Source organism: Myotis myotis, unplaced genomic scaffold (assembly GCF_014108235.1).
Source record: "Myotis myotis isolate mMyoMyo1 unplaced genomic scaffold, mMyoMyo1.p scaffold_m19_p_2, whole genome shotgun sequence".
Lineage (NCBI taxonomy): Eukaryota > Metazoa > Chordata > Mammalia > Chiroptera > Vespertilionidae > Myotis > Myotis myotis.
Window position 1 is genome coordinate 72,295,503 of NW_023416324.1, and position 72,089 is coordinate 72,367,591.

Genomic DNA, 72,089 nt, shown 5'->3' on the forward strand with positions numbered 1-72,089 from the left:
TTCCAGTAAGTGCTTGTGAGGAACCAACGGGCTCAGCTGCAGTAAGGAGCCATCAGAACTTCTTGACTGTCAGGTGACGTGATGAAACCGTTCTGGACAAATTATTCTAGCAGTGGCGTTTAAGATGAATTGTGTGGGACACAGACTTGAGGCAAGAAGAACAAAGAAGATTTCTGGAATAAGGTAAGTGTGAGTGCTACAGGTAAGATACGGGTTGTGGCAGCAGTATAAAAGGGTAGGCTGAACCCAAGATAACTGCTGAAAGAAGGGTCTGCACTCACACTGACCTTCCTTCGAATCCTCATAGGCATAGTTCAGTCCCTCCTCCTGGAACGCTCCTTCCTTTGATCTTTGCATTTCATTTAGGGTTCTGTTCACATGTCACCTTCCTAGAGTTCTTTCCTGACCACCTTATCTAAAGGAACCCCACCTTCTACCCTGGTTTTGTTTTTCTTCCTGGGACATTCACCGCTGACATTACATTATCTGTACCACAGGTCAGTGCCCTGAGGCCAGGAGGGCAGGGGCTGCACCTGCCTTGTTCACCAGGGTATCACCAATGAATGGCACAACCACGTTTGCTGAATGAATAAGTATATTAGATTAGGTGTGAAGATGGCTTGTGAGAGAGACTGTCAAGCGAGATCTGAGTCATTAGGAAATGAAAATGACAAAGAGAGCTTGCTAGAAGTTACGGGTCCCTGAGGGCTCTTCATTAAGACAGGATCAGCCAAACCTCTGTTTCTCTCTTTTGTAGCATCACATAATAGGCCCCCAGTTAATCCAAAGTGAACTGCTTGGAACTGCTCAGAGGGATCAATGTCATTAGAAAACACAGCTGCCTTGTTTGCTCTCCCAGTTCCTGTGCACGGAGAAATGAATAAAAATAACATCATCAAAGAAGTTTTCTTTCTTCAAAGATTTTACTAACTCCTCTGGTAAACTTTTTGTTTCAGTTATTATACTTTTCAACTCCAACATTTCTATTTGGTTCTTTTTATTATTTTTAAAATGATGAGAGAGAGAGAGATAGAGAGAGAGAGATCGATTGGTTGTCTCCCATATGCTTCTGGACAGGGGATCAAACCCACAGCCTAGGTATGTGTCCTAACCAGGAATCGAACCCACAACCTTTTGGTGCATGGGACCATGCTCAACTAACTGAGCCACACCGGCCAGAACTGGTTCTTTTAAAAAATAATTTCTACTTATTTGATCAGGCATCCTTCTCATACTTTCCTTTAGTTCTTTAAACATGGTTTTCTTTAGTTCTTTAAACATTTTTGAAACAGAAAATTTAAAGCCTTTGCCTAGTAAGTCCCACATCTGGGCTTCCTCAGGGACAATTTCTAGAGACTGATTTTCTTTTCCTGAGTATGGGCCATAACTTTTTGTTTCTCTACATATTTCATAAGTTTTTGTTGAAAACATTTAAAAAAGTTAATGTGGTAACTCTGGAATTGGATTTTCTCCAAGCCCGGGATTTGTTGCCTTTTTATTTAGTGATTTTTCTGTGGAGTCCATATACTTTGTCACTTTTGGCCTCGGAAGTCTCTGCTCACTTAGCTTAGTGGTCAGCTGATAATGGGACAGAAATTTTACTAACACGTGGCACCCAGAACTCTCAGAGCCTTTGCTGAGGAACTCTGTGTGCGTATTTGGGCACACTTTCAGCATTCGGGCAGGCAGTTCCCACCTCTGTCTTAGCCTTTACTTCCTGCTTGCACAGAGCCTCAAGGTCAGCCAGAGGTGAGCATTTAGGGCCTTTTCAGGTCTTTCCTGAGCATTTGCATAGCCTTGGGTTTGCAGGTAGCCTTCTAGATTCCCAGAAATCTGTCAAAGCTTTTCAAAGCTCCCTACTGACAGACACCGTATTCCCCAGCTTATTCTTGTAAGTTTTTTAGTTAGTCTACTCTTTGATTCAACTATTATCCACCACCTTAGACAGCTGTGGTTTTTAATGGGTGCCCTGGGAAAAGGCTCTTCACAGTGGGTGAGCCCCAGGTCAGCTCAAATAAAGATAGCTTTGTGAGTGGCCTCTTCCAAGAACCACCAGATGGATCAAATAGGACAGTTCTCTGGGAAGAGGGCTTTGAAGGAACTCCTGCCCCAGTCCGCACCCTGCAATGGCTGCCGGGCACCGGTTTTCACTTGTTGGTTATCAGGGTTACTGCTCAGCTGGGGAGAGGAATGCAGATGGAGCAAGTTGAAATGTCAACATCTTACTGCTGTTACTGAGATTCAGCGTTTTTTTCCCTTGAATAAACTCTTCTCAGATTGCCACAAACCTTGATCAATTTCCAGATTCTGAAAAAGTTGATTTTGACCAGTTTTGCCAGTGTTCTCACTGCTTTAATGGAGATTTTCAGAGGTCCTTACTCTGCCATTTTTGCTAATATCCACCCCACATCCCCCGCTTCTATGAAATTTACTCTTTAACCTTGACATAAACTATTATTTTCCAAGCATTGACAATCTGAGGCATCAAATAGTTTAGGTTATACATTTCCAACAAATGAGTTTTCTGAGACAAATGTTTGCTCATATAAAATCAACCACCAAGGAAACGAGGCGATTAAAACAGGTAAGCCACAGGAAAAATTGTTCCTGGCTATCTACACCTTTCATCATTATTTATGTCCTTTTGCTTGTTTGTTTCAGCATGAACTTGGTTACCTTGAAAATGCCTGGGTAAGGGTCAGCTCTGCGTGTCCGTTCCCCGTCTCCCCCCTGAGCCCAGACAAGCCTGGAGCTGAGTGAGGCTGAGGGAGAAGCGGTCCTCAGCAGACCCTCACTGTTGGCCCTCCCTGTCATATTAGTTATCTTGGGCTGCTATACACAGAACGGGTGGCTTAACCAAAGAAATATATTCTCTCACAGTTCTGGAGGTTTGAAGGCCAAGATCAAGGTGCCAGCAGGAGTAATTTTTTCCTGTGTCTCCCCTCCTTGGCTTGTAAATAGATAGCCACCTTCTTGTGTCTTCACACGGCTTTTCCTCTGTGCAGACCTACTCCTGTTGCTTCTTCCCCTTCTTAAGAAAATACCAGTTCCATTGGATTACGGCCACACCCAGTGAGTCCAACACTCAATGAGTAGGTTCTTCATAAACATTTTCATTGAGAATATGCATCCTCCTTTCCCCTTGCCCTTTATGTTTCTGCACACCATTTACTCCTCTGCAGCATCATTTATCCCTCTGTAAGCCCCTCCATGAACAGGCACTAAGGCTTCTGGTCCATCGAGAGAGCAGCACTATATAGAGCTGCCAGACTGATCTTGATATCAGAATTCAGATCTCCACTCCACTTGATATCAGAGTTCAGTACCAAGCATCTAGATGACCTTGAGCAAATCAGTTAGCTCACCTATTATCTCCAGATTGGGCTCAATTCTCTTTCACTTCTCTCTGCCCTAGACTCTGGATTTGTCACCAACCCCTGAAACAATTTTGCCTCAGGCTCTGTGTGGCACATCTAGGGGTCAACTAGTAAAATACATCCTGGTAAATGCACGAATTAAATAGCTCTGAGTGGTCTCCATCTCTGCCCAGGTAATATATGCATCACTGGAGATGTTGCTGCTCAGGTGAGAATGGTATAACATTATTGGCTAATTTAGTTCAGGAAGAAATGGAAGATGCAATGCAGAAGAGGGTTAATGAGAAGGTAACTCAGGATACACCAGAAGCTAGGGGTTCCCTCACATGTATTTACTCAACTAACTTTCACTGAGAATCTGCCTTGTTCCAAGCATTGTGATGGGCAGAGCTCGTATCATGGGATTTTCTGACCATGGGATTGGACTTCGCATGAACTATAGGGTTACAGAAAAATGTCTAAGTCTTAGATTTATTGTTTATTTGTTTTTGACCATGGGCAAGCCACGTAACTCTTCAGTCACAGTAATTCCATTTTTTTAAAAAAGAGATGAATCAGGTGTTCTATATGGTTGGTTCTACTACTTTGGCTCCCACCTTCTAGAATTTTGTTTTACTGGGAGTGGAGTGTAGAGCCTGACTAAAAACAAATCTGTACTTTTGAGCTTGATTTCAGCACAGGCTATTCTAGCTGGGAAGATGGGGAGGAGAGAGGAATATACTTGTGGTAAAAGATTTTTTTCGGGGGGAGGGGGGGGAAATTAACTCTACAGTTGACTCAGGAAAACTTGGAAATGAACCTCTCAATGAACCAAATCTTTGCATTCTTATATTGTCCTTTCATGGTGTTATTCACGAGTACCTCACATATGGTAGGAAAGAACTCACTTTAGCATTTTAGTAAAAAAGTGGTCCACTGTGGACCCCTAGGGTGGTTGACCAGGTGGTTCATTTTAAATGCAGACTCAAGGGGCAAAACTCTCATCTGCTGATGTCACAGATGCAGCAGTCACATGTTTATGTGCTTTGATGTGGGAACCACATTTTGTTAACTTCTTTCTTCCCAGCACCTAGAAGCACAGAGCAGACCCTCAATGGACATAACAGTCCTTATTCTCTAAGTGAAATTGTCTTCATGTCACCAGCTTAAAAAATGAGGCAAAGCCAAATCCAAATTTTAGTACTAACATTGTCCCTAAATTGTTGGAGAGCTAGATTTCATTATTTTCAATAAATCCAGTGGAAGTTGCCCTTACCTTTGGAGTTAGCAATTCAGGCCTTTGGCTCTTCTGGGCCTGGTGGCGCCTCTGTGTTCAGGCTAACTCGGCCTCGGTGCCAGCCTTGATGGGCAGCTTGTGTGGCAGGGAGGCTTAGGCTACAGGCCACAGCGGGACTCAAGTGCCAGCTCTGTCACTCACAATCTTGTAACTTTGGAAAGGAGCTAACCTCACTAAGCCCAGCTTCCTCATCTGTAGGATGGGGAGAACACTATGTCCTACCCCAGAGAATCACTATGGAGATTAATTTTAAAAATGCATTAGTTAAAGTCCACAGTGACTGGTATGAAAGTTAGAAGCAGAAAAAATGTTGGCTTGAAGAACAAATGTCATGGGCAGGAGGGAGAATTCTCTATTTCTTTCTTTCTTTTTTTCAAGATTTGCGCAGAACACTACAATTATTGTATTTTTAGAATTATTTTTAATATTATAATTATTTTAAATATTATCACCATATTTTTGTGTTTTGAACCTCCTTATGAACTTTATCAGGAGACTAAGATGCTCCTGAAGTTGATTAATTAAGATCATTAATCAATCTTCCAGATGTGCTTCTAGAAACCACTGTCATATCATTTGAATGCTTTTGTAAGATCAAAAAGATATTTGTAGTCTAAGGCAGGCAGGAAAAATATATAATTAAAAACCTCAATTCTTTAAATAAATATTTATTGTATTTAGTACATTTGTGTTTATTAGCAGTAGCATATTCTTTATAAAATAATACCTAAAGTCTTTGAGGATCTATATATATAAAAGCCAAGTGACCAGAACACTAGAACAACCAGTCACTATGGCATACACTGATCGCCCCCCTACCCCCCGATTGGGGGCGGGGCCAGCTGGACAACTGCTCAAAGCCCCTCCCACCTGCCAGCCCAGCCCTATCAGACCCCATCAGGGCAGGCCAAACAGACCCCATGAATTTGTGCACTGGGCCTCTAGTATACATATAATTTCCTTGTAGCCATGCCAAAAAATAAAACATAAATAAGTTCTCGATACTGATGAAAATATTTGAAAAGTCTTTCCAAACCAATGAATCCAAACACTACACTTCCTTCACTTTCCCCAGCCTCCGTCCTTCAAGCAAGTACTCTTGTTTTCTTTAGCTCCCAAAGGCACTTTGAATTTATGTACTGGTCATCAGAAAGTAAAATCTCAAGTGTTTCTTCTCTAAAGTATTTAGAAATATTTTAAGCCATTACATCCAGAAAAATAGAGACTATATGGCCCTGGTCGGTGTGGCTCAGTTGGTTGGACATCATCCTGTGCACTGAAAGGTTGCTGGTTCCATTCCTGGTCAGGACACAGGCCCGGGTTGCAGGCTGGATCCCAGGTTGGGGGCATGCAAAAGGCAGCTGATCGATGTGTCATTGCTGTCTCTCTCCCCCTCTCTCCCTCTCCCTTCCTCTCTCTCTAAAAGAAAAAATTAATAAAAATATCTTAACAAACAGAGACTATATGAAGATAAGCTCGCTTTGCCTCAACTTATTGGAAACCTTAGTGAGCAGTTATCATTTTAAAGCTCCAAAAAGAGATCTTAAGCAGAGTCATTGCCATGTCCTTAGAGGAGGGAAAGAATTATGAGCTGTGTGCTAGAGGTTTCAACCATCGTTGTATTGAAAACAGGAAGGTAAATCTGCCAGATCCTGATTAAGTTTTCTTGAGAAGTGGCTGGATAGCCGCACCTGTTGAGCTGCTAGAGACTGAAGTCACAAAAACTTGGGGTTGAACACTTGGGGAGCTGCTCTGAGATATGTACAGAGGATGTTGCAGTGACCAGAGGCGTCTCTGAAGTTTATACACATGTGCAAATTCCTGAGTCCACACCTTAAGATCCAAGGTTCTCGTCAAGTTCTGGGACTCCAAATCTCACTCTCCTTGTAACAATTCCCCTCTCACAAGCATAACTCACATTTTTTATTGAGTCTGGGGAGCAGGGTGGGGAGGCAGAACAGAACAAAGAAGTCTATGCAAGTGAACTGACCCTTCTATTTTCTTCATCTAGATTAGCATAAAAATCCTGAGTGTCTCTCTCAAATATGTGATTTTTTTTAACAACTCCCCAAAACAGACAATAACCTTTGGACCAAATGTCCATTGGTAGTACAATGAATAATCTGAGTTGTATTCAACACAGTGGAATGCATTATGGCAGTTAAAAGGAACAGTCTACTGCTAATGAAACATCACAGTGACTCTCATAAACATGATGTTGAGTGAAGGAAGCTACAGGGTGCACACTATATGCTTCCTTTCATATGAAACATGGAAACAGGCAAACTAGTCAGGTAGTTTCCCTTTGCCAGAGGTGGTAAGAAAGGGTCTTCTGATGATATTCTGGGTTTTTTGTTTATTTGTTTTTAGTGATAGTTACACAGCTGTGTTTTTTGTAAGAATTTATTAAACTGCATATTACTACTAATATGTATCCTCTGTTTATATTTCATTTCATTAAGAAGCCTTTAAAAAATGATTTATGGAAAGCAAGAATCTCAGTCTATTGGTCACAATCTTTTATGATTTTGGTCTGACACCCTCACTTAGGTTGTGGCCCTTCTGTCTTTATATCCTAGATCAGGAGAAAGCCCTTTAAGACCTTCCACAATTTTCCAAGATGGTATCTCTGGTAACACAATCAGTGTTTGTGATTTTTGGAGGCTTAATGATTTATAGCTTTCTGTATCCAAATTTTATTTTTATTGATGAGAGAGAGAGAGAGAGAGAGAGAGAGAGAGAGAGAGAGAATGTTGTTCCACTCATTTATGTATTCATTGATTGATTCTTATATGTGCCTTGACTACGAATGGAACCCATAACCTTGGTGTATCAGGACGGTGCTCTAACCCACTGAGCCACCTGGCTAGTGCCTTGGACACTTCTTGCTGACAACTTACTACAAACTCTTTAACGTACTCTTGCTAGGGTCATGTGAGCTGTCAGCTAAACTATTTAGTTCACGAAGATTTCAGGAAGACAGGTTCTGTTTTGGCGAGATTGCAGTGGTGATTATCAGCGGGCATGGGTTTGTGTGTTTACTTAGCTATGTGAGATTGTGAGATTTCTTACAGTCACCTCATCTTAGAGGGAAAGTTCAGGTGCAAGGAGGCTGGAACACAGGCCACAAAAGGGCCTTCTGAGCACTGAAATGGAAGCAGTTCTTTAAGTACTGTGTTTCTTCTTTATTCTTGTACTGATTGGTTGATGATCAATGTTTTCCCATGATTTTTAACAAGCAAGAAAGAAAAACAAATGCATTAATTGATTCACTTTGATAATTTATTCAATGAAAGAACAAGAGGTAGCAGCAGCCAATCAATGATTCTCTCTCATCATTGATGTTTCTCTCTTTTTATCTGAAATCAATAGAAACATATTTTAAAAATTATATTTAAAGGAAAACTGAATCCATATGGTTTTATTAACTAATATTGAAGGTTACTAAAACATAATTTGAGACACTATTATATGTTCAAGAAACTTAGGAAAGCTTTAAAGAACACCTTCTCAAAATTCTTTCAAATAAAAAACAATATTTTGCCAAGAAGCTTCTTGAGTTTACTTTTAAATCCTTAAACAGATGATTATGTGTACCACCAGTGTCCACATTCTTCAAACAGCAGAGGCCTCATGTTCTTCTATGTCAGAGGTAAGAAGCTGCTTTGTGCACCTTTTGTCTTTCTAGCCTCATTTAATGATGGGTTAGCAGCCAAAAGAAGCAACCCTTTCCTCGATATTTTAAGAAAAGTATTATTAGCTTTGCTTTTAACTTTAACTTATGGAATGTGTTATTAGACACCAAGTAAAATGGAGACAGAAGAGCAGAGTTATATAGCCCTGGACCGTAAATCAGGACCGAAATACCAAATCTGCTAGGTGCTAGATGTGAGATGATGGGGTTCAGGACACACTTACCCATAATGGGACACCCTAGGACCATGTACCATGGCCTGCTGATTATTTTAAGCTGAAGGAATTTGAGAAAATGGCACAAGTAAGAAGGACATCTCTCTGACTTTCTCTGCCTTTCTTTCCTGAAGCAGGTCATAAACTCTCATGTGAGACTTGACCCAAAGGAAAGGAGCATCGTTATCTCTAAGAGGAAAGGACACCAAGAGAAATCTGTGCTCACTTTCCCCCAGCTTACCGCACTTGCTAATTGCTGGGAGCCAGTCCATCCTTGCTGTTTCAAGGGACCTGGCATATATGGCATACTGTTCTTAATATGTTTGCTCACCTTCTTGGCACTATGTGTTTTAACCAAGGTCTCTGAGAAAGGTTGTTTCCCCAGGTAGGGATTTTCCCCTGAAGTTAGGGAGGGAATAAAACCTCTTAACTAAGTGCCAGGCGGGTAATTAATCACTTTAACTATGAACAATCATGCTTAAGCTACATAGTCTTTACTCCCTGGAATGGAGATAAGAAACGCCCTAACCTTTGTAATAGAGATTGATAGGATTGAATCAACTGGTATAAATACAGATGTAATAAGACAGCAAGTCACAGAACTTAGAACACAGAACTTAGATTGAGAGAACATGGCAAAAGATCCTGGACTGAACCTGACTACAGAAATTGGCAAGAGAACCTGACTAGAACCTGGTGACTGAACCTGGCTGGAGAACCTGGACAGAACCTGGCTGGAGAACCTATCGAGGGAACATGGCTACAGAACCTGGCTGGAGAACCTGGAGAACCTAGCAAGAGAACATGGACACAGAACCTGGCTGGAGATCCTAAGCAGAACTTCGCTGGAGATCCAGACCAGAACTTGGCTGGAGATCCTGGCTAGATATCCTGGCTAGGCTGCTGATCAACTGAACGCTGTCTCTGTGTCATTCCTTCTTCGCCGACTCCATCCACACCTTTGGGGACCCCTGGACCCGCTGGGGTTGGACCCTGGCAGCTAATCCCCTTTGTGCCATCACCGTTCTCCACCGCGGCCCGCTCTTCACCAAACCCTGCATGAAGCACCCAGGTTGGTTTCTCCAGGTCTTCATGTCACATGAAACTTAAGTGAAGTAAGGTTGTGTGCTTTTCTCCTATTAATGTGTATTTGTCAGTTTAATTTCAGATGCAGCCAGAAGCCCTGAGCGAGTCAAGGAAAACTTTGTTCCTCCCTCAGACAAGCCCTTATCCTCTCTGAGCCTCAGTTTCCAAATGTGCAAAACAGGGTTAGTAACCTGGATGTGGCAAAATGACAGGGCTGTTCTATCAATTAGTTATGAATGTTTTAAAAATTATTTTTGAAAAGGTTTAAAAGTTGCTACTGATTATTTTAAATAATAAAAACAGCAACAAAGAATAATAGATAGGCGCCACTCCTAATGAAAGGCGCTTCCGTTTCAGAAGGAGTTGCCTTTTGGAGGCAGGGGACCTGCTGGTCCCAGTTTCCCCTTCCTTCCTCATGGCTCCATCCCATGCAGGGTGGTCACTGTGGTATCATGAACTTGGTCCCCCAACAATAGTAGTCCATATGGTTTACTGATCTCTCTCTTCTGCTAAGCAGCATATGATATTGTGATGTATGATTTATGATATGTGTCCACATATTGGTGTTTGTCCACAGTTTGGCTCACAGCCCAAATCCCTTGTAATTTCCTAAATGAATAGAACAACAGAGGCATCTTTTGTTGTAATATTTGTTTTTGGTCGTCTGTTTCTGAAATAGCTTTAGAGTGATAAATATGAAGTGGCTATTTTTTGTTATTCATAACAAACCCCCTTTCACCACGTCTGAGTTTATGTTAGTGGATGACTTTAGGAAAGCCCCTAGATAACCACAATGGGGTGTGGTGTTCGGGGAGGAGCTAGCTGGTTTCCAAGGGAAGCAACCATATGGTTGGGACTTTCAGTCCCTCTCCCCTCCCCCCAAAAGGTTGAATTAATCACCAAGAGCTAATGATTTTATCCATCATGTTTATGGAATGAAGCCTCCTAGAACCCCAAAAGGATGGGGTTTGGAGAGCTTCCAGGTTGGGGAACACAGGAAGGTGCTGGGCGGGTGGAGCACCTAGAGTGTTTATGGACGGACACTCTGTGCCCCCTCACGCCTCCCTTGCCCTACACGTCACTTCCATCTGGCTGTTTCTGAGTTACATTCTCTTTTAATAAATTGTTAACATAGTAAGTAAATTCTTTTTCTGAGTTCTGTGAGATGCTCTAGAATATGATTAAACCCAAGGAGGGGGCTGTGAGAATCTCTGATCTATAGCCAGTTGGTCAAAAGCACAATGTGATACAACAGAAAAAGTATATATTGGTCTCTGCCCCAGAGTTCCTGGAATAGAGTCCCCAGAACTCTTGTAATTTCCTCCTACAGGGTAAGAGCACTAGCAGCACCTTTTGCTCTACAGTTGGGTCTCTGACCCTGGTTTCTGACATAGAGTTTCTATGTCCCTTGGAACTTCCTGGGTGATAGGAGCACCTTTTGTTCTAATGAGATGATTTTGGTGGCTCTGGGATGAGGGTTGTCACCAGAAAGACTGAGCCATGATTAGAAACTTGGAATGTTCAGCCCCAGTCCCCATCCACCTGAGGGGAGAGAGGGGCTGAAATAGAGTTAATGACCCATCGTGCCTACATGATGAAGCCCCCATAAACATCCCAGAAGTACAGGGTTTGGAGAGTTTTCAGGCCAGTGGACACGTGGAGGTTCTGGGAGAGTGAGCTCAGGTCAGGGAAACTTACCATCCCTTCCCACATATTTGCCCTTACACATCTCTTCCATCTGAATGTTTATCTGTATCCTTGATCATAACTTTTTATAACAAACCGGTAAACAGTATGTGAACTATTGTACTGAGTTCTGTGAGCCACTCTAACGAATTGATTAAATCTGAGGAGGGGATTGTGGGAACCTCTGATTTATTGCTTATTGGTCAGAAGCACAGGTAGCAACCTGGACTTTAGATTGGCATCTGAAGTATGGGGCAGAACCCTTAACCTGTGAGATCTGACACTATCTCCAGGTAGCGAGTGTCAGAATTGAGTTGTAAGATTCCCAGAGAGTGTCTGAGAACTTCTTGTTGTGTTGGGAGAAGCCCACACACATTTGGAGACCAGAAGCGAAGTGTCTGAGTGTCAGAAGCGCAGGATAGAGAGTCAAGTGTGGAAAGAGAAACACAGGAGGATCCTCTCCTTTACAAAGAACAAAGGTCCTTTCTAGGGTCAGCCTGAGGATTGTGAGCATAGTTCTTATCGGGAGGTGGGGACCTAAAGTCCCCAAATGTGATTTTTCTAAAAGAACAAACCGTCATAGTCAGACCTTCCTTCAGGAACGGATGAAGTAGTCTGACGAAGGTGTGTGACATGCAGGAATGGGGGAGTGGCAGGTGGAGAGGGCTCCAGGCCACTTCTCAGCTGGTCCTGTTGGTCAGCACAACAGCATGTGGTGTCAGACCCCTGGCTTTGACAGTCTGTCTCCGTTGACCCTGGCCCAAAGACAGTTCTTCTTTACCTTATTTTTAAATTAAATTTATTGGGGGTGACATCGGTTAATACAATTATATGTTTCAAATACACAGTTCTGTAATACATCATCTATGTACTATATTGTCTGCCACCGCCCAAAGTAAATACCCTTCCGTCACCATATATTTGACTCCCCATCCCCTTCCCCCCTGGGAATCATCATATTGTGTGTGTGTCTATAAATTTTTGTTTGTTTCTCTTGTTTGTTGCTTTCAGTTTGATATCCCACATATGAGTGAAATCATATGGTTCTTAACTTTTTCCTTTGGACTTATTTCACTTAGCATGATATTCTCAAGGTCCATCCATGTTGTGCAAATAGCACCATTTCATCTTTTCTTATGGCTGAGTAGTATCCCATTGTGTATACTAGTGTATACCACAATCTTTATCCAATCATTTATCATAGGACACTTTGGTTGTTTCCATGTCTTGGCCATTGTGAATAATGCTACAATGAACATGGAGGCACATATATTTTTACGAATAAATGTTTTCTTTAGGGGGTGGGGGGGAGGGTTAGCTATCCAGAAAAGGAGTTGCTGGGTCATATGGTAACTCTATTCCCAATTTTCTGAGGTACCTCCATATTGTCTTCCATAGTGGCTATACACCAGCATTGTGTGAGGGCTCCTTTCTCTAGAGAGAGCTCTTCTTAGTTATCCAAAATTCCTTGGATTCAAAGTAGAGCTAGAGTTCCTTCCCATAGGACCAGGATGTCTGCATCGAAAGCTGAAACCCTCTAAGACTATTAGTTCTGTGTCACCTCCCAAACTAGCACTCTGCTTAGGTTTGGTCTTTCACAAAGACCTGCAATTCACTGAATACTGAAAGCACTTCGCAGTTTCTGCGTCTGTCCTCATGAACGTGAAGCAGAGTTTATACAAAATGACTAATTTTGTAATCTCTCAGGATGCTTGCCTATCCAATACAGATTGCCAAAAACTGTTCAGCCAGAACCAATGGGTCACCAACATTAAACACAATACCCTCAGGTACTTCTGTTGAAGGGTCTGCCTTGGCCAGACAGGATCCTCTTTCTCTCCCTCTTTCCGCAAGACCTCATCCAGCCACAGGAAATGGCCTGGGATGGGCCGTTGACCCAGGGTCATGTATAGTCTGTCCAGCAACCTCAATATAACTGAGCTCAAAATGATGAGCTCACCCAGGAGTTTCAACTAAAAATAACAAGAGGATGAGTGAGCACCAGGAGATGAACGCCAAAGGGGTTCAGAAGATGAAGCGAGGACCACGCAGGGTCTATGGTCATGGCCCAGAATGAAGGGTGGGCAGGAGATAAAACCCAAAATAAGCACAGGACGGGAGGCTAACATACGCCGGAGCAGAGAGAAAGAACATGATAGAAGGGAGAACCGCAGGAAACAGTAACTATTCTGTTTCTTTTCCTGGGTTCTCTGCACTCCTGATAATAAACCTCTGTTCTTTCTATTTGACCTGAATACGTATTTATTTCTGAGGCCCTGAAACCAGGGGAGTCAGAGCAGATGCCTGCACTCCTCCCAGGGATTGGGCCGGGGCGGAGAAAACCTCAGATTATTCATATTAGTATCCTGGGTTTGCAGGGCTTGCTAACTCATCAGTGACCTTGCAAATCTTCCATGCCTCCAATTGGTATGTCTCTAAATTATGGGGCTGAATAATTACACCCACCCCCCTCAATTCCAGTCCTTTTATCCTTTTGTAAGTAGGGCTCTCCTGGCTGAGAAATAGAGAGAGAAACGTCTTTGGTCCCTATGGCTTCCCCCCTGGGATTTGCAAGGAGGGGAGGAGGGACTTCAACAAGAAGGCGTTTTGGATTTCTCTCCGGTAGAAGACAGAAATTAGAAAAGCCCCATCATCCTGGGACACAGACTAGTCTTTGATTTTGTATATCGGGCTGTTGGCCATTTAAAAAAAAAAAAAAAGGCTCAAGCAGTGAGCTTCAGGGCAGTTCCAGGGCTGAGTGATTAGACCAGTAACAGTCAGGGATGGTTCCCAGAGGGATGGATGTGACTCTCTCCTGGGTGGGAGGAGCACAGGTGCCCTTGCCTGCTGGGGAGCCACTGCCAGGACCCGTGGACCTCCCAGCCTGCTCTCATCTTTCTATCTTCCACGCAGGGTTTTATTGCACAATCAAGTGCTTGATGGTGTTTTTGCACTTAGAAGTTCACTGCAAGTTGATTTCTTCAGTTAGTTGCTCTGAGAAAGAGTTACCTAATTGTAAACTTGCACTGTGATTGAATTTAAACGCCAGGCTGATCTGACTAGCTCTGCTTCTTTCATTCTTTTCTACCTTGAAGAGCATTGGAAGCTACTTATGAGGAAATCCTTTCTGAAAACATTGCAGCTCATTCCTTTCATTCTTACGGAAAACCTGACTGTTGAACCCTCACTGCAAAAGCAATTGGAATCCAGGCTGTGGGCTGAAGGAACAGACGGTGTGTCCCCTCTTCAGAGTGGAAGGGACTGGCCAGCTCAATGGCAACAGAAATTCCTAACTCACAGGTCACTGCAGGTGTCATGTAATTCGGGGAGCTCTGACTCATCACTCTCACCCCACTTCTGAGAGGCCCAGGAGCCAGTTCCCTGTTCTGGGGCAGCACAGTGGCTGGGACTTAGAGACTTAAAAAGAGAAAAAGAAGTCCCATGCTCTCCCTGCCAAGCAAGAAACAGAGGCCCATTTGTGTGGCTTCTCTTTGGTCACCCTGCCTCTGTTCTGGAATAATTTGCTCCATGAAAAGAGTGGGCAGGAACCCCAAGTTGCTGCTCCATGGACTCCCACCCCCACCTCTCATGGATCTTCTTTCATCTGAGAGGTAATTCCCATCAAAGGAATGTCCCCAGTGTACTTCAGAATAAAACCCCCTTTAGAAACGAGCGCCCAAGCATTCCCACAGACAAGAGCCCTGGCTAGCACGTGTGCTGGTGCCCCTTCCCTGGTGGGAGGGGGAGCCTGGGCCTGATGGTTTGCAGATGACTCAACACTGTCACTAAGCAACCATCTCTACCCCCCAGTACAGGACAAGCAAGAAGAGAAGGGACAAGGCCACTTATTTCTCAGTCCTTGCTCATAGACAGTCACAGTTTTGTCTGAATAGACTGAACACATAACAATGACCTTGGACTTGCCTGACCTTGGGCTTGCTCTAGTGGGAATGATGTCTTTCATGACAGTGAGAGATCAGCCATGGCTTTAAAGCAGACAGATCACTTCCTGCAGCCCAGGGCCCAGGGTTTACACAAATTAGTTCACTAAGCCTTACCAGCCTGGGAGAACTTGACTTTATAGATGATGGACTTGAAGCTCAGAGGGGAGTGACTGGGCTAAGATCACAGAAAACGAGCAACTCAGGCAGCCTGGTGCCAGGCTCTGGCTGGTCTAATGGGCTGGCCCGTCCCCCGCATGCACTGCAGCGGCCAGACTTCTGTCTCACCGATGGGGAAGGAAGTGCGGCAGCCAGTTCTGCAGGTACTGGTGTTTATTCATAGACTAAATATTTGCTGATTAAAAACTTCATTGAGTTGCTCATCAGCCCACATGATTTGATTTCTTTCTGGCCACAGCATTTACTGTTTATCCATGTAGTTCTGTTCTTTTGGTGTTTATGGAATAAGCTGAAGCTCCCTGGCTTCACATAGAGGGGAAGAAGCCAGGCCTTCATGATGGTGAGGAGAGAATTACGTTCTCTCACCTCCCCCCTCCTCCCCAAAGCACACTCTCTCCAGTCCACCAGGTGACAGTACCCCATAGGCACTGTAGCTCAAATCAACTTCCTGCCTGAAAACTCATCTCATCCTCCCAGATACTTCCTTCGTGATTCATCTTTACAGTTCCTCGCTCCCCTTCCTGCTCTCAGGGCACCCTGGGTGATGTGGTGGCCACTGCAACACACCACCCAGATCCCCTAATTGAAGGACTTGTCCCAGCTGCTGGGGTGCTGTCCAGTGCCCAGGGCTTGCCCCTGGTGCCCATATCATGCCCCTTTCTGATGGCCCACACCAGTGATTGACCAGTGCAGTGTGTGACATTATCTCACCTCATTCTGAAGGGCCTTTCCAGCACTTGAGCTCCCTGTGTTGCTGAGGCCACCATCAGGCCCACACTACAGCTCCACATCTCCCTCTGCCATCCTACTTCCTCCCATCCCTCCCCCAGATGATCCCTAAGGGCACCCTGCATGCTGGGCTCTGTCTCAGACTCTGCTTCTGGGGGGAAAGGGACAACTGCCACATTCTCCCTCAGACCTTCTCTGTATATGACTGTTTTGCCCTTTAGACTCTGAGCTCCTCAAGGGCAGAGCTGAAACTTATTTCCAAATCCACAGAGCTTACCCCAGGCCCTGACATGCAGGAGATGCTCAGGAGATGTTTGTGGAATGAATAAATGTAGTCACTTAAAAGCTATTGTGAGAGGAGAGGAATTGAAAGACAGGTGCCTGTGGGTGGGACGCCTCTGCCAAGGTCTGGTCTTCAGTATCGCCCTCCCAGAAGAGTATTCATTGCCATCATCTCCCAAGCTACTCTATTGTCCAAACTGGGACTTGGCTGGACTCCTTCCTCTCCCCCCAAACTCTATCTTTCTGCACGAAAAACTGAGTTTGGGGTGTGGTCCTACAGGAGCCACCGAAGTAAGTGAGAAGCTGTGTCAGCAGCCCAGCCATGTGCAGCTAGAGGCTGGCTACTCCAGAGCAATAACCTTGCGCCCTGTAGCTCCCTCCATGTGCAGATATTTTCTTTTACTTGATTTCTATATATTTTAACTTTTGTAATTTTTAAAAGTACCCTATTTCAGATAAGATAAAGAAATGTGTTATGCACTCCTGGCCAGGTAAGTCCCAGGGGCTGCCTGGCAGGGTGGCCACAGTGCTGGTCCAGATGGAGGAATGTCATGTAGACGTGGGCAGATAGCAACCAAGGCAAGGAACTTGGGAAGAACAGCGATTCCTTTCCATGCTCCTTCCTTGAAGGCAGTTCAGAATCAGGGTTCCCATCTCCCTTACCCCAGATGGTCAGGAGGCAGGAGCTGAGCTCCGAGAGGAAAAGCTCTCTTGAGCTTGACATGAGGGACCACGGTGGGCACTTTGAAACTCCATAGGCCTCAAGCTATAGCCCTTTATGACATCAGGATTATTACATCAGGGGCTTCAGGACGATCGTCCCACATCTACTTTTGAAGTAGCTTGGGCCCAGCCACCACCCGTTGTAGAGGTTGCTTGCTGGACTCTTCAGGGAATTGGAGTGGACTTGGTCCAATGGAAATAATCGACACAGAATCATGTTACCTCATGAAGGATCTGTTCCCTTCCCTAAGCAGGCACATTCCTCATGTCATTTCAACTCAGAGTGACTCCCTCTGACAGGACACTGGGGCCTTCCTGAGGGACGATGGGCCTCTGGTGGGCAGCTGTATTTGTGTGGCCATCAACATATAAACAAGAGTTGCCTGCGTGGTGTACAGCAGACTCATAGGGTAATCAAAACGCATCTTTATTTGTGTCCTTCAGGGTTCTTTATGATCTGCTTACTCTGGGTGATCCTTCCCACCCCCGGACAAGAACTCCAGCAAGCCCCAAGAAGATTTTGCTTATTTTGAGGTAAGGGACAATCCTAGAGTCATTTTAAGCAGTAAGTACAGACTCAATTCAGCAAGGAGCATGTCCACTCCATGAGAACATCAAAACTCTAAACTTGATAAGGTGTCAGACCCTGTCTCCTTCCCTAGTGGGTCCCCTGTGGGCTGGAGGCAGCATGGAGAACTGGGTGGTGGTCTTGTTGACTTCTTTCCAGGTGAGGAAAAGTCTCACTTCAATAAGCTGGTCTCACCTTGCAGGACCTGCCGGTCATCTAAAGCTGGCTGTCCTTCTCTTGATGCGTTCCTGTGCAATTTATAGGTTCCCCTCCAGGCAGCCCTCCCTGGCAGTGCCCTTGTTCCCAAGTCAGGGCATCTCTATTTGAGGGGTTACTGGCACTGCTTCAGCTCTTGGACGTTTACCTCCAACTTCTCACTGCTGAGGTCTGTCTTACAAGAAGCTCCTAGGCCAAGGTCCTGGATGGCCCCCATGAAATGTCTCTCCTTATAGTCAGTGGCCCCAACACTATACAACTCTGACCTCAACAAACTTGGAGTGTGGCCAGCCCTGCCATAGCAGCAGTCTCCTGGCTCAGCTTCCCTACTTCAGGGAAGAGAGGGGATGGTGCATAGCACAGCGTCCTCCAAACAAAGCCTCCTCAATGAATCCTCTCTCCTCCCACCCTCTTAGCTCCTTTTACTCTCTAAGAGGTGAGGAAGTTCTAGAATAACTCTATGACATTGGTAGTTTTATTTTGTGTGGGTGTATTTTATTTTAATCCTCACCCGAGGACATGATAGAGAGAGGGAGAGAAACATCGATATGAGAGAGAAACATCATTTGGTTGCCTTCCATATGTGCCCCAGCCGGGGATCAAACCTGCAACCTGCATATGTGCATTGACCAGGAATTAAACGGCAACCTTTCTGTGCACAGGATGATGCTCAACCAACTGAGCCACTCCAGCTGGGCAACACATTGGTAGTTTTTATAGAAAGAAATTAAGGCTCAGAAATGTTATCCTCATTTGGTTTAGATTTTGATGCATATTGCAACACCCCCCCACCCCAAAGCAATAATGACTTAAATAGTATAGAAGTATAATTCTCTTACATCTGAAAGAAGTTTGGAAATAGAAAAATCCAGAATTTATAAGATATTACACAGCGTCAGGATCCCAGTTCCTTCTATCTTATTGCTCTGCCCTCCTCAGCATTAGCTCCTACTTCATGGTCCTAGACAGTGGCTTAAGTTGCAGCCACCCCCTCTGCATCCCAGGCAGTAGGAAGGAAGCAAAGAAGGGTGCCCCCTTCTGCTTTTAGGACGCTTCCTGGAAATTTCACACACATCACTTTCACTTACAACTCATTGACCAAAACTTAGTCTCACACTAGGAAGGTTGGTAAATGCAATGTTCATTCTGGGTGGCCATTTAAAAAACAGCTTCTGTTACCAAGGGAGTCAAGAATGGATATTGTGCTAAACAGTTTCTGCCATGGGTGTTAAATAACTTGCCCCAAGTTTTCCAGTTGAACCCTGCCTGCCATACCAGAGGGAAGAAGCAGTAGGACGTGGAGATGGGTGGGAGGTGGGTGGGAGGTGGACACTTAGCATATCTGCCCTGAGGTATGGAAAATGGCTCCAGGGTCTCCTGCCTGCTTTACTGAAATTCCACTTGCTTTGCCAGGAGTCCCATGGCCTTAGCTAGTCACTGGAATCTTCACTGCCACCTCACTTTGGCCAATGGACACCGGTGAGGAAAAATGCCAAGTCAGTGTTGAAAGTGTGGGGAGGGGTAAAAGGTAGAGCAATTTTTCTTTCCCTTCAGCTTCCTGTTGCCTGGATTCTCTTTGAGAATGGCAGACTCATGGTTCCATTCTACTTGTGCTAATATGTTAGGGTGCTTCTACCCCATGCAAGATCCCGGGCAGGCCCTGGAGGATGCAGAGGGGAGTGGATAGGGTCCCATTGTCCAGGAGCACACACATGTACACAGATAACTTAAGGGAAGGCCCTTGGAGAGATAAAGTGAGATGAGAGATCAGGGTAGGGGGTTGGGGACAGTGTTCAGGGAAGAGAAGGCATTTGAATTTGTCTTTGAAGATTAGTTAGAATAGTAATTAAAGTAACTGGGAAGATAGTCAAAGTGCACCCCAAAGAGAGAAAACAAAATGATCAAGAAAACAGAGAGAACCTAAGGAAAAAGAATGAATCCATTGAAGCTTAGGGAGACTGTGAGGGAAGGAGGCTCAGGGTCAGACATGGGTGTGGTGGGGTGAGGTGAAAGTAAAAGCTGGGCCAGCAGACTGGGACTAGCTTGCAGCAAACTTTACATATTACAATAGGGCTTTGTTATGGAGGAAGCTAGGAGTCATCCAAAGGTTTTGATGAGAGATGACATAATGGGCTTCCCTTTCTGGCCTATTTCCTTTTAATAGTATTAAACAGCAGACATTCTTCAAGAGGCCAAAGACCAATAGAAGTCACCAAAAGAGAGGGCTTAGAGCAGTGATGGCGAACCTTTTGGGCTTGGCGTGTCAGCATTTTGAAAAACCATAACTTAACTCTGGTGCCATATCACATATAGAAATTTTTTTGATATTTGCAGCCATAGCAAAACAAAGATTTATATTTTTTATATTTATTTTATATATTTAAATGCCATTTAACAAAGAAAAATCAACCAAAAAAATGAGTTTGCGTGTCATAGGTTCGCCATCACTGGCTTAGAGGCATTTTCAATTTCCATGTGGAAACATTTTGTAGTTTAGTGATGACAAATCCTCATGGGAAAATTTTTTTGAAAATCTCAAAGTGAGGAATGAGCACTGTTCTGTTCTCTTCCATATAGGTTGGCAATGGCCAAGGTCACCAGGAGGAGAAGGCTCAAGTGATGTGTAAAGACACAGCCTCTTTCTCTGTGGGTGGGACTTAGCCTGGCTGCCTAGCAACAGGTCAGCCTCCCTGTAACAATGGCTGAGCAGGTGAGTGGCCGGGGGAGGCAAGAGCTTCCTCTGCTTGGACTTGGGTGTCTGGAAAGCTGGTCTTCTCTCCAGGAGAGAGAGAGGGAGGGAGGGAGGGAGGGAGGGAGGTAGGGAGGTAGGGAGGCGACCTGGGTGACAGACCCCCAACCCCTCATCTCACCTGCCATTTTCACCTACAGTGTTCTGAGGTCTGATAGCGGGTAAGTCAGCAGAATTTCTCCTGTCATTTAGATGGTGTCTAATCCTCTGAGTGTTACCAGAAAGGGGACCTGGCCCTGAGTGGGTCTGCCTAGGGCCTGCCGGTAGTATGTGGGTTCTTGACTTTGTGCAGGAAAAATTTTACAACATGAGTCCAGGTGACTTTGAGGGTGTGTTGATTAAAGCTGGGGACAGTGAAATAAAGAAGGGCTTAGCACAGAAGAAGCTTTGGTTCACTGGAAAATCAGAGAAAAGGGGCCATGGAGACAGGTTCAGGGTGTTGGCCCAGGACCAGCTGCTGCTTCCCATTGCTCCCCTAGTTGCAAGTCTCATGGGGTCCCTTGGAGTTTAGGAGATGCATCCCTTGGGGGGAAGAAGAGGGAGAAGACAAGCACAGGTGTGCTCCCTGGAGGGACAGCACAAGCTGGGTCTTTTGTTTTGAGGGTTTTTAAAGGCTGGGAGTTTAGGAGAGGTTTTAGGGCAGATCTCAATAGAATGTTCACCAACTTTTCCAGGTGTGAGCTTTCGGGGTTGTGGTTTCCACTGACTGGTCAGCATCAAGGCAGGTGGTCATTAGTCATTACAGCATATCCTGGTGTCGTCCACCTGGTTTTGTTGCTTTTCTGGGCTTGCAGCTGAAATACAGCTAAAGCCTAGATGTTACCTCTAGGGAGGGGACCTTCTGAATCTGGCTGTAAATTGCTTGGTTAGTTTGTGTAGCTGTCTGTCTGTTTCCCTCTTCCACTTGCCAAGGAATTTTCTTACCTTCTTACTATCCTGACTCATGAGGAACCCTAAGTCTTGGAAATAGGCTTTATTTTAGTCCAGAAAATATGTTTAATTCTTTGGCACTCGCTGAAAATATGGTGTATGGAGACCAAAAAAGAGTAGAATGGTGCTTTGAGCCCATGAAGCCAAAGTCATAGCAAGATTTCATTTATTGCCAACGATTTGAGAATTTTGGAGGCTCACTGGGTAAGACATTTCCTCCCTCATTTTCATAGAATGGAACACTTTCTGGCTTATGGAAAGTTTATAAATTTTTTCATTGTTTAAAGTGGCAACTTTGAATTGATATTTTAAACAAACATTATCTGGAACTTAGCTTTGAGATATGAGATGTATATGGTAACACCCCATTTATCTGTGATTATCAGGGACCAAGACATTTCAGAGAAATAAAATATTCAAGTATTTAGGTTGAGTTCCTTGGGAACACTTGCTTGTGTTAAATATTTTTGATGGAAAAATTTCCCAAATGTCTTGTGTAGTCACTGTTTACTGAAACAAGAGTGTAGTATCAGATCCCATTTGACTTGCTGACTTAAGAGCGTCATATGAAAGCCACTTTCAGGATCATTCTGAACTCTGCATTGCTCCCCAGGGCTACCAGAGCATGTCTGTCTGACACGCCTCAGTGGGCCCAGTGATTGTGATCCAATACTGCTCCTGTTAGCCATTAGTGCCCCTGCACTGTTGCATGGGCAAGAGCCTGAGGATGTTTTATGGACTGTAAAGCGTGGTACCCATGCCTGGTGTAGGCGTTAGTGGTCTCCACCCAGGGAGAGCTGGGTTTGCGTAGGTTGCTTTCATACTCTTGCTTGCAATATGAAGTCAGAAGATCAGGATTCAATTCCAGTCTTCTTTTTCTTGCTATACAGCCCAGGACAAATTATCATCTCCTTTATGCCTTGGCTCCCCCACTAACCAAAATGGTAGTAATAATACCCTGCCCTAGGTGGAGGATTAAACCGTGTGTCCTAAGCTCTAACGTGCTGTGAAAAAAAAAGTTCTCTCATTTAACTAACACACATCTGTTAGGCGGATATTTAATCAATTTGGAAAACCCAGGCTCCTCCTCCATAAAAACTGGACAAAACAATAGATAGAGGAAATGCACAGGTGTCCAGTGAGCAGAGGAGCAGAGTCAATTAATGTAAACCATGGGAGGGGGGGCGTTTAAAGGTTCAGTTGAAGGAACAGAGGATGCTAGAAATAAACATTTCATCTCGAAGCTATAGGAAAACGAGTAAACAGTAAATTAAATGGCCTGGAGCAGTGGTTTTCAACCTTCTGACCCTTTAAATACAGTTCCTCATGTTGTGACCCAACCATAAAATTATTTTCGTTGCTACTTCATAACTATAATGTTGCTACTGTTATGAATTGTAATGTAAATATCTGATATGCAGGATGGTCTTAGGCGACCCCTGTGAAAGGGTCGTTCGACCGTCAAAGGGGTAACGACCCACAGGTTGAGAACCGCTGGCCTAGAGGATTCATGAAGCTGAATCATAAAAAAATAAACACATAAAATCCTGGCTGCCTAGCAACAGGGCAGCCTCACCTGCCATTATGGAGTCCTTTTGGGCTCCATAAAAATAAGCAATTTGGAGTCTGTTTCTTTAATAACAGGCTCTTTCCTGTTTTAGACAAAGAGTGCACCAAGGAAATGATGCAAGTGTGTTTCTGTGTTGGGAGCTGATATAGGGTTAAGCTTCGGAATGACCTGTTGGCAAAGTCACAAAGTCCCAGCTTAGAGGGCACAGTCCTCTTAGCATAATTAGGCTTGACCTTATAACACTCCCTAGATCTTATCTGGGAAGCTAATGGGCTGAGGGAAGTGCAGGAAGTGTAACTATGGTCAAAACAAGTGAAACTCACAAGAACAGTTAAACTATGGTAACCACTACCTTGTTTACCTCTGACTATAAAATGGTTGGTGCAGCCTGAGCACCGGTGGAAGTCCTTCCTCTTGAGTTGGACTTACCTGCCTGGCCCCCCAATATTCCCAAATTGTCTCTTGTCTTTTCTCTTTCATTTGTGTGCAGCTCCTCTTCCAGATCCTGAACCCTGAACCACGTGGGATGTGGAGGGAAACATTTACAACATCTGGCGCCAGACAGGAAATCTGGAAGTGAAGGCTTCGCTTAGAGCAAAAAAAAGAAGTTTCACCATAAAGGTGGGGAAGGATTCACCATAAAGGTGGGAGGTATTTCACCGCATGCAAAGCCCAGATCAGCTGCAGAAGTTGCGATCTGTAAGTAGGGTGGGAACGTCTTTCTAACCAGGCTTATGGGGCAGAATTCGGCTTAAAAAGTAAGAAATTTTATTATAGATTTTTGATTTGCATGCTTAAGAATTTAAAGTTTCAGGAGGTAATCTCTTATAATTTTTGCTTGATGTTATAGAACATAACCCTTGGTTTCTTGAAGAAGGTACATTAGATCTTGAATATTTGGCAAAGAGTTACTCAGAACTTGCTCAGCAGCAGGAAAAAACTTGCCTCCAAAAACTGTTTTCCCTTGTGGGACACGGTATTTCATTTGCTAGAGCCTTTAAGAGAGGCCAAGGAGGATAAATCTCCTCCCCTTGCACCCTCCACTCCTTAAGAGGAGCATAAAGAAAAGAAAAAATGGGAGAAATGGCCTTCATGGCCCCCTCCATGTCCTAATCCTGAAATGTTTAATTCTCCATTAATAGAATCACCTGTGCAAAAAGTCCAAATTATAAAGAAATTGGAATATTAAAAGGTACTCTTTTAAATCAGGCTGAAAAAAGAGTGCCATGGTCATCTTAATGTGGTTTCTTGTCCAAATTAAAATCTTAATTTGGCCCTGACTGGTTTGGCTCAGTGGATAGAGCGTCAGCCTGTGGATTGAGGGGTCCCGGGTTCGATTCCAGTCAAGGGCATGTACCTTGGTTGCGGCCACATCCCCGGTGGGGAGTGTGCAGGAGGCAGCTGATCGATGTTTCTCTCTCATCGATGTTTCTAGCTCTCTATTCCTCTCCCTTCCTCTCTGTAAAAAATCAATAAAATATATTAAAAATAAAATAAATAAATAAATAAATAAATAAATAAAATCTTAATTTGTATTTGGAATCTAAAATCTGTAATAAGAAATGAAACCCCACTGCCGAATCCACCTCTGGTGCGGAGAGATTCAAAGGTGGCAGGAGAGGGCAGAACTATAAACTCTCCCGCAATGAGATTACTTAATGTTTTATTTAAAAATTACTGGAGAACATCTTATGATAACCAAATTTTGGCTAAGATAACCTTGGGTGCTAGCTATTACTTTGGAAAGTGAAATAGGAAAAAATTTAAAATGTCTTTTTCTATTAAGCATGCCTTTGGGAAAAAATACGCCATCTGAGTCATTTGCTGAAACTTCCCCCAAAGCAGGATATGGGGGAAGCGAAGAAGGGAGCGCATGGCAATCCAATATGGATGCCCCCTCCCCAACTATTCTAATTTAAAGTCTCCTTCTCATAATTGAAAAGTTTTACAAAATTTAAAAATGTGTCTGGGATTTCTGTGCACGTGTAAAGAGAAAAGCTGGCTTAAAACTAATGCGCGCAACTGTCCTGTTTTTGGACATTTAGAGTTTTGAGCTGTAATCCCTTTGCAAATGTACAAAATAAAACCCAAGACTGGTTATTTCCTAAGAAAAATGACGAATTTGACCCAGGGAAGAAATGCAGGCTGGTTCTAGCAACAAGATTGGTATTTTTCCATAATAAAGTGATTTTTGAAATGTTAATGAAGCCTGTTCCACAGTTAATCTTAAAGCCTAAAAGAAATTCAGTAAAATTGTCTGTTACAGGAAATTTGCCAAAGTAAATGCCTTAAAATAATAAATGGATTTGAACCTCAAGAATTATTGAAATATATTAATTATGAAGGTCCAGTAGCCCAGGGAGAAACTAGCTTAGCTCTTTGACATTTAAATGGACCAGGATAGACCAAACTTGTTTCGCCAGCAGAAAAACAGTTTTCCCACGGCTGTGATCTCGTGGCCAATTTTGAAATTTCTCGCCGGCAAGCAACCTGCAGGAAACAATGTAGCTACAAGTTTGCTTCTTAACTTTCCCCAGAAAAAATTATGGTCGTTTTAAAGTCAAGGGCTGGGCCAGGCCTGTTTGCCAGCCTCAAGCGTGGTTTTCCAGAGCCGCTGGGAACTTGGGACCTTGGAGTTTACTGAATCAAATGATAAAAACTTATATCTAGGTATTTTGAAGTGAAATAATGCTGAAATATTGATCTGAGTGTGCCTCGTACGAAATCTAGAGGACAGAATTGAATATTCTCTTTAAATCTTATATACACATATATATTTGATGGTCTTTCAAGTTGGATTTTAAAACTATAACCAAGGAATGACTTTGGGACATTTCACGGGCCCTGAAATGTTCTCAAAAGTTTATTCTCTCTTTTTAAAGGATTTTTTAAACCAAATTTAATGACTTTGACTTGAAATACATGACCTTGCGGCACTATCAGTCAACATCCAAGAAGTAACCCTGTAGGTTGCTTGGTGTAAAAGAAAAAGATTTTTCTTTTTTAAATTGAAATTCTCCAAGTGTAACCCAGCTGTGAGAGGATGAGGGTACTGATTAGAAATTACTCTGCAAGAAAATAATAGAAAGAGGTTTTTCCTTCAAACATCTGGAGGACTGTAATTAAATGTACTAGGTTTAATATAGAAAGGTAAATAATTTGGGTTTTTGCCTTCCTGAATATAGCTAGTGTAAAGTTACTGAAAGACTAATTGAAGAAATTTAATTAATGTCATTTCCAGTTTAAAATTGAATTGCCATGGCCTAGAGCAAAGAATATCCTTGCATGATATTATTCTACAATGTCATTAATAATTTTTGATATTTTACAACAGCATATTGTACATTTATCCCAAACAAACTTACAAACTAATTCTTTGAATGTTTGGCAGCAATTTAATAAGGACATGAAAGGGTTTAATCCCTCCCACTGTGTGGAAGGTCCCCTGGGAAGGCACTTGAGCATTCTGTATTGACCTCTCTTGCCCTTTTTGCCAAGAGGGTCCCTCTTCTTACAATCCAATTGCCCACAGCTGTTGCCTGAGCTCTCTGTTCATGCTGAGGTTGAAGCCTCATGGTGGCTGGTACCATGGATCTGTCTCTTGCCCAATGGCATGGGCTGGGCCCTCCCTGGAGAAGAAACCTGGATTCCCCAAGATATGTGATCAATGACGGGGCCCCGCCAGCAGGCGAGGGGATCCCAAGGCAGTTGCTGGGCGTGGAGGCCACAGGGGCATAGGCTACCAAGGAGACAGAACTGAACCTCACATCACCCTGCTTGGCCCCGGAGGATGGCTGGTTAGCCAGAGACGGGTAAGATTCCTCAGGGAAGGAACAACCTAAGACAGGCACAGTCGCAGAGGGGCCATCAGGAGAGAACTTGGGGGTCAACAGTGGTGGGGCACAGATCCTCACCACCTCCAACTATGCAGGGGCTTATCAGGAATGCTCCAGCCATGAAGACAAGAGGAAAAACAATCCAGAGATGGAAGATGCTGATGACGCTTTGCCATACTAGCAGTCAGCAACTGTGCCTGCATTGCCACCTTCTGAGGGAGGTCTCCTGCCCCCATGGCTGCTTCCTGCTTCCCATGCCCAGCTCAGATTGGGACCCAGACAACAGAGACTTGGCTGACAGCAGCTACCCTATATCTAAATCCAGCCTAACACCAGGAATGCTTAGGACCTTCTCAAGCAAAATAATCATTTCCATTAATATTTACAGTGTAAACTAAGATTGTTGTTAGAGTATTAAATTTGACAGTAATGAGTTTAATTGAAATAAGTAGTATTAACCAAAATTTTCATTTCATGGTAAAATTGCTTAACATGCAATGAACCTAAAGCAGTCATATTTTTGTGCAAAAAAATTATAAATTTAAAGTTATCTAGACTACATTATAAAAATTTTCCAAAAGCTTCCTAATAATTAAATAAAAAAAGGGGGGATAGTGGAAAAATACCATGTAAGGAAAAATATCCTGTAACTAATTTACATCTAGAAAAAAGATTTTTCATTTGTAATGCTAACAGCAAGACACCCATGAAAAACATACATGGTGTCAAAATAAGCCAAAGGAAATCATTTGGGCAAATATAAAAAGGATCCCAAGTAAAATTTCCTTTATTAACTTTTGGTCGAGAATATGTTTGTATATTTTCAGAAAACAACTCCAAAACCATGTGGATTCCTGCAACAGAGAGGAATTATCAGGAATGCTCCAGCCATGAAGACAAGAGGAAAAACAATCCAGAGATGGAAGATGCTGACGACGCTTTGCCATACTAGCAGTCAGCAACTGTGCGTTGCTGCAGGTTGCCCAGGATCAAACCAGAGAGGGTCGGACCTGCATTGCCACCATTTGTCCACCATCCAGAACTGAAATATCATTGCTGACATGTACACATAAGGAACTGTCAGACATTGAAACTTGGACTCAGAACTGTTGGACATTGAAATTGGGACTTAAACATTTTTTGTTCTTGATGCTTAAGTTTTACTTTCATTATGGTAGCTTTTTGTTCTTGATGCTTGGGTTTAACTTTCATTATAGTAGCTTAATAATAAAAGAAGGGTGAGATGTGGGGAGCTGATATAGGGTTAAGCTTCAGAATGACCTGTTGGCAAAGTCACAAACAAGTCCCAGCTTAGAGGGCACAGTCCTCTTAGCATAATTAGGCTTGACCTTATAACACTCCCTAGATCTTATCTGGGAAGCTAATGGGCTGAGGGAAGTGCAGGAAGTGTAACTATGGTCAAAACAAGTGAAACTCACAAGAACAGTGTAACTATGGTAGCCACTACCTTGTTTACCTCTGACTATAAAATGGTTGGTGCAGCCTGAGCACCGGTGGAAGTCCTTCCTCTTGAGTTGGACTTACCTGCCTGGCCCCCCAATATTCCCAAATTGTCTCTTGTCTTTTCTCTTTCATTTGTGTGCGGCTCCTCTTCCAGATCCTGAACCCTGAACCACGTGGGATGTGGAGGGAAACATTTACAACATTTCTGCCCACTATTCTCATATTTTCTCATCAATGCTAACATACTTACATCACAGGATGCCAGAATTAAATGAGATGCCATGTGTTACTGAGCTGACACACAAGAAAAACTATATATGTATAATTAAATGGGAATCTGAAGAACACTTTTATTCTCCCTCCTTCTTCCTTCTCATTTTCCCATCTGCCTCTGTTTTCTTGGTCTTTATTGAGAACTGACTGTGTGCCCTGGGCAGGTGCTGAGATGGTCTTGTTCTCCAGAGATTTTGCTCATTCATTTACTTGACCAATATTTCTTTCTTTCTTTCTTTCTTTCTTTCTTTCTTTCTTTCTTTCTTTCTTTCTTTCTTTCTTTCTTTCTTTCTTTCTTTCTTCACAACATACATGCCCTTCCGCATCATAAATCCTTGCAGGTTGTAGAGTAGGTAGGAACAGTCACAACAGCAGCAGAGATTGTTCACCCAACTGTGGGGACAAGGAAGGGTTGTCCTTGCATCAAGAACAAAAAGCTACCATAATGAAAGTAAAACTTAAGCATCAAGAACAAAAAATGTTTAAGTCCCAGTTTCAATGTCCAACAGTTCTGAGTCCAAGTTTCAATATCTGACAGTTCCTTATGTGTACATGTCAGTATACATGATGAGAATAGATAAGAGAGATTTTGTGCAGTTCTCTCGCCTGTGTGCTCATAAGCAGAGTCTGGGAGGCCCCCACCAGGGCCTGGACACCTGTCCAATCACTCCCAGCTTGCTCACTGCCCAGGTGACTTACTAGGGAAACAAGAGAATTGAATAAGACTGACACCTATGGCTACACTTTTTTTCTTAAATTTTGTGAATATTCTGTGGCTAGTAACCAGAGTCTCAACTCTTTGTGTCTATACTCTTTTGTTTCAGGGTCCTTCGCTTTGAATGAGCTGAAGAAAGAAACATTAGCTTCTGCATGTCAGTAAGTCAACCTCTCCTGCATGAGCCACAGCAGCAACTTTATTGAGCTCCAACTATGTACTAGGCTCTTCTCAAGGTCAGTGTTAAGGATGACAATATTCCTGTTTACATTTGAGGAATAATGAATCAGAGGAATAAATCTGTGGTATAATTTCCAGTTCTTTGAAATGCTGTGAAGAAAGACGAAGGAGGGTAATGCTTTAGAGAACAGCAGGTGAGGGTCTGAGCTATTTTATGAGAAAAGATCAGGGAAGTCTTTCTGGAGCAGATAGTATTTGAGCAGATGGTATTACTCCCTACCTGAATGAGGTAGGGAGTAAACCCACAGGAGGATCTGGGCAAAGTATGTGGCAGAAGCAAAAGAAATAGCACATGCAGAGGTCCTGTGGCAGAATAACTTGTCATGACCTTAGGAAAACAAAAGCCAGTGTGGCTTCAGCAGAGTGAGTGGGGAGAGGGCTGTTAGAAAAGGGTCTAGAGCAGTGGTTCTCAACCTGTGGGTCGCCAACCTGTGGGTTGCGACCCCTTTGGGGGTCAAACAACCCTTTCACAGGGGTCGCCTAAGACCATTGGAAAACACATATATAATTATATATTGTTTTTGTGATTAATCACTATGCTTTAATTATGTTCAATTTGTAACAATGAAAACACATCCTGCATATCAGATATTTACATTACGATTCATAACAGTAGCAAAATTACAGTTATGAAGTAGCAACGAAAATAATTTTATGGTTGGGGGTCACCACAACATGAGGAACTGTATTAAAGGGTCGTGGCATTAGGAAGGTTGAGAACCACTGGTCTAGAGGCATGCACAGGTGCCAGATCACATTGGGCCTTGTGGAGCCTGCTAAGGCTTGTTCAGATTGTATTCTAGGGGTGATGGGAAGCTATTGGAGGGTTTTGAGTCATGATTGCATTTATGTTTCTTTAAAAAGAATCACTCTGGCTACTGGAGAATATAAAAGGGTAAGAGTAGAAGCAGAGATGGCAATTAGGGTGCTAATAAAGGGATGGTGAGGTTAAAGCTCTGGAGCCAGACTGCCCAGGCTTGAAGCATAATTCTGCCATTGATGAGCAAAATGAGCATGGGCAAGTTAAACTCCTCTATGCCTCAGTTTCCTTATCTGTAAAATGGAAATGATGATAGCAAGGGCTACCACCTTGTGCAGAGCTAGGTGTAATCACCCCCTGATCCCAGTGAACACAGTGTGAATGGTACCCCTCGGAGATGTGTAAGGCAGTGGTCTTGATCATGATTCCTACCTCATTGGCCCACATCATTGAACACATGGAAAGTGCTTAGAACACTATCTGGCACCCAAGAAGAGCTTAACTAATATTAGCTACTCTTTTAGTTGAGATGAGAGATGATGGCAGCTTTGATTAAAGTGGGATGTGTGACAAGTATTAAAGTTTGAAATAAAAATTGAAGAGCCTGCACTGGCTCTCCAGGGCACAACCAGTATTGATGATGAAACTCACTAGCACATCTCTGCAGGACCTCCAGGTGGGTTTTCTTAGTCTGATTCATTTGGGAGCTGAGTTTTTCAGCACCTTCCCCACCAGTGTGTTTCCCCCCTAAAGTGATGGTTGTATGTTGTATATATTTCATAGGATTGAGAGGATGAAACAAGATACTGCATGCAAATTCGCTAGCTTAGCCCTAGCACATTTAAGTGGTAATAAGTGTTAGCTAACGTAATGATCATGATCATCACCCGAGCAACTTGATGCTCCTGCAGAATGGATGCGTACACCGATGGCTCCGTGGGAGAGAGGACTCCGCAGGTTTTCCCCTTTGTGAGGAGAGCTAAAGAGCGCAGTTGGCATTGGCAAGTACTGTCCCGAGGCCACTGTGTCCCTGACATCCTTTAGGTCCTTCCTGAGAGGCCTATCCTTGTGCCTTCAGATGCCCTGTATGGCACCCTAAGGGCTCAGGTAAGAACCAGCCCGACAAGGGAAAGAATCACCAGGACATACCTAAAGTCACATGATTCAAGAGGCATGATTCATCTTCATTTCATTAATTTCACCACTTATGGAAGTCAAGTCAATCTAAGATTAAGAAATTTGTGTTCTGTTCCTTTTTCTTTCCCACTTGGCTCTAATGAATCACCAGCAGGAATGTTGGAGGTGTTGGGGATGCCCGGCAGGCCCAAGAGTTGTAGATACCCCAGGATGGTGGCTGAGGCATGGAGTCCTGAGGAGCTCTGTTCCCCTCAGGCTGTAAGTCCCAGTCACATGGCTGTCTGGTTACTCATGCGCCTGAGGTAATCTCCCCATTATATTTGTTCTTGGATGTGTGCACAATATAATTCCTTCGTCAAAAGTTGTAAAGGTCGGGCTCCAGCCAGTAGCTCAATATAAAAAGAGGCACCATTTCATCATTCTCGGGCTTGGTGATGAATCCTGCCATGAGCCAGTCATTATAGAAATGACTCAGCCTTTCTCTCCCCTGTTGATAAGATTTTACTGTCTTCGTTGCTGACTCAAGGCTGGCCTGGAGCAATGCAGGGATCAGAGAAGCTGTACCTAAGTGTGTCACTATGTAACTGTTTGCTTGACTTACCTGGATGCTAAGCAAACAGGGTCCATTCCAGTCATTGCCTTCCTTCCACACAATGGGTGCCTGTTACCTTCAGCCTCAACTGCTAGGAAGCTGAGGCCTCAGTCCTATTGACCAAGGGCTCTCAAAGATGGTTCGTGGGCAGAACTCAAAATAAGGCATCTTAGCTCTCTTTGCATCCTAATATCAACAATACTCAGTGTCTTCTTGGGGGTCCCAGGACTCAAATCAAACCTCATTGTAAGGTTACTGGGGGACAATGTTTTGTTGTTGTTGTTGTTGAAATGATCACTCTGTGGGACCTCTGGGGATCTGGCAATTTAGAAGTGATCCAGAATTCATCCATTTATTCAGTAGACGCTATCAACACTGTGTCCCGTGGTGCTAGGCATTAAGGATGGAGAGAGGCCCAGTCCCCAACGTCAGGGACCTCAAGGTCTAGTGTGGGGCCTGATGAGAAAATAAACAATTGGAGAATAGTGTGAGTGGTATTATAACAGATTTTTGGGTACTACAGAGGCATTCAGTGAGTATCTGACCCGCACCGGTGGTCAAGAAAGAACTCCTAAAGGAAGGCATGCTTAAGTGACCTTGGAACGGCACACAGAAGCCATATAATCAGGGAAAGGCCAGGAGGGAGGCAGAGGGACATTCCCAGAGAGAGAGGGAACAGCACAAGATGCATATGAGACAAAGCCAGCTAGCTGTGACCACTGACATCCACTTTCCCCTTTTTCCTGGGCACACAGTTGGATTCTCATTCCCAGTCTTCCTTGCAGGTAAGTGTGGCCGTATGGAAGGCGTGCAGAGGTGATGGGTGGGTCTGGCCCAGAACCTTCTCACATGTGCATTCCGCTGTGCTTTCCCACTTCAGCCAATTGGGAGCAGGCAGGAGGCAGGTCATGAAGGGTCTTGTGTGTTGCTTGAAGAAACTCCAAAAGTTGAGGTGCAGGTAGTAAGCACAGGGAAGCAATCACAATTAGATTTCAGAATTAAGGTGGCACAATATTAGTGACAAGATTGAACTTTGCCTAAGTCTTGTGCTTTTGTAAAACAGCAATACCTAAGAAATCCCCTATCCCCTGTTTCTCCAAATCCCCCATTCTTTTGTGTTTCAAAGATAAATCTCAAAAGATCATCCACCCTCGGATATTTCACAATAAGCCCCATCTCTATTCCTTCTTCAAGGCTCTTACTCCCTGGTTTACCTGCCTGTTTCAGCTACAAGGCCCCTTCCTTTTCAATGAGACATGCTTCTTTAATGAACATTACCCTTATTACAATAACCTGAATAAAAACATAGCCTTAATTGTCTGGTATGTTTTGCTTTCACATAAACACAATAGTGCTTCACTAGGAGCCAGAACTTTCTGAGTGAAAGTAGCTTCTACTTGACAGTAGACCATCATCTGCTTTTTCTGTAACAACTTTCAATATATATTAATTTATTTGTCATCAATCATTCATGAGAATATAAATTCCTTGAGGAGGGAGCTTATCTTCTTGACCACTTTCTCCCCAAAGGCCTATAACAGAACCTGGCACACAGTAGGCACTTAATTAGGACAAATTATGGCATGGCAACCCCGCCCCAACCATCTGAGCGTTCTGACATCCTTCCTTGGCGGCTCCTGCCCTTCTCCCTCTCCCTGGTCTCCCTCCCTTTCCCCCTGTAGGTGTCTCTGTTTCATCTGCTCTAGTCTCCCTCTGCCAACCTGCCTGCCTCTCTACTCTTCTTCTTTTTGGATCTTTTTTCCTAAGCCCCCCTTCCTTTTGCTTCTCCCTCTCTCCTCCTTGAGCCTGGAAGGTCCCTCTTATCCCTTCTGCCCCAATTAGGTTGCTTATTGAGAAGGGTGCAGGGCTAGGTGAGAGGACCCCAGCTGCAGAAGGAGGAGTGAGCCAACCACGCCAGTGTCTGTGCCTGCTGGCTCGGTACAATTCTGGCCACTTTGGACATGCATTTGGCCAAGGGCTCCTTGAAAGTTAAAGATTCACTCGGAATTGGCCAAGTCGGTGTTTTAGAAACAATAAACATGTGGTTACTAAACCCTGCTCTAAGCAGGGTGCTAAGATCTGAGAAGAAGAAGAATCCAGATAAGGCCCCTGCTTTCCAGGTTCTCCCTGTCTAGTTAGCCTAGAACATGGTAGGAGGGACAAAGTCAGGCAGAATGCAGGCTACAGGTGATAGAAACCAGAGAGTTCTGGAAGGGATCAGCTTGTTACCTTTGAGGCATGTGGTCTGTATGTGAATGATGGCAGTCAGCCAAAGGGAGAGATCAGGAATTCAATTGCAGAGGTGGACAGCGCCCTGTCTGTGACTGCCAGTCTTCTTGGCCCACTTGGGCCTAAGCTTAGCTGAGGAGGCCCCTCACCAAGACGGAGGGAAGGAGCTCAAATCCATGCCTGTGGATTTCCTCTGAGTTAGAATAAATCAGGGGGACACTGGGGTGTGGCTGCATGAAAATGTAGTGCCCTGCAGCTAGCTGACCTACTCTAAGCTTCTGAATGGGAAACCAGTGTCTCAGCAGAGTCTGGCACCAGCACTCCCTCTAGTTTCTTAATAAATAAATGTGGGCTGAATTGATTTTGATACTGGGAAACTGTCAGGACATTGTGACTAAGGAAATTTGCAGTTTGATGCCACTTCCTCTGCAGGCTTGGGAAATTGCACAGGTTAGCATCTGATGCTCTGGAGGCCCAATGTGAGGTGGAAGCCAGCTTGAGGCAAAGAGGAAAAACAGATGGTTAATTTTTGCTGGTACGGAAACTCCAGGCAGGTGGTGATCCAATCAGCATGAAAACTGTTTATACTGAATGCACCATGAAATTCCTTTTGTGACTGCTTTTATAAATAGGACTAGAGGCCCAGGCACTGCTTGCCTGCTTGATCAACCCTAACTGCTCGCCTGCCTGCCTGATTGCCCCTAACTGCCTCTGCCTCGACCCCCCACTGTCATGGCTTTGTCGGGAAGGATGTCTGGAAGGTCGTTCAGCTGTCCAGTCTAATTAGCATATTATGCTTTTATTATTATAGATGGGCCAGACTCCTCCCAAGAGGTGCTTGGAAGAATCATGTGGACTCCTAAGGTAGGTCCTTGTAGCTCTGTAACTGTGGGGAGGCAGAGAAGGGAGAGGAACTTTTCCTGAGTACTGGCTTTTATAACTGTGGTTTGGGGAAGAGAAAAAAGAGAGTTGTAGGAATAAGTAAAGTGAGTAAATGTCTCCCCAAGAGGAGGATCCTTGGAGCAAAAGGAATTTGAGGGCAGTAGGAAGGGGTTAACAGAGAGGGGTGCGTGGGTGTTTTGGGAGCACCTCTGGAATTCGTTCCTTCAGGAAGAAAGATCCCTTTTACAGTCTTGATGCCTCTTTCCCCTCTTCTCAATAATTTGGCAGAAAATACCGACCCGAAACTATCCCTGCGAAGGTGTTTATTTAGTCATTCCTTCCTTATCAATGACGGAATCCCTACTCACATTTCACTAAGCTGCTGACTCATAGGTTGCTTTAAAGCTGTGGTTTTTGCACCTTGGGGAGGTAGTTTGATAACATCAAAGTTGTTTGAGTTGGTGTGTTAAGAGGGCGATAACCAAAGTTCACCACCAGCCCAGGTTGACAGATATTTAGGGCAAAGTCCCCAATTCTATTTCCAGATCTCCCTCCCCCATCAGGTAGGATATTTAGAAAAAGTCTAAATAGCGATGCAAAAAAAAAAAAAAAAAAAAAAAGATGAACTTGACTTACTCTATCTCTATAAAAACTAGTATCTTCCAGCTTTCACATTTCAATATTAAGATGCCTTAAATTATTGAAATTTCAATAGCAATAAAGCAACATGAGTACTGGAGGAAGGGGAGAGGGAATATTATTAACTCTCTGTGCTGAGCCAGGCACCATGGGCACTTTGCACACATTTTCACTCTCACAAGAATGGGATATTAAGAAGTGTGACTACCCTCACCTCACAGTTGAAGAAAGTGTGTGAGTGCCATGTGCAAGTTCACATGGTTGATAAAAGATGTAGCCAAGACTAGAATCCACATCAGCATGACTTCAAAGCCAAGGTCCTTCCCACCACACCAGACTCTCCACAATACCCAGAATGCCTTCCTCTGCCACTGGAGTTTCCCTTGACCATCCAGCCACACAATGACTGTTGCTTTGGTTGTAGTGTCAATGCAATCTATCAATGTATTTTATGTGGATAAGCAGAATTATCTGTTTAATAATAAAACATCTTTTAGCTATAATTGCTTTATGATTTATAAACTTCTTGAATCCATATAATTCTTATCCCAACCCTGTAGGGTTGGTATCATTGTTAGGAATTATAGTGAACAATTGCTGCTTTGGCCACCTCAGCATTCATTTCTTTTTTCTGGGACGAACACCATGGCTTCTTTAGGGGATCATTCTTCTTCCCCTTCAGTCCATATGGTTTGTCTGGGGCTGACCCCGCCACTAGCTCTAGGGCTTTAGCCAAGCCTGGCCAATAAGAGCATCTCATTGCTGTGATTGGTTTAGGGGTGGACATATGACCAAGCTGAGCCCATCAGAGCAAATGGGAGTCAGCTCCTGAAATTTTGCTGTAACCATGGGAAACTGGTTCTTTTCTTTCTTTCTGGTGGTGTTGCAGAGCTGCGGGAAGAACTGGAGGTTATCTTTGCCTAACTTGGGGAGAGCCAGTCTGAGAATGAATCTGACGCAGAGGAAAGTAGAGCTGAAGAAGACGGAGGGAACAGGGCCCTGATGACGGTGTCTAGACACCTAGGTTCAATGGTGCTCAGAGTCCAGGGGAGCATGGACTTTTCAGTTTATTATGCTAATAAATTTGCTTTTGCTTAATCGAATTTGAATTGGGTTTCTGTTGTGTATTATTCAAGTTATTGATCCCACCATCAAAGAAAATTTGATTGAGGTCATGTTCATCATTGTCAACCTTATTGACTACTTATTAATTGTGAATTCTGGGGACACAGGAAATATTTAGCCCCAGAAATGTTTCAGATTTTGTTATGGGGTGAAAGGGGTGGTGATGAAGGGAGTGTTAACAAGACAGTACAAGGCACTGTAGCCTAAAATCTGCACTTAAATCCACTCTCCCTCTTTCCTTCTTCCTTCTCCAGCTCTCTCTCCTTTAAAGGGTGCAAGGGAGTCAGAGAAACTGACAACTGGGGAAGTAGGAGGGAGAAGTGGTCTTTGGGGACATTGTTGGAAGGGAAACAGCACTTCCATGTGAGATACACATTAGGCAATATTAAATGTGACACTAGGTAACAGGTGAAATAAAAATGAGAAAAATGCAGTTTCAGGAACTGCACATGATGTGCAAAGTGAAGCTTTCAGGAGACTATGCAAGGAACGGGTGCAGGGGACTACATGGGCCATGGGAAGTGTCATTCAAGGGAAAACATAAAAGTTTGCTTTAGAACACAGAGTAGGTGTGTCTTCAGGGATATACATATGTGCCAATTTTCAGAAAATGCAAACTTCTGCTAAAGTCATAAAATCTATTCTTTCATATTGCATTAATTTCTTTGGCAGTTAAAGAAAATGTGGGTATTTAGATCAAAATGCCTTCAGCGAGTTTGACCATATTAAATAGTTTTCATTTTGTAAATAATTTCAGAATGTCCCAAAATTAAATATTTTTCATGTGTCATTTTGTACAGGCTAAATTTGTAATCAAAACAAAACAAAATGCCTACCTAAATAATATGACTGCAATGCCAGTTTAGAGCAGCCTTGTCAACCTCTTGTGTAAATCAAGGATCTTTTCATTATTTTGAGAAGTCTGCAGTCTTGAAAGTACATTATATGAGAAGATTGTGCACTGATTCAAACTGCAAATGGAAATTTGTATGTAAGGATTCTGTCTTTCCTGACTTTATGGAGCAAACCCTTGTTTATCTAGAATGAGAGAGGAAAAAGAGAGGGACATATGGCATTCCTAAGTTAAATATGAACATCCCATACAATTGTAATAGGCTGAGAATTGTGTTATTCAGTTCACTTGACTTACAAAGCATTTCACTACCTTTCACTAGGTAGCCCCCTGCCTTCCAGGTCACAGGTTCTACACACACATTTGCTAGGATGATGCTGATGATGACATCAGCCATTTTCCGATAAAGTCCCATGAAGACAGAGCTCTGATTGCTGTGCAGATCCAGACTTGAGCACCAGTTTGAGGGCAGGAACCCAACCAGGGATCCTGTTGACATTTGAGATGGGACATTCTGCAGGATGTTTAGCATTCCTGTCCCCTTCATTAAATACTTGCAACACTCCCCAGTCACTGTGACAACCCTGACACCATTACACTTCCAACAGCCTCTAACAAGTTATCTTAGTTGATAACCTCTAAAGAATTTCCTCTTTACATCTAAAAATGTGAGCTTTGGGGGCTTCAGAGGGTTAAGTGTTAAAAGATAGACTGAAGCATAGTAAAAACAAAAAATGAAGAGTTTATTTGAGCAAAAATCAACTGGAACGTGGCAGCACCAAACTGGAAGTGGTTAAGAGCCCTGTAAGGACAGGAGGTGGGGAAGAGGAGGAAGATTTATATAAAAATCTATTCCATTAATTAAAAGTTTAAAGAGGCAAAGAAAGAAAATTATTTGATTGGCTAGAGTTTAAAGACTAGTTGCCTGTTTGTTCTTGGTTATCCTTAAAGTTTTGAGGCATTTGCAGGCTTAGATTTTGGTTTACTTACATGGACTGCCATGGCATTAGAGCCTTATTAATCTCATGGCCTTCTTATTTAATGAATTGAACATAAGAAACTTACATGCCGCCCTAACCGGTTTGGCTCAGTGGATAGAGCATCGGCCTGCGGACTCAAGGGTCCCAGGTTCGATTCTGGTCAAGGGCATGTACCTTGGTTGCGGGCACATCCCCAGTGGAGGGTGTGCAGGAGGCAGCTGATCGATGTTTCTCTCTCATCGATGTTTCTAACTCTCTAACCTTCTCCCTTCCTCTCTGTAAAAAATCAATAAAATACATATATTAAAAAAAGAAAAAAGAAACTTACATGCCTAATCCAACCTCAATCCACCATTCATTTCTGCTGTGGACATGGTTCCGTCCATCTCCTTGGTTGTCAGGCAGAAATAACAGATACGTTGGGATCTTGTTGTTCATGACCACCTTCCACCCCAGATTGTCCTACCAAATTGCACACAAATGCTATAGACCCAGTGCATTAGAAGGCTGTGGGATTATCCTCTGGGAAGGAAGCATTCCAGAAACTTAGGAAGTGGTGTGGAGCCAAAAAGACAGAGAGGGCAGCAGCATAGAGCAACATGTGGTTTCTGAAACCCTTCTGCTGGGAGTAGCCGTGGCTGCAAGATGATCTCAGCTGATGCAATGTCTTTTATTGCCCCTGACTCTGAAGCGCTCCAAGGAAGCCCCTCCCTGTTCCCTTCGATCAGACGTCTGCCATTCCAGCGGCACCTCCACCCAGACTCTGTCTACTCCCAATTGTGGGGTCTTATTTCCTGTTGATCCCCATGTCTGGGGCCCTTAACACATGGAAACTTTCATAGCTGGGCTATTGTGTTGTTGTCAGAAAACATTTAAAGGATTTTAAAAGAGAGGTTAATGGGGCAATACCTGGGATGTATTTACTGTCCTGAGAATACTACCTTGTAGTCTCCACAATGTTTATAGGGTCACATGGCTGACTATTTCCTTTTCAAGTACACCTAGATCAGAGAGCCAATCTGGGAAGCTGCTTTAAGGTGGTTTATAAATGCTTTCTCGGAAACAATAATTTATCTATAATAGAATCACTACTCATTCCACAGGAATATAGCTATTTGGACTACTAAAACAATGTAGAGGATTCATGAAGTTCTCTAGAAATTTGGAGAAAGTAGTGTATTGGTGAAAAAGATAATAATCTTTGGCATGCTGGATTCAAGTCCTAGATTTACTCTACTGGCTGTGTGGCTTTGGAAAAGGTACTTAACCTCTCTGAGAATTCTCTGATTCTCAGCTATTAAATGGAAATGATAATTAAAAAAAATAATTCAGAGAGGAAGGGAGAGGGAGAGAGAAATAGAAACATCAATAATGAGAGAGAATCACGTCCCACAATGGGGACTGAGCCTGAAAACTGGGCATGTTCCCTGACCAGGAATCGCACCATGACCTCCTGAGCAAATGAATGATAGACACTCAACCACTGAGCCATGCGGTCAGGCTAGAAATAATAATTTAACAGGGGACGATGACAAGGGGTTGTTGAGAGGATTACATGAAATAAAGTAAGTGAAAAATTTTGCTAATTTCTGGCTATAATAAGTACTCAGTACACTGTAGTTATGATGATGATTATTTCAATGGAAAAAACGGACACGAGAAAATAAAAAGCTTTTGTGAGAGAGAGAAAGTAGGAGAGAGGAGAGTTGAGGCCAAATAAATAAAAACCTTTTCTACAATTATGAATTTATTAGCCCTCCCTCCCCCAAATATGGTAAGGTTTCAGAGATAAACAGGAGCACAGGGGGGAAAACCAAGGCAAAAAAGGTGGATGTGAATGTAATTAGTTAACAAAATAGATTTAAGAAGGAAGAATTTAAAAGCCTTTGAATTAAGATGCTGGGATTTATAACATGTCTCCTTGTCCATCATGGCCTGTTAATCTGATTCCTTGGAGATCAAAGGGATTTGGCACATTCTCTGGGGCCAGTAGAGTGGACCTGGCTGCATCGACCTGGTTTAAGGGCGGAGCCTCCAAAGCCCCCAGACTGAATTGTGGATAACCAGCCACCTTCTGGATTGGCAGAAAGAGAGCAGGATTTGCCTCATTCAAGGAGCAGGAGAGGAGTAGCTCATGAGGCAGTGCAGTTTCCGATTAATGAACAAAAAAAATGTATGAGTGCTGACCTTGATATTAATTTTGGGAAAAGAAGAAATCTGCTGGCCATTGTATTTCCTGTTAGGAAGCCTTGCGGAAAGTGGAGCCTAAGGGTTCTTCGGAATGACAGACATAATGGCCTCCCTGGGACACAGGTGCAGGTGTGATGAACACAGGCATTGGGGAGGTAAAGGGCTCTTGGATCAAAGCTCACCTACCATTCACTGAGCTCCACTCTTCCTTCTCTCCTCTCAGGTCTCCAGTCTTCCAAAAGCATCATTTATTCTAGCCCATCCTATCCTATATAATAAAAGCCCAGTGATCATAATGGTGTAATGACCAGAATGACCAGTGGACTAGTCACTATGATGTGCACTGACCACCAGGGACCAGATGCTCAACATAGGAGGAGGGGGAGGGGGCGCAGTGAGGCCTGGAGGTGCATGCTATGGCCCAGGGATCTCAGGAACCACAAGCCCAGAGCTTGCTTTCCAATAAAAATAATAAATTGAAAAACAAAACACACAAAAATGGCCGACACTGCTACCCTGGGAAGAACGGCTCTAGGAGAGAAAGGCCTCCCCAGACCCCACCTGGACCGACTGACATGCCGCGGGCTCACAGGGACTCACCAGTGATGCTCAGGAAGTATAGCCCCTCTGACTCCAAAGCCGGTCCAAACGGACAGCTGCTCCCCATCCAGCTCCATAGCAGATGCAGCACTACCAGGACGCCTCAGCTCTGACTTCCAGCTTCTGGCTTCCTGCCCGCCCCTTCCTATACTACGTGTGCTTGAGGGCATGGCTTTGGCCTCCCTGGCCAATAGCACCAGGTCAGCTCCAGCTTCCAGCTTCTGGCTTCCTGCCTGCCCCTTCGCATACTACATGCGCTTGGGGGCACGGCTTCACCTCCACCCCCCAGCCAATAATGCTACAGCACAGCCAGAGAGTGGCAAGACACAGCTACCAGCGCTGACTGGGCATTGATTTGGCCGTGTGACTGACCTCATGTGCAGTTACACTGCATGCTTACATTTGTAGGGAAGCAGGGCAGCCCGTTCCTGCCACCTGTGTCACCTTCTAGGTTAAGAAAGACCCACTGATCTCTGTGGTTCTCCTCCCATCTGGAATCAAAACCTCTTGGGGATGAATGATCCCAGCGATGGCCTCAACACACGCTCAGTGTCACTGTCACAGACATTCCCGGTCATTACAGCCCGTTCCTCATCCCGCAGTGCCCTGCTCCACCTACTGCCAGTCCTCACCTGTCACCCCCTGAGGACCACCTTATGTTATCCTATCTGAAATGTGAGCAAGATCTCAAATGCCCCCTGTCAATAGCTCCCTTGCCCTACCTTTCTTTCTCTAAAAACTTTGCATTTTGAAAAATATATATTTGATTAATTTCAGAGAGGGAAATAGAGATAGAAACATCAATGATGATTGAAAATCATTGATCGGCTGCCTTCTGCATGTTCCAAACTGGGGATCAAAACCTTTCCTGGACCCTCTCCTCATTCCTCCCCCGGCCAACAGGCCCCCGGTGGCAGCGCAGCACCGAGGGAAGGAGGGGGGTAGGCGGGGAACCGTGGGGTGGCAGGGCACCAAGGGCAGCATCAGCGTCTGGAGTCTGTTCCTTCGGCACCCGGCCAGGCCAGGCCACCATCACCTCATCTCCCCACCCCGCTGGGGCCTTTGGGTCCTGATTGGCCTGGTCGTGATTGGCCCTGATTGCCTGCCAGGCCTAGGGACCCTACCCATGCACCAATTTTGTGCACCGGGCCTCTAGTACTGATAATAATGATAAGAATACTAGTATATTATTAGTAACTACAATAATTGCCATCCACGTAATGCATACCAGGTGCTAGGCTCTGTGTCAGGGGCTTAAGCTATAATATGTATTTCTTTTTTTTTTTTTTAATTAAATCTTTATTGTTCAGATTATTACATTTGTTCCTCTTTTTTCCCCCCATAACTCCCCTCCTCCCAGTTCCCGCCCCACCCTCCGCCCTCACTCCCCACCCACTGTCCTCATCCATAGGTGCACGATTTTTGTCCAGTCTCTTCCCGCATCTCCCACACACCTTTCTCCCCCCAAGAATAGTCAGTCCATTCCCTTTCTATGTCCCTGATTCTATTATGATCACCAGATTATTTATTCACTTGATTCTTAGATTCACTTGTTGATAGATGCATGTTTGTTGTTCATAATTTGTATCTTTACCTTTTTCTTCTTCTTCCTCTTCTTAAAGGATACCTTTCAGCATTTCATGTAATCCTGATTTGGTGGTGATGAACTCCTTTAGCTTTTCCTTATCTGTGAAGCTCTTTATCTGACCTTCAGTTCTGAATGATAGCTTTGCTGGATAAAGTAATCTTGGTTGTAGGTTCTTGGTATTCATCACTTTGAATATTTCTTGCCATTCCCTTCTGTCCTGCAAAGTTTCTGTTGAGAAATCAGCTGACAGTCGTATGGGTATTCCCTTGTAGGTAACTGAGTTTCTTTCTCTTGCTGCTTTTAAGATTCTCTCTTTGTCTTTTGCTCTTGGCATTTTAATGATGATGTGTCTTGGTGTGGTCCTCTTTGGATTCCTTTTGTTTGGGGTTCTCTGCGCTTCCTGGACCTGTAAGTCTATTTCTTTCACCAGGTAGGGGAAGTTTTCTGTCATTATTTCTTCAAATAGGTTTTCAATATCTTGCTCTCTCTCATCTTCTGGCACCCCTATAATTCTGATGTTGGTACGCTTGAAGCTGTCCCAGAGGCTCCTTACACTATCCTCGCATTTTTGGATTCTTTTTTCATTTTGCTTTTCCGGTTGGGTGTTTTTTGCTTCTTCGCATTTCAAATCTTTGCCTTGATTCTTGCGCTCCTCTGGTCTGCTGTTGGGAGTCTGTATAGTATTCGTTATTTCAGTCCGTGTATGCTTAATTTCTAGTTGGTTCTTTATCATAACATCGAGGGCCTCATTAGATTTCTTGAGGATCTCACTACATTTATCGGCAGCTTCTAGACAGTTCTTAAGAGACCTTAAAAGTGTGGTTCTGAACTCAATATCCTCCATTGACAGTTTTGTCCTGTTTCTTTGTCTCCGCATTTTTTATGCTTTCTTGGTGCACCCCCTAGTGGTCTTTGTGTGCAGTCTTGTTGTAGTTAAGCCTTGATTGTTGTCGGCAATACCGGGGGTGATTTGACCTCCAGGCTAACTGGCTATGAGAGTCCCCTGTGTCTGCAGTGGGAGAGCTTCTGTGCTGGATCTCTAGGGCGGTGCTAATCTAGCATTTGCCTGAGGCTATCCGGCAAATGGCTCTGTACAGGGCTTGGGCAGGGCGGGTCCCTGGGGATCTACAGGGTGGGCAGGAGCGAGCAGTTATGGCTGCTCTCAGTTCTGTCCCCAGGGGCTCTGCCTCTCTGAGTCCCAGCACCCGCTGCAAACCTCGGAGAGAAAGCTGCACTTGTTCTGACCGAAGCCAGACAGTCCTGCTTCTCCCGTATGAGCCTGGGTCCCTAAAGACTCGCCTGTATCTGGAGCTCAGAGTCTGTGACTCCCTCCCGATTGAAAACGCCAACCGTGCCCTCCGCCGCCAGCCCGCTCCGTGCACTCTGCACCTCAGAATTTGACTTCAGCACTGCGCCTCCTCTGAGTGTCCGTATGCATTTCTCTTTCCTCCTAGTTGTAGGGCTTCCACTCAGCCAGCGTTCCTGTGGTTCTGGGTGATGTCCGTTCCGTTTTTTAGTTTCACTTTTGAAGTAGTTGTTCAAGGCAGCAAACTCCAGCGTTAACCTATGCCGCCATCTTGGTTCTCCAGATTTTTTCCTTTTAGTTGTTTTTTGAAGTGGTTGCTCGAGGCAGCAATCTCCGGCGTTAACCTATGCCGCCATCTTGGTTTTTCCCCGTATTTCTTAAGAACAATTCAATCCTAGGAACAATCCGACAATTACACATATTATCTCTAATTCTATAACAAGCAGACTAGGTTTGATTTTCCCTATTTCACAGACAAAGAAATGGAGAGTTGTGTGTGTGCAAGGCCACACAGCCTGCTGAGCACAGAGCTAGCATTTGGACCCTGGCCTTGAGGGCAAAGGTTTGGTGTGTGCATCTTTTGTGTCCTTCACAACACAACCCCTCAGCTCATTGTTCTGCGGAAGGTTCTCAGGAAATACTAATTTAGTAAATGATTTATGTGAATATTTACCACCTACACCCAGAGGCAGTACTACAGTATGTGCCTTTCTGTGTGCATCCCGGAGGTGGAAAAAGGAATGTGGACATGATCTCTGAGAGAACCCTGGGTATCAGCACCCCCTGTCATGAGCTGCCAGGTGCCTCCCCCTTAACCTCACTCTTCCACAACTCAGAGGATTCCAGGGTTAGAGCTGGAGCTGGCCTCACACACTCTCGGGCCCAACTCCCTTCATTGTATAGGCGTTCCTATCTATACAGCCATAGATCTATGGCCTTTTGGAGTGATGCTCAGAGAGGCTGAATGAGTTGACCAACACGACACAACTAGTGAGTGGAGGGCTGGAACGTGAATGCAGGCCACCGCCTAAGCCCTCATCCGGCGCTTTTTTTCATTATATAACAGCAAGACAGGGAACATTAGAGCAGAATGGGCCTTGCCCTTGCTTAGTCGACCATGGTAACACCTAGTCTTGCTGTGGGTCTGAGGTAGAGTGACACCGATCACTTGCCTGCCCATGCAGTCTGCCTAGGCAGCACATACAGCAGCCCCAGCTGCATATTCCTGGCAGGCAGGCATCAGCCGTCAGGACCCTTTGGTCTGCCAAGAGCCAGGCCTTGGCTGTGACAATGTGCACCAAGGGAGAAGAGTTGCTCTCTGAAAGCTGACTTCTGGATGCTTCCTTACAGACCGATTGTGCCAAAACAAGCTGCGCTTCTGTGGGAGGTTTCTCTAGATTACATTTATTTGGCCTGCCTTGTTTGTTCCAGCTTTCCTCTGTTATCCCTGCTTAAATACTCCAGGATGTACTAATATAGGAAAATCTCAGTTAATTATTTAAAAATAGGAATATATGCAGTTGAAAATACTTTCACTGGGCAAAGTAAGTTTTTCAAAATCTGCACCAGGCTTCACTATTTCACTGCTTTCTCCTTCCTGAAGGAAATGGACCTACACAACGGACTCTTCTCTCCTGTGTCACCCGTCCCTCACATAGGTCCACGCATTCTCGGGTGTATATTCTATGGAAGGCCCTGTGGGAGGAACACAGAGCTGTGAAAATCAGCCCCTGTCCTCCAAAGACATACCTTTTAGTGTAGAAAAATAACAACAGCTGACAGGTATTGAATTCTTCCCATGTGCCATGCACTGTGCCAAGTGCAGGCCACCTCATTTACCCCTCCCAACTCGCTTGGTGAGGGGGACTGGGGTGAGAGACCGAGGGCCCAGCCATGCTCACGCTTCAGGGAGTGCCAGAGCTGGGGTATGTACCTGGCCTTGTACTACAACCAGCAGACATCACACTTACTAGCCAGGGTTGTGCATGTGATGGGTCCCCAACAAGGGGGCAAACTCATCGTGAGCCCCAATGTCTTACATGTTTAGGATCCTAACAATCCCATTCATGGTCCAGGCTTAGTACATGTTTCTTTTTTCTTTTTTTTTTTTAAATATATTTTATTGATCTTTTACAGAGAGGAAGGGAAAGGGATAGAGAGTTAGAAACATCAATGAGAGAGAAACATCGATGAGAGAGAAACATCGATCAGCTGCCTCCTGCACACTCCCCACCAGGGACGTGCCCGCAACCAAGATACATGCCCCTGACTGGAATCGAACCTGGGACCCTTGAGTTCGCAGGCCGACGCTCTATCCACTGAGCCAAACCGGTCAGGGCAGTACATGTTTCTTGATTGATTGCTCAGGATAGGGGAGCCGCACTGCTTTGCAGTGCTCTGAGAATCGAAATACACCTTAGAAGTAGTAAATCCTCTATACAGCTCGGGTAAAATCGAGCCCAAGAACATTTGTTAGGATGGGTCCTGGGCAAGCCTAGCACACGGGAGGGTGGGCATCTGTTCACCTAAAGTTGCTGAGAGTCCATAGCTCAGGCATTGTTAAGGATAAACCACTGGAGGGTCATTGCTAAGTTCTGGGGTCAGGAGCCCCACACAGGGGTCCCTGATTACAAGCTCTGTGGTATCACGAAGATGAAAGAAGCCTGCCTTCAAGAGCTGGAGGTGAAGCGCTGAGCTCTCATATTGCCTTGGCCCTGGCACCAGATAGAACATTATGTGTTTGTGTTTGTATGTACTGTATGTTGGTAAGTAGGTAGGTACCTTTTTTTTGTTCTTTTATTTAATTTTTAAATTTTGATGATGAATCCATAAGGTTCTACCCTCCATTCGTGGGAGGAAAGCCTTCGTCTGGGCTCCACCACAGACATTGAAAGTTAACCTGCTGAGGACTGGGGCTGGGAAAAGGCAAGAATGAAAACAGAGGGCCTTGTCTGCAGGGGGCAGGGACTGGGTCCTTCCTGAAGTGTATCATCTGTGACATTTAAAACTGTCAGAGGCATTTCCCAGCCAACTTCACTCCTGGGCAGACGGGCCTGGAAAATGCTCGTGTTTAGCCTCCCTCCACCTCCCCTCCCACCGTGGTGCTTCCTTTGCAAAGAGCACAAGGGCACTACCTGTGTGAGCTGGCCAGGCTGCTCTGCAGCCAGAGAATCTGGAGGCTGGCTGGCTCCCAGCGATGCCGCACCCAGGACTGCGCAGCCTTGGGGAGGTGAGGTGAGCCGCCTGGAGTGACTCAGGCCAAGGAAGTGCGATGCCCAGACTCGTTTGTTCATCAGTTCCTCCCAGCCTGAGTCCATGCTTACTATCCTGGCAGGATAGACAGACACTGAGAACCCAGGCAATGACTGAGAGTCCCCGGGGACCAGCAGTCTAGGACCTGTGGGTGACAAATATGACTCAATGATCTGTTCGTCATTTCAAATGCCGACAGCTTTTTTTCCCCCTCTTCTTTTTCCTTCTTTAACTTATTAGGGACTTTTCCCATAAGGGTATATAAAATAGCCTGCCCAAGCTTGTTCCCAAGCTCAGATCTAACCAGGATTTGTCAGCACCCTCCTGGTCCCCTGCCCTCTGATTACATACAATAAATAAATGCTCTGGCCAAATAGCATCACATCGTGGGAGCAGTGTCCAGGGTGAGCCTGGCAGAAACAGCATGCACAGGAGCCTTGGACTCAGTTCTGAGGACAGGGCAAGAGCCAGGAGAGCAGGCCCAACTCAAGGCTTCTCTCCCCTGAGGACCACCTCTCAGTCCCAAGCAAGGAGCCCTGTGTTGGCTCATCATCCCTGCAGTGAAAGTGCTAGAGGAACACGGAATGTTGTGAGGCCCACATTACTGCTCCGTTCCGGCTTCAGATGGACAGACTGAGCCGTTCCCTCTTATCCCGAGAGTCTCTGAAGCCCTTCCATCCGAGCTTCCCTGGCGTGAGCTCCGCTCAGTGTGGCAGTTATTAAGGACCCACCGAGTGCCACACCCGTGCCAGGTAACGCAGGAAGGCAGTGACAAGTATTCAATGGGGTCTGCTTTTCTCTTGGATTTGAGCTTGATGGGATCCTAAAGGAGGCACTTTCTTTCTAACACTTCCTGCCCACCGTGGTTTAATGGGCTAATAAGGGAGGGAAGCAAATAGAAAGCGTGCCAATGAGCAGGTTGCTGTGTGCCCTCATTTCCACGAGGGACCTCGGGGAGAGGACACAGAGCTTGCCTGGCCCCGTCCCCCACCTTCGGGCCCAGGAAGCTGAGGCAGGTGCCTGCAGCTTTCTCTGTCTCTGGTGGAGGGCATTAACCCTTGGCAAGTCTGGCCTGCCTATGGGCGGAGCCTGTTCCTGAGACAGAGAGATCCCTAAGCAGGCCTGTGGAAGGTGAACACGAGTGGATGTGGGCAGCGCAGCGCCCACCTTGTCCACCCAGGCCCAGCCCCAGAGGAGGAATGTCAGTCAGTCTCTCTGCTTCCCACCAGCAGGAGGGGTGGTGGTTCAGAGGTGTTGTTTCAAAGAGTGCCTGGTCCAGAAGGGGGGTTTTAGCTTTCCTCTGCCCTCTTCTCTCCTGATTAAACAGTTCAGGTGTGATGCCGGTGAAAACTGAGAGTTGACTAAGCGGGGCTTTAGTCTACTCTCCCTGTGAGGATAAAGGGGTGCACACAAGAATGTTCTCCCCTCTGCATTCAGAGCTTGGGGGAAAGAGAGGTGGCTGCTGGCTCATCCCAGGCTCCGCCCACAGGAGGAGGGCTGACCAAGTGCCCAACTCTTGAGGCAAACAAGTGCTCAGGGCTCAGGCAGCCTCCGCCCCAGCCCTCCCTCCCTGCCAGTTTGGACTGCTTTCTTTCAACGCAAATGAACAGCTCATAGGTACCAACAGCTCATAAGGAGTCTCCCTTGGCACCTGGAAGCCAGGCAGCGTAACTTCCAATGTGAATTTGGACCAAGTCTAGACCCCAGTGCAGCCTCGGGATTTTCTGATTGCCAACTCTGGGTGGCTGAGATGTGCAGGAAGGCTCACCACAGCTCCCAGAAAGCTGGCTCTCTGTAGCCCAGATGGGCCTCCCAGACCTTTTCTAGGCCACAGAAACTTCCATCTCACAAACAGGCATGAACACTGAACCCTCCCTGATACTCAGAAGGTGGAGCAGCTTCCAGAAGGTCCAAGGTGGGCCCCTGGTGTCAGAGAACATTTCTATGGAGATGAGAGCAGGGATCACATAGCAGTTCCTACCCAGCACCCACCCCAGCCACCTGCTAAAGCTCTAAGTGTGAGAACCATACAGACCATATATACTCTGAGCTCCTACTTAGGCCCTCGGTAGGCGGAGGAAACGCCACTGTGTGTGTGTAAGGTTCATCCAAACCTACCTCCCGGAGCACTTACACCTTTTCATAAGGGCCCAAAGGAGATGGGTCTGTCCTAAGGGGGCCCCAGGATGAGGGTGTGCCTGGACATGGCCCAGAGAAAAACTTGGCCCCCACTTACGCTGGGACTAGAACGCCAGCTGAAATTTCCAGTATCATGTGGACCTCAACTGAGCCAGGGCAAGACCAGTGACACCTCCCCAGTACAGATAGGTGACCAGTCACATTAGAGGGAACTGGTCCCAATCTCTCCTCCTCCCTGCCTCCCTCCAACCTAGAGCAACTTGACCTGTGAAAGGGAAGATGAAGAAAGAAAGGGCAGGCCACATACATGTCCTCCCGAAGCCTAACTTTGCCAAGGAGAAAGGGAAGATAAGATTTAAACTGGGTGTGAGATTGGAGTTTTGACCCAGATAGGACTGGATACTGAATGTGACTGCTGATTAGGATATTTCCTTAAGATACTGAAGTATGGTAGCAATCATCTCAGGTAGAAACTGTAGTTTAACTTTAACCCTGCTGTTTGGTTTCTGTACTTATATGCTTTGTTTAACAATGGAAAAGTTACTTTGATTTTCTGAATTGTATAAATCATCCCATTCAATTGAATGCCTTATTGATTGTAATGTGAATATCCTATTGGTTGTGATCTTACTGGTTTTAGAAAGCAAATTCCTCTGTACCTGGGAACCAGGACAGCACAATTATCCCAAGACCTGAGGGTTCCAGATAGTTTCCCTGTCAACTCAGTGGTCCCAAGACCTGAGGGCTCTAGGTAATGTTTCTGTCAACTAAGTGGTCCAAAGGCCCAAAACTATAATTAATCTTTGTAGATAACTAATCGGCTCAATCTCACTTCTGTAACTGCTTGGTGCAAACCAGAGTCCTCATTCCAAACCCTGGGATGTAATCAATACCTTTGTGATTTTTGCCTATGTAAATCTGGTGTTGCAGCCATCTTATCACTGCAAGATTTGGGAGAGCGAGATGCCCCTTCGTAGTCCCGGATTGCAATAAATGTGACTCTTTAATTCGACTACTTGAGGCATCCTTTTGTGATTCGCGGGGTACATTACAACAATACCATCACAGGATGGGCAAAGGTCGTTACTGGGGAAAATAGTCATTTATTATACCTTTTCCCCATTTAGTTGAAACTTCTCAAATTGTTTTTGCAGCCATGGGTTCTGAGAACTTTAAGTAACATATTTTCCTCTTGAAACACAAGATCTGGAGACACCTAGAAAATGGAGCCAAAGTGGTTGCCTTGTTTGAAGCAGAGAGCCGAACACTCTGAAATGTTCTTTGCTTCCTGGAGAGCTAGTTCTCAAAGATGTGTTAATACACAGAATACACAGTATGTGAGTTTCCTGCGGCTGCTGTAACAAATCACCACCGACTTAGTGGCTTCATACAACACAACTTTATTCTGTAGGTTAGACCAAGTCCAACATGGTCTCACTGGACTACGATCTAGGTGTCCGCAGGGTGACCGGGGTTCCTCGCATGGCATCACTTCAGCTTCCTCTGTCGCCCCCACCTCTTCCACGTTAAGGACCCTTGTTATTGCATCGGGCTCACCTGGATAATCCAGGGTAATGTCCAATCTTAGAGTCATTTGGTTAGCAGCCGTAATTTCACCTGAGATATGGATTCCCTTTGCCATGCAACCTAACACCGTCACAGGATTTGGGGATTAGGACATAGACAACAAGAATAATGGGGGCCATTATTCTTCTACCACATGAGGCTTCTATGTTATTGAATTCAATATAGTTTAACAAAAATGCATGTGATCCTCACAACACATGGCCAAGATTCAGTTACCGTCTATCACCTCGCCTCACCAGGGTGTGGGGAGACAGGCTTCCTGTGAACTCTGAGAGGCAGTAGCCAAGACTGCCAGACTTTGTTGTGTCTGGAGGATCACACAAAAGCATTCAGTCTCCCTTAGGTCCCCAAGCAGAGGTGACTGCAGGAATGTGGTCTGCACTCGCCTCCCCAGGTAAAGGTCTCTGACACGCCCCTCCCCACTCCAAGCCCCAGCTGCCACTCTGTTGCTCTCACTGTTCTGCTGACACCAGGACTTACCCTTCCACTGATAGCATCTTCTGCTGCAAGTATTTGGCCAGTAAAATCCCAGGTGACCTTAATCAGTATCAGGCGCTGCAAGATGCTGCCTTAGGGAGTAGGAAAGGTGGTGACATGTCTTGTCACCAGCGCTCCTGAGAGCTGAGGCTCACCTTTCCAAGGGTGTTATCTCCTGTCTTAAGCCGCATCTGCACAGGTGCCACGGCCTGGTTTGGAGGGAGAGCTGGAGCCCAGCCCCGCCGATCTGCAGGGAGGACGGCGGTGGGAGAGCTCTGCGGAGACTGGGACGCAGCCCTGTTAAACTGCGCTTGCTGGGATGGGAAGCATGCGGAATCCTGCCAACTCCTCTGCACTAACAGCTCTTGTCTGGCCTCTGAATACAGAATGGAAACCTGTGCATCCTGCTAGGACTGGGTTTCCAGAACACCATAGGGGTCCCAGGGTGTTACGGGAAGTCTGAAGAGCAAGGCTCTTGACCTTGGCCAGCCAATCCCGTGCTCTGGGTTTTGGAAACCTTCTCATCCTTACTGGTGGGTCCCAGCAGGTTAGGTTGGCCCTGGTCCAGCATAGGCCCTGGACATCAGAAAGTTTCCCCTAGGGCTCTTCCCCATTTTCTCGTCAGGATGCTTTGAGGGTAGAAAACCCACATTCAGACCACCCTCAGCGATGACATCTGGGCAGCTGAGCCATCCCTCAGCAGCCCCCTCCCCCTGGAGCACTGCGTGGCCCACACCCCAGACCTTGTACACAAAGGCTCTCATTCTCTTCTTTTCTTACACAATAAGCTTTCCAGCTTGCTGGGAAGGACATGATGACCTGATAAACCGGAAACTCAAGCCGGGAGAAGCATAAGGCCTTCTTTAACCTCCTGAGGGGTAAAAAGGGACCAATTCTCCATTAGAAACACATAGCCACCGGGACCTTGAACGCAGAACCCCAGGAGCATTCATTCCTTTAAAGTGAGGTCACCTTCCCATGGCCCAAGAGCTTTCTTTCTGAAGCACAAATATCCACAAACCCACTCTCCAAGCACATTTTCTATAATAAGCATTGTTACTATCATAATGAAAAAAATAATCCCCTGTATTTTGTTCATCCATTTATGAGTTGATGGACATTTGCTCTAGTTCTACGTTCTGACTACTAGGAATGACACTGCTACAAAAATTCAGGTACAAGTTTTTGTATGGAAAAATGTTTTCATATATATATAGGTGAAATTGCTGAGTTACATGGTGACTCTATATTAAACTATTTGAGGAACTGCTAAGTTGTTTTACAAAGTAACCACTATTTTCCATTCTCACTAGCAATGTCGGAGGGTTCCAATTTCTTCTCATCCTTACTATTCTTGTTATTGTCTGTCTTTTTTTTTTTTTAATGATGGCCATCCTAGTGTGTATGAAGTGGCATCTTATTACAGTTTAATCATATTTCTCTAATGATTAATAATGTTAAGCATCTTTTGAGGTGCTTATTAAACATTTGCATTTTTCTTATGAGAAATGTCTATTTAAATTATTTGCCCATTTTTAAAATGTGGTGTTTTTTTTGTCTTTTTATTGTTGATCTGTAAGTGCTCTTTATATTTTTTGGATACTAATCAGATATGGGATTTGCAAATATTTTCTTTCATTCTGTGGCTTGTCTTTTTACTTTCTTCATAGTGACTTTTGAAGCACAAAAATGTTCTACTTTGATGAAGTCCAGCTATGACGGGGGCTGGGGCTCCCTTCTCTGAATCCTGCACAGAGAGGGAGAGATGTGAATCGGTTTGTACAAGTTAGGAGGTGCTTTTGGGATTAAAGAAAAATGAATTGGACAGACACAAAATTAGATTAAAAGCTTGGACTGGGTGTGGCATCTGTCCTCTGATTTGAGGGACAGACAGAGAGAGCGCGCCAGCCCTGGAAGCAGTTTATTATATACTCAAATTACAGGAAGTTACATCACATCTGGGTGGGCCTTGAGCTTGACATCATGAGATCCATCCCCTTAACACTGGGCAGGAGAGTCAGACTGAGTGGCGTCCAATCTTTTGACTGGTTCCACGTTTAGGGCATGGCTTTGCCTTCGCTCTGAATTTCAGCCGACATATTTAAGCCAAGTGTTTTTTGCCAACGGCCCTTTACACCAGCTTGTCTATTTTTTGCCTTTGGTTGCTTGTGTTTTGGTGTCACATATAAGAAACCATTGCTCCATTCAAGGTCATGAAAATTTACACTCATGTTTTCTTCAAAGATTTTTAAAAAAATATATTTTATTGATTTTTTACAGAGAGAAAGGAGAGGGATACAGAGTTGGAAACATCGATGAGAGAGAAACATCGATCAGCTGCCTCCTGCACACCCCCTACTGGGGATGTGCCCACAACCAAGGTACATGCCCTTGACCAGAATCGAACCTGGGACCCTTCAGTTCGCAGGCCGACGCTCTATCCACTGAGCCAAACCGGTTAGGACTCTTCAAAGATTTTTACAGTGTTAGTTCTTATTTTTAAGTCTTTGGTCCATTATGAATTAAGTTTTGGTGTGATCTAGGAGTCCAATTTCATTCTTTTGCATGTGGATATTCACTTGCCCAGCACCAACTGTAAAAAGATTATTGTTTCCTCCATTGAATTATCCTGGTGCATTGCCAAAATCAATTGTATGAATTTATTTCTATACTCTCAATGCTATTCCATTATAAGTACAGTGGGGCCTTGACTTACGAGTGTCCCGACTAACGAGTTTTTTGCGATACTAGCTGCTTCTCTGCCGATTTTTTGGATTGAGTTGATAGAGTAATTTGAGTTAATGAGCTCCTTAATGAGCTCCTTAACGAGCTTGGTCACCGAACGAATTAAACTTGTAAGTCAAGGCCCCACTGTGTGTCTATTCTTATTCTAGTGTCACACTGTCTTGATTACTGTAGCTTTGTAGTTTTGAATAAAGAAAGTATAAGTCTTCTAACTTTGTTCTTCTTTTTCAAGATTGTTTTGGCTATTCTGGGTCCCATGCATTTCCATGTGAATTTTAGTATCACTTTGTCAATTTCTGTAAAAAAGGTCAGCTGGGATGTTGATAGGGACTGTGTTGGGTCTGTAAATCAATTTGAGGAGTGTGGCCACCTTAACAATGTAAGTCATCCAGTCCACAAAGGTGGGATGCCTTTATCCATGTATTTGGATTTTTAATTTTCAACAATTTCTTATTTTTTTTATTTTCAGTGTACCAGTGTACAAGTCTGGTACTTCATTCTTTTTGATGCTTTTATAAATATAATTATTTCTTAATTTTATTTTTTACTGTTAGTGTATAGAAATACAGTTGACTTTTTAAATGATCCCACAACATTTTAAAGCATGTGTTTTTACCTTCAAATTCAAGAATTATTATTTTCAAGAAATATTTTCTCCCTCTTAAGGCACGAGACCGTTTGAGGCCTGACAGAGCTCCCAGAGCTTGCTGCTGCCCTAGAAAGAAAACAGGAAATGAACATTTTTGGTGTTGGGAAGTGACGCATGTGGCTTACTTTAGTCCAGATAAGGCAGGTGTACTTGAAAGGGGGCAGCAATAGAATTTGGGGAACCAGCTAGTATTGTAAGAAATATTAATCATGCTCTGTTAACCATGATTGTTTTATTCTAATTAAAGAAGGCATATTCTACCCCAGCTGGAGCTGACCTGCAGATGCAGCCCTTCCTCCCCATTTGGAGCTGCCTATTATCATGGAAAGATTAACAACTTGGCTACAGAAACCAGACTTGCCAGCCCTTTGAAGATCCCCAGCCCCTTTGCATACCTGTATGCCTTTGCAGACCTCCAGCCTGCTTACCTGTTAATTGCCCATATGGCACGCCCTTTGGCTATTTCCCCATGTAACCCCAGCCCTTGCATGTTGCTAAGCCCTTTGAAGACCCCTAGTTCTTTTGCGTATCTGTAAACTGCCTTTTCCTATATAAGCAGCTGGCTTATCGTGGGGTGCAGAGCAGGTTTCTGTGGCTGACCTGCTGCTGCTCTCCCATACTGCCGGCAGTACTGGAATAAATGCTCATATATGATTCCACCCTGGCTCTGTTTCATTGGCTTGAGTAGTGAAAGGCAGCACAGCCCCATTGTTTGTCTGGTAATATACTGAGAGGCATAAATTTAAAAAATTAAGAAGTCCTTGAGCATAGAACATAGACCTGGGGATGCTACAAAGGGGTTGCAAAATAAAATATTAAGCTCAAAGAACTGGCAGATAATGAGTGTAGGATAACTGCATGTTAAAAACAAAACAAAACCAAGCCCATAAGAACCCTCCCAGGGAAATAGTATATGCATTCTAGTACCAACTTTGGGCATTGGCTAAGAAATTTATAACTTGAAGGGATCATCTGATCATCTAGTCAGTTCCTCAGCTGAGAGAGCAGAGTCTACCAGGGGTGGGCAAACTTTTAGACTCGAGGGCCACAATGGGTTCTTAAACTGGACCGGAGGGCTGGAACAAAAGCATGGATGGAGTGTTTGTGTGAACTAATATAAATTCAAAGTAAACATCATTACATAAAAGGGTATGGCCTTTTTTTTTTAGTTTTATTCATTTCAAACAGGCCGGATCCGGCCTGCGGGCCGTAGTTTGCCCACATAGTTTTCCCATGGCTGGTAGACTCTAGAAAGTTGAAGTAGCATGGGATGCTCAATAGGAGAGAAAGCAAAGGGTTTGGAAACAAATGACTTAAGTCATCACTACTAGGATGTCGCAGTCTTTTCGCAGCAAGGGTTCAGGAATCTGGAGAAGGGGCTGCGACATAAATGAAGAGACTAGACAAGAAATAAAAATTTGGAAGGCATGGGGGAACCAGGTGGAGGCCTCACCCTCTAGTGAAGTGGCTCCCTGAATGTCCGGACCCACGGCTTTTTATTTATATATTTCACCCTTTAGCAAAGCAAACATACATATCAAAAGTAAGGTTTGGTAAACAATAAAGGATTATCAGGTTAGGGCAGTGGTCGGCAAACTGGCCTCTTGAGTGTGGCTCTTCCACAAAATACCACGTGTGGGCGCACAGTAAAGTGTGATTGAAACTTCGTGGCTCATGCCACGGGGCCAAAGAGCCACATGTGGCTTGTGAGTTGCCATTTGCCGACCACAGGGTTAGGGGAACTGCCTTCAGCTGTTCAGCCAGCAGCAGGTAATAATATGCAGATTTTCAGCCCTGCTGAATATCAATAGTCCATCAGCCTTCTGATGAACTTCTCACATTTATGACCTGCTGGTCTTAGCCTCCAGTACTAGGAGATTTTCTAGAAAGCTACTTAGCCTCCGTTGACCTCAGTTCTTCATCTGTAATAGGAGAAAAATGGTGCCTACATTTTAGGGTAGTTGTAAGGAATCAGTTATTCAATGAATTACAAATCTTTCTCAGTACTGTGTGCCAGGTCCTGTGCTTGGTGCTGGGGATGTAGAAGAGAACAAAAGAGGCACAGACCATGCCCACAAGAAGAGTAGTTTTAGGATGAAGATGAAATGAGATTACAGAACACAAAGCTCACTAAAAGTTCCAGCTAACTTTCCCAAGGGTTTATTTCATTCATTTTTTTTTAAATTTAATTTTTAATTTTTATTGATTTCAGAAAGGAAGGGAGAGGGAGAGAAAGATAGAAGCATCACTGATGAGACAGAATCACTGATCAACTGCCTCCTGCATGCCCCACACTAGGGATTGAGCCCACAACCTGGGCATGTGGCCTTGACCAGAATTGAACTCAGGACCCTCCGGTCCATAGGCTGATGCTCTATCCACTGAGCCAAACCAGCCAGGGCTATTTCATTCATTTTTGAATCCTGAGCACCAAGTATAGTGCCTGACACATTGTAGACACTCTGTGTTTATTGAACTAAACAAATCATCTTCTTACCCCAAGGCAAAGGAGGATTTTAGATAGAAAAGGGAAGAGTAGTATATGCTGGGCAAGGAAGCAGAGCATTTCAGGAGCAGGTGATGCTCAGCATGGAGCTAAGTATGAGACCAGGGCTTCCCCTGAGCCAAAGAAAAAGGCAAATATTATCAGTTGAGCCAGGGTTTATTTTATTTTATTTTATTTTATTTTTTTATTTTATTTTTTATAGCAAAGGTGAAGATTTATTGAAGAACAAGTACAGACTCCTACATGGGGAGAGGAAAAGAGTCCCACAAGAATGGACTCCCAAGTAGGGAGCAGGAAAAGGGTCTATTTTATTTTATTTTTAAAAGAAAGCTTATCTCTTGATAAATTGAAACCAAATCCAAAGACCTTTCTGGTCCCTTTTCCATTTTAGTGACATCTGCATGTGAATGTCTTATCTTACCAAATTGGTTATTCTTAGCCAGTAGGACAGGTTTTTAAATAGAAAGTAAATGAAATTTCTGCTAACATCACTCTGAGAGAAAGACAAAAACAATTCTATGCATACCATCCCAAACTGGGATGATAAGAATGATGAGGGCAATGTAATTACAGGGAGAAGATAATAACCTCAGGCTCTGGATCAGAAGTCCAGGCCCCTGGGCATCACTATAGGTTTCTGCATGGGAGGACCTCTCATTCTTCCTGCTGGGATCACAATGGCTTGAGGCTGCAGTCCTGCTGGGAGCAGGCAGAGAGAGCAGGAGCCATGTTGGGGCCACAGAGCAACTGGTTATCATGAACCATGTGTCAGGCAGTACATGGAGCCTGACCTCCCATTGCCTCATAAAATAAGCCCTCTCTAGATCTTTTTTTTTTATTATTTTTTTAAATTAATTAAATCTTTATTGTTTAGATTATTACATTTGTTCCTCTTTTTTCCCCCCCATAACTCCCCTCCTCCCAGTTCCCGCCCCACCCTCCACCCTCACTCCCCACCCACTGTCCTCATCCATAGGTGCACGATTTTTGTCCAGTCTCTTCCCGCATCTCCCACACCCCTTTCCCCCCCAGGAATAGTCAGTCCATTCCCTTTCTATGTCCCCGATTCTATTATAATCACCAGTTCATTCTGTTCATCAGATTATTTGTTCACTTGATTCTTAGATTCACTTGTTGATAGATGCATGTTTGTTGTTCATAATTTGTATCTTTACCTTTTTCTTCCTCTTCCTCTTCTTAAAGGATACCTTTCAGCATTTCATGTAATACTGGTTTGGTGGTGATGAACTCCTTTAGCTTTTCCTTATCTGTGAAGCTCTTTATCTGACCTTCAGTTCTGAATGATAGCTTTGCTGGATAAAGTAATCTTGGTTGTAGGTTCTTGGTATTCATCACTTTGAATATTTCTTGCCATTCCCTTCTGGCCTGCAAAGTTTCTGTTGAGAAATCAGCTGACAGTCGTATGGGTATTCCCTTGTAGGTAACTGAGTTTCTTTCTCTTTCTGCTTTTAAGATTCTCTCTTTGTCTTTTGCTCTTGGCATTTTAATTATGATGTGTCTTGGTGTGGTCCTCTTTGGATTCCTTTTGTTTGGGGTTCTCTGTGCTTCCTGGACCTGTAAGTCCATTTCTTTCACCAGGTGGGGGAAGTTTTCTGTCATTATTTCTTCAAATAGGTTTTCAATATCTTGCTCTCTCTCATCTTCTGGCACCCCTATAATTCTGATGTTGGTACGCTTCAAGCTGTCCCAGAGGCTCCTTACACTATCTTCGTATTTTCGGATTCTTTTTTTATTTTGCTTTTCCAGTTGGGTGTTTTTTGCTTCTTCGCATTTCGAATCTTTGACTTGATTCTTGCGCTCCTCTGGTCTGCTGTTGGGTGTCTGTACAATATTCTTTATTTCAGTCCGTGTATGCTTAATTTCTAGTTGGTTCTTTATCACAACATCGAGGGTCTCATTAGATTTCTTGAGGATCTCACTACATTTATCGGCGGTCTCATCAGTCTTTTCAAGGGCCTTACTAAGTTTATCGGCAGTTTCTAGACAGTTCTTGAGAGACCTTAAAAGTGTGGTTTTGAGCTCTATATCTTCCATTTCTGACATTTGCGTCCTGTTTCTTTGTCTCCGCATTTTTTATGCTTTCTTGGTGCACCCTCTAGTGGTCTTTGTGCGCAGTCTTGTTGTAGTTAAGCCTTGATTGTTGTCGGCAATACCGGGGGTGATTTGACCTCCAGGCTAACTGGCTGTAAGAATCCCCTCTCTAGATCTTGTAAATGAGAACCACAAGGAGCTTATGTTGAAAATAATATCCACTCTCCCTGCATGGTCACTTGACTCTCTGTTCCTCTCCCCATGGTGCTGGAAGGACCATGGCCCATCCTCCATCTTTGAGTGAGCAAAATCAAGATCAAAACTGGTGTGGTGAAGTGATTGGCCAAAGGAAAAAGTTATGTATAAAAAAGAAGCAAAACAAGAAGAAAAGATTGAAAAGATGCAAGGTGCAGATGATGAAAATAATGCCATTAAAAAGCAGGCAAAGGAATCCCGGATGATGATCCCAGATTGCCAGTGCAGGTTGGAAGCTGCATATACCAATCTTCTGCATATACTAGAGAATGAAAACGTTGGAAGAAGCTGAGGAATATAAGGAAGTGATGGGGACAGTGAGAATGGCACCAGGTATTAGACTGGTGGGATCAGACTGGACCTGGATTCAGCAACCTCAGTACTTGAGTTCTGGCTAGGAAAGAATTCAGAGCCAAGACTCAAACTATAAGAGAACATTTATTTATAAAATCACAGGTGGAGGAAGTAATTTATAGAAGAACTGGGCGTAGGAAACAAGTTGTAGAGGCAAAGGAAGCACCCTTGGAGCTTAGAAGTGAGGAAGGTAAAGGTGAAGCACCTGAGTGGGGATGGGGGCGGGAGGGGGAGGGGAAGAAGGAGGGGAAAGCCTTGGAGTGCTCCCAGGAGGGAGAATGCTCCGGGTCCTCCGTCTGAAGGGTTTTAAGGGTGAAGATTTAGGGGAGGTTTCAGGGGAAGATGTCAATAGACTATTCAGCAGCTTTCCAGGTATGTCCTTTCAGGGTCTAGGTCTCTACTGATTGACTGGTAGGCACAGGGCAGAGGGTCATTATCCAATGCAGCTTGTCCAGAGGTCAGCTGTGGGGTTTTGTCTGGTTTTGCTGCTTTTCTGGGCCTAGAGCTGACATACAACTGAGGTCTAGATGTTATCTCTAGGGAGGAAAGGTCAAGGGGTCCAAACCACATGACCAATGATATATTAGTGGAGGAAAAGTCACCCGGGGGTTGAGGTTCCATCTACATTTGTTCTTTGCAGGGCACCCAGAGCTTTCCACCTGGTGACCTTCTTCTGTACCTAGCCCATCGTCCTTGTTCTGCCCATGTCTGTCTAACTGTCTACCACATGGACACGTTTAGTCCTGGATTCAGTGAAGCTAGAAGCTTGAAGTTCTTCTGTACAGGGTGTTTCTTGCAATTCATCCTGGGGTTCATTCCACATTCTTTATTTTGTGATCAAGTAGAATGAGCATGTGATTTTTCTTATGCAATCACATATATTTTTCTTTGCCTAATTTAAGGCAAATAAATGAATTCATCTAAGGAAAAAAAAAAGGAAAGAAAACAATACTCAGGTAGAAAACGAAAGGGCTGGATTCTAGGTCCAGCTTGGCTTATGATCTTGATCTTGACCCCCTGAATATCAGTTCCCTCAATTGCAAAATGAAAAGTTAGGGTTTGATTAGACATGGTAAATACCCAGGAGGGGCGTCCCTGTACTGCATCTCGTCCAGGGCAGACACTGCTAACCATCATCCACCACTCTCTTTCCCAACCAGCTGCCTGAGACTCCTTCACAGACCAGTGCTACATGGACCCAACACCATGTATTTGAAACAAGCGAAGGATACAAGCTACTTGCCATTTGTTGGGGGAAAAGCCCCAAAAGTTTAAATTCAGGATTGATTCTGAAGACCTGACATGTAGCCTTATTCAAATTCTTAAGAGCTTTAATACGAGAATCTGATATACATGGGCAAAGCAGCTGCTGCCAGCAGTGGCAGGGCCCCCTCAAAATCTACTCCTTCCCCGAACAGGACCTTTTTTTAATGGGGATTAATAGTAAAACCATATGATGGGTAGTCACCAAGACCACCAGAAAGAACAATGCGATCCTAAGTAAACACACAGCATGTGGCAGTTACCACACTCTATGCATACATTCATTGGCCTCCTTCCTGGGGGCATGATGTTTATCTGCGGTATTCTGGTTTTCTGGGTAGTCAGCCAACTCTGAAGCTACAGATAGTAAACAGTCACAGAGAGTCAAGCAGAGTCAACATTTCCCAGACCCCTTTGCTGCTGGAGCCATATTGTCTCTCTAAGTGAATTGCCCTACACCAGGTGGGGACTGTCTGGCCCTTGGGCCGTATAGGGCCTGCAAAATCATTTTGTCTGGCCCTGCCCAGGCATTAGGGGTGAGTATATTAAATGTTTGAGCAAATATAGCAGGATGATTTTTAAGTTGATGATTTTGTATGGCCAGTGAACGATGTGCCCTTGGCAGAAAAATGGTTTCCCACCTTTGCCCTAAACCATCCTTAACCAGACAGTTTGCTATGACCATTTTACCCTGACATGCAATTCTAAATAATTTCTTGTAGGTTTGCACAGGCTTTCTACTAAAGTTGTCACGAGGCAGAAAACTGATAACTTCATAAGTCAAGAATCAGCCCATGGTGGCTCTATGTAAATGCAGCTATTGCGAATGCTATAATTTATGCAACATACTTTCAACACTGTTTTCACACAAGGCTTTGGAGTTGATGAAGGAAGGGGACCCTGTGCTGAGCTTGGTCAAAAGCGGTTCCTGGGGGTGGTGATTGAGTAGCAAGAGAGACAAGGAGAAAGAGTTTTGAAATGTCCCCTCGCCCCCCGTGAAATACAAACTTCTGCTTCTGTGCCAGGATTAATTCCATTCCCTGCAAGAACTGTTAGAGCTGTGTTGCTAGGAAAACAGTAGCTGTTGGTCTGGATGAGCTTGGGACAGGGATGTGTCATTCGTGCAATGTAAACAGGGCAGGGGTCTGGTTTATGAGGCCAGTCTCTGTCAGTGCTGATCAAGGAAGCACAGCAGCAGGGCCTTTTAGACAAAGCCACGGTGGGGATCCTTCCCACGGTGATCTGTTTCCCAGAGTCGGGTGACCTGGAGCACTGCCCCAGGATCTCCTTCCATCTGTCTGGTTTGTCATTGTCAACCTCACAACTGTTGCCTGGCTTCTGACCCTCAGCCTGGCTGCCGGGAGCCTGGGACCAGAATGACCCCTGAACTCGGAGGAAGGTGATAGCTCTTTAGAAATGAATCCTGGACAGCTAACTCACTCCCCAAAAATTCGGCCTTTGGAACTGCGAATTGGAGCTTTTAAGAATACCCGGACCTTTCTCTGACTTCACCTCACCCCTGCCACTCCTCATCCTCCTTCCCTGTTTTTTTTTCTCCATACACTTACCACCAGTTAACACTTAATATATTTTACTGACTTACTTGCTTAGAGTTTCTCTCCTTTCTTGAATGTTTGTTTCTTTGGGGCCTAGAACAGTCTCTGGAACAGAACAAACACCTAGTAAACATTTGCGAAATGATCAAATCCATTCATCTATTCAATATTTTGGATATCCAGAAAACTGAATTTTTCATCTACGAAAACTTTATTGAACACCTTCTGAATGCTTGGAATTATTCCCTGAGTTTGGGATTGGTTTCTGGGAAAAGTTTGAAAAGGAAAGAAATTTCCCACTGATAATTGAAGGGAAGGGCAAAATAACAATAGCCTTCCTGATGTGCCACTTCTTAATATACCAAGTGCTCTCCTGTTCATTGTCTGTGTCTTGAGTCAGCCTTTTGAGGTAAGTAACCTGATCTCAGTTTTTCAAAGGAAGAACTGGAGGTTCATAGGAAGTAGGCAATTTGGTCATGTTGATGAAAGAATATCCAGCCTATAGAAAAGTCTTATAGGAGTTTTTTTGACCTAAATTTTTGAGGACATGCCCAGAAGCAAAATCTCAAAAAATTGAGAAAATGCTCCAGGGAATGGCAGTTTTACAACTTATTTTATACATTAATATCAAAGGAACATGAACTCCATTGGTGATAGATCAAGGGGCGGGAGAAAGCAAAGTGGGAAATCTTTAGGATTGGACAAAAAGCAAAATGGAAAAACACATCCTTCTTTTATCTTGGTGGGTACGGGATAGTTACTAAGTATAGTACAGAGATGGCATGTGGGGAACAAGATAACAATGAGGGGTTCTGTGATCTCATGCTCTGGTGGTCTTGTGCTCTGGTGCCTGCAGATGTTTTAATTTCAGCAGAAAAGAAAGTTAGGCTGTTATTTCAAAGGTTATCCTAGATTCGTAAGAACAACGGACAGAGGTCACTTAAGGTAAAGATGAACTTTGCCAAGGAAGCTATAGGCCTGGGGCGTGACTAACCACCATGACCTGCGCAATTAGGGATTTATGGTCAGACCACTCTGTGTGGTTACTTTTGGTCACTGAGTGTGTAAGGCCTGCCATGCAGGACCCTCTGAGCTTGTCAGGTTTAGTATGTGGCCCCTTTTTTGTTCACACTCCAAACTGCATTGCTACTAAGCCTCCCCAGTGATAAAGCCTGGGCCTGTACACAACATACAGATGCTGCCTTCAGCAGCTGGCCACTGGCCCTCCTTTCTCTTCTTTATCTGTCTCTCCAGCCAGCTGCTTTCCAGGGGGGCAAAGGGGAAAAGCTGTTCTCATAATCAGGGTCTGATAGAAATCCCTCAGAGAACACAATATCCTGTAAATGATTGCAACACTTTTTTTTTTTTTTTTTAAATTCTGCCTTGGTTTGGGATTCCTACTATAGTACTATAAGCTCTAAAAACCAGAGTATTCCTCCTGATGCTTAGTCACAGGCGGGGAGAATGTATATGGAGAAGAGACATCCTGGCTCTAATCAGATTTCCCAAACAACTAAGGGATTGGACCATCCAAGAACACCCTCGGTAGAATTCCTGCAGGATTAGCAATCTCATTTTTAGGGAATCCCAGGTTTACGTTCTAAGTAAAAATCAAATCTTTTACCAATAAAGGTTAGGCTTAGAGATCCTCAGTGATATACTCCCCTTACCAGGCCTCCAGGAATTTAGCTTCTAATCCCCAAACTGCAAACTGGGAACATTTTAAAATTCTCGTGATTGAGCAATTGAGGATTTTGTCTAAACCCTCCAGCCATCAGGAGATGTCCCGTCCTGTGTGTGAGTTAGCTGTCCTAAAGTCTCTCTGAAGGAAGTCTCAGGTCTGGGCTGGAGAGCGTGCCTGTTTATCTTTGACTCAGAGTTCAGATCAAGTCTCCTCAGAATGTGCCACTTTGGCATGCAGACTCTTTTGCGCTAAAGACAATCAAGGCCCCGAAAGACTCAGGAAGAGCTTATTACTCCCCCTTTAACCGCCTAAAAGAATTTAGATAGAGGTCCTGGTCTAGGAAGTGAACTATTACCAGAGATAAGTACCAAGAGTATGTGCTAGCGTGGTGGGCTAGGGCAGTGGTCAGCAAACCACGGCTCGTGAGCCACATGTGGCTCTTTGGCCCCTTGAGTGTGGCTCTTCCACAAAATACCACGTGCGGATGCGCATGTACAGTGTGATTGAAACTTCGTGGCCCATGTGCAGAAGTCAGTTTTACGCCTGGGCAAGTCTATTTTGAAGAAGTGGTGTTAGAAGAAGTGGGGGTATGTTCGCTGAGGTCTACCCCTCAGATTGAGGACGTTTTTAGCAAAGGCCAGTTTAGGAGTACCCTAGTTAAGTTAATAACAATGTACTTACCTATATAGTTTAAGTTTAAAAAATTTGGCTCTCAAAAGAAATTTCAATCATTGTACTGTTGATATTTGGCTCTGTTGACTAACGAGTTTGCCGACCACTGGGCTAGGAGGAACTCAGGGGCCCTAGAGATCAGTCTGCTCTGTGTCCCATTGTCTCTGAAACATTTGCTCTTCCCATATTCCTGTGAATTGCCTCCTTCCTTTTGAAGCAGAGACCCCTATCTTGTTCTCCTTAGCTCAACATGGCATATAGCCTCCCCCCCCCCACCTCTAACTACATGTGGGTCTCATATTCTTATGGGGTCCCCATATGGACATAATTAAATTATTTTCTCTCCTGTTAACCTGTCTTATGTCAATTTAATGATTAGATCAACCAGAAGACCCTAGAAAGGTAGAGGAAAATGTTTTTCTTCCCTACAGTGTATTACAGAATCACTGGATGTCTGGAGCAGTGGTGTAGGCCTGCCTGGCATTGGAGGGTTAGAGGGGTCAGTGGGTTTCACTCAAATAAATATCTTTTAAGCAAGTACCTAAATAATAAAATTTATTCCAATGGAGTTTCTCGTATCTCTAGTCATATTAGTTCATTTTCTTCAACTACTTATTTATTATTTTGTAAAATAATTCAAAACATTTTTTAAGTTCATTTGCTAGGCTTTTGGGCAAAATGACATCTGTTGTAAAAAGGGCCTAGAGATTTTCTAATATCCCAATAAAACATGCTCCTCTTTAGACATGATGGGAAGAAATTAGCAGCATGTTCTAAATACAATCATGTCTCAGCATCCAGCCTCAGGACCCCAAAACTCTGAAGGGCCAGAAAATGATAGGTGAGAGGATGCTCAACACCATCAGTCATTAGGGAAATACAAATAAAAATCACCATGAGACACCACTTCATACACACCAGTTGGGCTAAAATTAAAAGACAGACAATAACAAGTGTTAGAATCTGGAGAAATTGAAATGCTCATACACTGCTGGTGGGAGTGTATAGTGATGTGGCTGCTTTAGAAAACAGCTCTTCAAAAAGTCTGACATTGAGTTACTATATGACTAAGCAATTTTACTCCTAAGTATACACTCAAGAGAAATTAAAACATCTGTCTACACAAATATGTGCATACAAAATTCATTGCAGCGTGATTCATAATAACCAAAAAAATTGAAATCAACCCAAATGTCTATCAACTGATGAATGCATAAACAAAATGTGATATACCCAGACAATGAAATATTATTTAGCCATAAAAGGGAAAAAAAAGTACCTATACATGCTATAACATGGATGAACCTTGAAAACATGCTCAGTGAAAGAAGCCAGTCACAAAAGGCCATATATTGTGAGATTCCATTTATATGAAATGTCCAAAAGAGGCAAATCCATAGAAATAAAGAGTAGGTTAATGGTCGCCTCGGGCTGGGGTGAGGGAGGAGGGGAGTGACTGCTAGTGAGCACATTTTTTTCCTAGGTGGGTGGTGATAAAAATATTCTGGAATTAGAAGTGGTGATTGTACAACTTTTCCAATATACTAAAAACCATTGAATAGTGCACTTTAAAAGGTTGAATTTTATGATATGTGAATTATATCTCAATAAAAGCATCTAGTGGATGGAGATATGTAAAAATAAAATAATATAAAAAAATCAATACTACAGTTAAGTTACTACTCTCTTTGGAAATCATCTTTGCATCCATTGTAAGACTCACTGGATTCCATTCTAAATTTACCACTTTGGAGAGTATGAAATTATGAATTGGGGAAGTGTACACTATTCTTTAGTCCTATTTTTCTCCCTGTAATACCTTCCATCTTGCCTTGTTCCTGGGTGCTCATTCTTGCCTCAGAATCCAGGGTTTCTCAAAGTTTTACTTTAGTCCAATTGCAACAAAAATCTGTGGTAGCGCTTGTGAAAAATTCTTGGGCCCCGCTCTGGGACCACTGAAACAGAAAGTGTGTGTATGACTCTGGACTTGGCATTTTAAACAAGTCACCTAGCTATAAAAATAATACTATTATTAATAATAATAGCTTTTGCCTATAGAATACTATGTGCAGGCACTACTCCAACAGCTTTACATTAATTAATTAATTTAATCCTCAGCAGAATCTATGACTGGGTAATATTATAATCCTCATTTTTCAAATGAATAAAATGAGTTACTGAGAGGTTAAGAAACTTTCCCAAGTTAATATATAACCAGTAAACAATAGAGCCTGGAATCAAATACAGACAGTCTGGCTTCAGATTTCAAGCTCTTAACCATTGCACAATGCTGTCTGATATGGTTTGAATGTTTGCTTGCCCCCAAGTTCGTATGTTGAAATCCTAACCCCCAAAATGATGGTATTAGGATGTGAGGCCTTTGGGAGATGCTGAAATCATGAGGGTGGGACCTTCATGAACGGGATTACTGCCCTTATAAAGGAGGTTCCAGAGGGGCCCCTGCCCCCTTTCACCACGTGAGGACACAGAGCAGGTGCCAGTTATGAAGCAGGAGGCGGGCGCTCACTGTGCTGGATTGCCCAGCCTCCAAAACTGTGAGAAAGAAACCTACCAGGGCTGTGGTATTTCATTGTAGCAGTTCAAATAAACTAAGATACCACCTCTTCTCCTCATCGATTCTTGTGCTTAAGTTTGAGATTGTTATGATTATTATTTAATATATTACTTACCTCTGCAAAAATAAATACCTATATTTCTACCTTTGATGTGAAAATCTACAAAAATAAATTTTCTTAAGGGGAATGTGCCAAGCCCAACTGGAGGTTGTAAATTTGGAAACAGGGATGTGGAAAGCATACCCCCTTGGGAAAGGGCCATGCCCCTCCCTCCTGCCTCTTCAGTAATTGACTCCATGAAGCCAACCACTCAGTGAGTGACCTTTCTCCTGCAGCAGAAACCTGTCCTGGGTTTAGTTCCAAAGCCTGGGCCAACATTCCCCCCTGGTGCTTCGGATTCACCAGGGCGAGGAGAACCCTTGTCTGTGGGTGTCATTGCTCTTGTCACAGAGCTCAAGCAGGCCTCTTTGGAAGTCATGGCCAGCTTTGGGCTGCCTACTGAGGGCCCAGGCCACTTTCAGGCTGCAACTAGGGCCCACAGCTTCTGACTGCCAGAGTCACCATGGCCTCAAGGGCCATGCTTGGTTCCATGCCACATGGGGACCTTCCAAGGCAGTTGTTTCAGGGGCCTGCAGCACACTGATAAGAGCTTGGCTGGGATGGAAGAAAGAGCAAAGGTACAAGGCCTGGATCTATCCCTGGGGGTGGGCTCATTGGGCAGGTCATGGAGTCCCTCCCAGCCTCTGATACTTCACCTGTAGGAGTAAGGTGATCCTTCCCAGCCCAGGGCCTCTGCAGGTGGCTAAGATGACTGGTCACAATAGCATCCGTGAAACTGCTTCCTATGATGTCAGCGTCACTGTTCCGAATTGCCAATCTTTAACTTTGAGTTTGACCTCCTTCACCCCAAAATGTCTGGCATCCACTAATTCAATAAATACTAATTGAAGGAATGCGTGATTTTCTTTGTAGAAAACATGTGGGATTGCAGAGTGACTAATAGGCATCTCAAATTTACCATGGTTGGAGTGGAATTCAATTTCTCTTGGAAACCTGCCCCTTTCCAGGTGGATCTAACTTGTAAACAGTACCAACATCCATCCTGTTGCTCTAGCCAAAACCCAGGAGTCACCTTTGACTTTTCTCTCCCTTCATTCGACACATCAGCAAGGCCAAAACACACGTGAGCCCCTCTCCCACTTGTCCAGCCCCCATCATCTCACTCTTCATTCACTGCAACCCCTTGACCCTCTACCGGCCATGTGACAGTTAGCAATCAGGATAAATCACGTAATGTCATTCCCCCCCTGAGAAATCTGCAATGACTGCCCAGTGCACTTAAAATAAAGCCCAAAGATCTCGTCATGAGGGCGAGTCTTTACATGCGCCATTCCGCACCCCTCTCTGGCCTTGCCTCCTACACCACTCTCCCTTTCACTGCGTTCCAGCCACACCTGCCAACACACTTTCTGTCATTTCAACACGCCAAGCTCATTCCCATCTCAGGTCTCTGCACTGACTGATCCCTGGGCCTGGAATGTTCTTCCTCTGAAACATGGCATGACTCCTTCTCATCACTTTGGTTTTAGTTCAGATAGCATGTCCTCAGGGAAGCCACAACTCCTATCCTAAGTTATCCTCTCCTCCTTTATCTGTTCTATTTCTTCATTGTACCTGTTACAATCTGAAATTATCCCGTGTGTTTAATGACATGCCAACTACTGTTATTCTCCTCAACTGTAACAATGCTGCACGAGGCCAGAGACTTCGCCTGGTTACGCCCAGCTCCTGATGCCTGCCACATAATTGACTCACTGAATAGTTCTTAAAAGAATGGTGTGATGTCACTATGAAAGCACTGGTTTCAACTTTGTTTGACTTGTTCTAAAAAGGACATAAGGAGGTTTATAGAAATGAAAATAATAAGGTTTGTTAAATACCAGCCTAGGAAATTAAGTTTAAAAAATGAGGGTAAGATGCTTAGATGAACTCTTAGTTTTGCAGCATCCCAAGATTCTGTCCCTCAGACTTAGCATGTCCGAACCCACTGTCCCATATTCTCTCCTGAGAGAGCGTGTAGTTCTAGGCCTGACGTTATCCTGCTTCCAGTACGTCTGACCACTCTACTGCCTCACTCACTCCACTTTAGTCACACTGACCTTGCTGTTTCTTCAAAATGCCCAGCACACACCTGCCTCAGGGGTTTCCTCCATCTGGAATGCTCCTCCCCCAGGGATCCACACAGCACACTACCTCAGTTTCCTCAGGCTTTAGGTTTTGCTCAAAAGGCATCTCAGAAAGTCATTCCACCTCTTTCTACCCTAGTCCTCTTCCCTGTTTATTTTCTACCTCTTTATCACCAATGAATATAATATTACATGTATTTATATATAATACATTTTATATATATGTAATACAATAAATATATTTTAACACATTAAATATATTATATATGATTATATACATATATTATATACAATTATATATATATACACATATATATACATATTTATATTTAGTCCCCAAAATTGTATATACATTTAACAGCTGATTTTATTACATTTTAAAAATGAAATGTGTTGGAATAAATACTGACTTTGTAATTTTTCAAAGTGTGTATACATTTCTGGGGACACACTGTATATATAATTTTGCCATGTATTCCCCCACTAGAACGGAAGCTTCCTGAGGTAGAGACTTTGGCCTGTTCTGGTCAGGGTAGGTATCTAGAGCAGCAGTTCTCAACCTGTGGGTCGCGACCCCTTTGGGGGTCGAACGACCCTTTCACAGGGGTCACCTAAGACCATCGGAAAACACATATATAATTACATATTGTTTTTGTGATTAATCACTATGCTTTAATTATGTTCAATTTGTAACAATGAAAATACATCCTACATATCAGATATTTACATTACGATTCATAACAGTAGCAAAATTACAGTTATGAAATAGCAACGGAAATAATTTTATGGTTTGGGGTCACCACAACATGAGGAACTGTATTAAAGGGTCGCGACATTAGCAAGGTTGAGAACCACTGATCTAGAGGAATGCTTGGCTTGTGGTACGCATCCACTAGCTATTTGTTGGATTAATTAATGCAGATGAAGCCAAGAATGAGGCAAGGACATAAAGCACATACTGTAAGGGGTTTACTGTAGTGTGGAACCACCAACCTGTCTCTCAGCTCGCTCACACTTAATACACACATGAAAGCAGCTTCGGTTGTGTAAGTCACTGCCCGTCTATGAAATCAAATGAAACTGTTCAGGAAAAACATAATTCTTCCCGATACTGAGATCAGAGAGAAGTTTCTCCCATGAACCCCTCCAAAGAGGCTGAGCATTCGAGCAAGGTCCTAACCAAAGCGTTCAGACAACTGTGGTGAGGATCAGTGTTTCTCATTGTATTCTCTAACCTGGCTGATGCTTTATGCCAGACCATAGTCATGTAAAAGCATTTGCACGTAGGGTTAGAACAATGTGGTCCAAAGACACAGCTTTCTATTAGTCTGGACTGTTGTAGGCACAGACCTGCAGACCTCAGGAACAGACAGGACTCATGGATGTTGGGCCTGCTTCTCTCAGTCAAGCTTTTGTTTAATGGCAGAGAGGTTAAGCATCCATTTGCTGAGAAATGGGCCTTCCTGGAGTCCTGTGGAGACTGTACCATACAGTTTTGGAGGCGC

The 72,089-nt window shown here is 44.1% G+C and overlaps 1 long non-coding RNA gene and 1 pseudogene across 1 annotated transcript; both read left to right on the forward strand.

Annotated features, from left to right (window-relative positions):
• Positions 1 to 23,754: 23,754 nt before the first annotated feature.
• Positions 23,755 to 37,038, forward strand: LOC118676693. The gene is made up of 5 exons (XR_004974192.1): positions 23,755 to 23,843; positions 29,620 to 29,746; positions 32,995 to 33,024; positions 35,280 to 35,332; positions 36,879 to 37,038. It is a non-coding gene; the product is annotated as an uncharacterized LOC118676693 (long non-coding RNA).
• Positions 37,039 to 58,229: 21,191 nt separating this feature from the next.
• Positions 58,230 to 61,417, forward strand: LOC118675561 (annotated as a pseudogene).
• Positions 61,418 to 72,089: the final 10,672 nt, after the last annotated feature.